The sequence below is a fragment of the Syzygium oleosum genome, unplaced genomic scaffold (genome assembly GCF_021117445.2).
Source record: "Syzygium oleosum isolate NSW1041296 unplaced genomic scaffold, Sole_v2.1 Sole_v2.34, whole genome shotgun sequence".
Classification (NCBI taxonomy): Eukaryota; Viridiplantae; Streptophyta; class Magnoliopsida; order Myrtales; family Myrtaceae; genus Syzygium; species Syzygium oleosum.
Window position 1 is genome coordinate 1,633,657 of NW_026607518.1, and position 72,089 is coordinate 1,705,745.

General features: G+C 41.6%; 1 protein-coding gene across 1 annotated transcript; it reads left to right on the forward strand.

The window, feature by feature from the left end:
* Positions 1–37,619: 37,619 nt before the first annotated feature.
* On the forward strand, positions 37,620–57,411 carry LOC115693745 (uncharacterized). Its single transcript, XM_056305080.1, has 8 exons — positions 37,620–40,523; positions 45,677–45,944; positions 46,050–46,114; positions 50,598–50,698; positions 51,227–51,608; positions 51,716–52,435; positions 54,622–55,107; positions 56,581–57,411. The coding sequence occupies exons 1-8, from the start codon at positions 37,620–37,622 to the stop codon at positions 57,409–57,411; spliced, it is 5,757 nt and encodes a 1,918-aa protein (XP_056161055.1).
* The last annotated feature ends 14,678 nt before the right edge of the window (positions 57,412–72,089 follow it).

Here is a 72,089-nt window from a genome sequence, read left to right on the forward strand (position 1 = left end):
TCGATTAGAGAACGGGTGTCTCGGTGGGCTATCTTGACATCCAGGGAGTAGTCGTGCTTTGCTTTGCTGGGGGCGCGATGTTGGAATGAGTAGATCCCGATTACCATGTTCGTGCTTTACGAACTTTGGACGCAGGGTGCTCAACTCCCTAGGATCAGGGGACTCAATAGTATTGTCAGGTACGACTGCTTTGTCATTTGGGTCGGTGCTGAAGGGCTTCGTTTGAATCATCACCCTTGGCCCATGAGGAAAGGGACGGGTCATGGTGAGTTGTTTCAAGCAGTCCGACAGATGCGCAGTTTGCCTCGTGAGTTGTTGGAGGATGACAGAGGCCTGCTTCAGGTCCTTCTCGATATTAGCAAGGCAGTTCAGCACTTCACTCTGATTACTTGTTTTCTCTCGTGGCCAGGCGGGAACGGCCGGTGTTCGACGATCCATGATCACTTAGCTCGAGTATCAACTTCCTCGCGGTGGTGGCTCACAGCTAGGGGCATCTCGGCTTGGCGGCTAGCAGACGTATGAGGCTCCGAGAAACAAAGACACGGACGGCGTTTATGTAGAGAAGCCGCAGTCGCCGCGAGAACAGCAAGTGGTGGACGGAGCTGCGGTTTGTGCCGGGCGGTGAGCTCACGGTGGCGGAGGAGCAACAATGAAGGAACTCGGCGAGGTTGCCCTTGGCGAGGCTCGAGCGACGGATCGATAACTGTGGATGATCCGTAGTCACCTAATTTAAGAGAAATGAACCAAATAAGCACATGGTCAAGACAAGGTTGGTCCATGACACGCTTTCTAGTCTTTTTCATTCTTCGTTTATTCATAAAAATACTCGTATATGAACGAGACTTTATGGAAAAGTGCTCTAAGCAAAGAAATATAAATAACACTCTAGACACAACCTAGGAAATAGACGCATCGAAATCCCTAATCATAAAATTAGGAAAACCAAAAATTAAGACTCCCTAGAAACTATGAACTGAAAACAAACTCTCTGAAGTTTTTTTTTCGCCATTTTTGTTATAAAAACGATAACAACCTCTTGTGAAAATAATTACCTATGACACACCAAGGAAATAAATTCTCTAAAAAAAAGGCTTTCTTTCTTTCTTTCTTTTTTCTTCTCAAAGGACTCAATGATTATGGCTTTCAAATTAAAACCTACCTAGACCTGTCATGGACCACCCAAAAAAAATACGAGAAAATAAGTAAACTGCAAGATAAAGGTTCAGAAGACTTACCTCACCTGGTAGGACCATGGCAACCACATAGACATGCGCATGAAATGTGAGGTTCGATTTCTATCTAGACTCTGGCTTGCAAAATGGAGACGCGAGGATTACCGGGCTAAACCAGTCATGGTTGTGGTTAGGCCGGGGTTCCCCTTACTCCGGCTTAGTCAAGGAGCCGACCCGGGTTGCAAAGGGTGCAACCGTGGTGGGAACTCAATGACACCGTGAAAGAACTTTCGGGACCAAGGAGGGCGACCCGTATCACACGGGTGTGGTCGGGGTGTCCGCTGTCTCAATACCATCCTAAACCCGTGCCGCCTGTGTCCGGCACCGGTAGTGTGTGCGGTGTAGTGTAAATGCAAGGCATGCACAACATGTTATGTCATACAGCGCTTCGTGCATAAAATAAACCATACATCCAAACACCTCCCTGCAAAACAAGAGTTAACAATCACGCCTCCCCTTATACCTCTCATTCTGCAAAAACATTTAACACCTAAAATGTTAGGGACGTACCTGGGATCCTCGCTGCCAAACAAAAATATTTTTTGAAAAGAAAAACTGGCCTAAGTCCACTAAGAGTTTTAACTCAAGTCCCCAGCGGAGTCGGCAAGCTGTTGCGACCTAAAATTCCTCTCAGGCTAATGGATTGTTAAGACTAATCTTAACTCGGGCCCTCCCAAGCCCTACCAATTCGCAACTTAGAGTTTAAGTTTTTAACATGCAAAAGTTTTTATGCTTGGAGTCGCCACTAATCTATTTGTGGTAGGTCGATTAGAAACGTAAATAAAACATAGGGAGATATGTTTTATTCCTACGAACCAGAGATTCTAAGCCTGGGGACTTGATTACGCTAGATCTGGTCTAACGTCCTTTCGGTACCTTTTCTTTTCAAAAATGTTTTGGCAGGCAGTTTGGATCCATTTCAACTTAGTTACTAACATGTGAGGTGTTCATGCGAGTACGCAAACCACCAATTTAACACCCAGAAAGCATTAAATAAATTGCAAGTTTGGAAGAATTACTTACCTAGAAGCAACGTAAGCATCTGCATTGTTAGCTAGAAAATCACATTGACACCCTAATATGATTTCTAATTAACAAGCAATTCACTCAATTTCTTTTTTTTGGATTTTCACTTATTTAAATGAAAGCTAACCTATATGTAATGACGTGCAAAAATTAACATGCGATTAATGCAGCCTAACATGCAAACTATATGTCATACGACGACGTGACCTAATTCTAACGACAAGACGAATGATTATTTTTGGTATTTTCTCAATTTAAATTCGGAATAAAAAATGCCAATTATCTAAGCATGCAATTTTAGACTAAAGAAAGCAAATTAACCTATTCTAGAACACTCTTTTTGGTATTTTTTTTATCGAAATTCGAAATTAAAATCAACCCGAAATGAACTATCAAGGTTAGAATAATATCTAATTAAACTAGGAAACAAATTACCCTAATTCCTAATTTAAATTAGAAATTATCTTATCTTTCTAGCAAATCTTGGTTGTCCTATTCTATTCAAAAAAAATGTTATCTAGATATATTCTAAACATGCAACATTATCTTCAAAGAAATCAATTCAAATTGCATCTAATCTTTTTGGCTTTTCTTTTAAAGAAACAAAATCAAATAAGAGATAAACACCACCATCAAATCAATATCCACAATCCGCAAAATTTTTCTTATCAAATTTAAAAGAGGCAAAGAAATCAAACTAACGGTCATATCTATAGGGTTATAGATATCGACAGAAAGTTGATTGGTCAAATTCGGAAAGCAAATAAAATCTATTATTGTGTCCAAGTGATTATGGACAAGATAACGATTTTCCGTATCGCCGCGTATCGTACCTTAGTGATAAGGTCGAATAGTCGTCCAGATACGTTGCTAAATTAGGCAAAATTCCTAATTTTAAGTGTTTCAAATATTGCGGATATCCCAAATATTATCCTAAGATTTAGCAATCCACCAAATAATATCCACGAAATATTCAAACACCGAAAACTTAAGAAATGAAATATTTCAAAAAATATTCGGATAATGATCTTACCTAATTTGCGGATATTTTCCAAATTCGAACTTACGGATCGGGATTGCGGATTGCGATGAGCGGCGAAACGGTGGCCGATGGATCGACGATGGGCAGCGACTCCCCGCGGGACAGCAGCGGCTCCCCGCGGGACAGCAGCGGCGGTACTGAACGAGCTTGCATGGGTCGACAATAGCAGCGACGAGTGGTCTTCGGAAGTCACGGAACAGCAGCAGCTCACCACGGGAGGGCGACGAACGTCGGGGATGGTAGCAACTTCGGAGGATGTCGACGTTGTGGTAGGGCAGGCGTTGCACGAAACGCAACCAAAGGAACAGCCGGCGTCGGGGTTGGCCTCGTGCGAGCAAGGGTAGCGACCAGCAGCAGCGATGGTGTGAGTGCAGCGGCGACAACAGCAGCGGGATTCTCAAGCGCCGCGAAGGAAGCAGCAGCGGAACCTGGGGGCAGCAACTGTTGACCAAAATTCCACGAACATGGACTTGTGGAATTGCTAGACACCTGGACTCTTTCTTCAACTTCACGTGGGTTTGTCTATTCAATTACCAAACACGCTTGATTTGACCGTGTTTGGCGTTGATCTAGGCTCCTCCACTGTTGGTCTGGACAGCAGAGGGACGCAAGCGCCAGCAACAGCAGCTGGTGCAGTGGCAGTGGATCGTCGGCAGCAACGGGAGCAGGCTTCGACCAGCAGCAGCTCGGGTCACCTAGGGACGGCAGCGGGTAGCAAAGGTGACGCAGGGCAGAACAGCAGCCGAGCTCGGCGGGCGCTGGTCGGACTCGGTGGCGGAGGCAACGTAGAAGTGGCAACAGGGGTGTCGCAGACACGATGGAAGGGCGGCGTGGCGGTGGTTCCCACACATGCAACTGACTCTGTCTCTCTCTTTCTTTCACTCACGTGTTCTCTGAAATTTCTGAACTTGAAAATTATGAGCGCCCCCCCTAAAATCCTGACCTAATGATGTATATATAACACTAATCTAGGTCAATTAGATGGGCTCTCTAGTCCTAATGGGCTTAGGCTTGGGCTTAGATTTTAATTTAATTTAAATGGGCTGAATTAAGCTCAAATTAAAACAACCGAGCCCGTTTGACTTGTAATTCCCGGCCCTTGCATTCCAAGCGAGCCGAGTCCCGTTCGATGAAATTTTAAGCTCATTCGCCACTGCCAATCTGATGCAAAAAAATGCAATTAAATTAAATGGACCTAAACTATATGTTTATGCAATTTAAATATTTTTGTTTAGGGGTTAAAAATTTAATCCCTAATTTTCTATGCAAATTACACTAAATGATACGCCAAAATTTAGGTGTCAACATGTAGATTTGAAACCTTTCTCCACATAAATAATGCCTCCAAATTTTAAGGGCAAAGATGATGGCCGCAAGTTCCAAATCATGCGTCGGGTAGTTCATCTCGTGAGGTCTCAACTGTCGCGATGCGTATACAACAACTCTTCCATGTTGCATTAAAACACATCCTAATCCCTTCAGCGACGCACCACTGTAAATCTCGTATCCTCCAAGACCTGAGGGTATTATCAATACTGGTGCGGTAGTTAGCTTATGCTTAAGCTCTTGGAAACTTTTCTCGCACTTATCTGTCCATTCGAACTTTGTTTCCTTCTTTAGTAAGCGAGTCAAAGGAGTGGCTATCGCGGAGAACCTTTCCACGAATCTTCTATAATAGCCAGCTAGTCCTAGAAAACTCCGAACTTCTGTCACTGTCGTAGGTCTCGGCCAATTCATAACTGCCTCAATCTTAGTTGGATCTACTGAGATTCCATCCCCAGAGATCACATGTCCAAGAAATGCTACTCAATTCAGCCAGAACTCGCACTTACTAAACTTAGCATAGAGTGCGTGTTCTCTTAAGGTCCGTAGAACCATTCTTAAATGTTGCTCATGCTCCTCGGGACTTTTCGAGTATATCAATATGTCGTCAATAAACACTATAACGAATAAATCCAAGAATTCCTTGAATACCCGATTCATCAAATCCATAAAAGCAGCTGGGGCATTAGTCAATCCGAACGGCATAACCGTAAACTCGTAATGTCCATATCTTGTACGAAATGCCGTCTTCGGTATATCCTCCTTTTTAATCCTTAACTGATGGTAGCCCGTTCTTAAGTCTATCTTGGAAAATACCGAAGCCCCTTGCAGTTAATCAAACAAGTCATCTATTCTTGGTAATGGATACTTGTTCTTGATGGTCACTTGGTTTAACTGCCGATAGTCGATGCACAAACGCAACGAACCATCTTTCTTTCTGACGAACAACACTGGTGCTCCCTACGGTGATGCACTTGGACGAATGAATCCCTTGTCTAGCAGCTCTTGCATCTGAACTTTCAACTCCTTCAATTCTGATAAGGCCATTCTGTAGGGCGCTCTAGAGATTGGCTCCGTCCCGGGGGCCAACTCAATTACAAACTCCACTTCCCTTTCAGGTGGCAATCCCGGCAATTCCTTAGGAAAGACATCGGGAAAGTTACACACCTCGGCTATGTCCTCTAGCCTTGGCTCCTCAGCCAATGAGTCAAATACAGTCGCTAGGTAACCTTGGCATCCTTCATCCAACAGCTTAGTCACCTCAAGCGACGAAATCCAAGGAATCGAGGTTCCTCCTCGGTTTTCCACAAATTCATATCGAGGATGACCAACAGGATTAAATTGGATCACCCTCTACTACAGTCCATCACGGCCCTTTGTTTTACTAGCCAATCCATACCAATAATGACGTCAAAATCAAACATAGCCAACACCACCAAATCAATTAATTCCTCTCTACCACCAATGACTATCTTATAGTTCGAGCATCCTACTGAGATTAGCACTTTATCCTTTAGAGGAGTAGTAACATGTAACATTACTTCTAACGGTTTCGGTTCAATCCCAGTCAATCTAACAAATTGTTCTAACACAAATGAATGCGATGCTCCCGGATCAAACAAGGCATAAGCAGCATGATCACACAAAGAGACCGTACCTGTGACCACGCCAGGCGCATCCTCCACCTCTTTGCGAGCCATAGTATAGACTCTTCCTTGTGCTGGGGGTCGATTCTGATTATTCTGCGGAGCGGTTCCAGCCTGATTCCCCATCCGAGATTGTTGTGGTTGAAATGGCGACCTAACTTGTCGATTCGGGCAATCCTTCACTTGGTGACTATGCTGGCCACATCCAAAGCAAGTTCCATTCCTACCAGGGCAAGGGCCATTCCCATGCCTTCTTCCGCAAAATTGACACGGAGTTCCAAAATAGTAGGTCGGCTTTACGATATTTTTTTTAACAGGAGGGACAAACCGCTTATTCCCATTCATAGGTTTCTTTCCAAAGTTACGATTATCCCTAGCTGGTATAAACCGCGATCCAGATACGGCATTCCTCTCGATCATATCTCTCTCAATCATCTAAGCCCGCTCATAAAGCTCGTTGTAATCCCTAAGGTTCAAGGGTATCAGTCGGCTGCGAAGTTCCGGCTTTAAACCATCTCGAACCTTCTTGCCTTATCCAAAGGATTCTCGACCATCCTCGGTGCAAACTTCGATAACCTAGGAAATTCCGCCTCATACTGATCCACAGTCATCTGATTCTGGCGAAGCCATAAGAATTCTGCCATCTTCTGTTCTTGAGCACTCTCAGAAAAGTACTTCCCATTAAAGGCATCGACAAAGCCGATCCAGTTCGGCACAGTGCCCACTGGGAAAATTCTTTCTCGAGTGGCCTTTCACCAATTATTAGCATTATCTTGAAGTTGATACACAGCCAAAGTCACTTTTTCCTCCTCCGTGCACCCCAGAAGTGCAAAGGCCTTTTCCAATTCCTCAACCCAGCGAGTGGTAGCCTCGGGATCACCTTTCCCGTCGAACTTTGATGGCTTAAGTTTCAAGAACTGCTCCACCAACTTGTGCATTTGGCGATTCACATTTCCATTTCCATTTCCATTCCCCAGATTATTCTGAGCAGCGGCGGCAGCAGCCTCAGCAGCAGCAGCAGTTCGTTCTTGAGTCTGCAAGCCTATTAACTATCCAATCGCCTCTATTAACTACCCCGGGTGTTCATCCTCACAAAAATCACTCCAAACACCTAAGCCTGTTATAATTCCACCATGGAATTAAAGACTTAAATCAACTACTCGGCTTAAACAGTTCTAGGCAACGAACTACAGCAAGCAGTTGTAAGCAAGCAATCACCCCAAACAAGCATCATAAGTACACACTTAGCAAGGTTATAGATCTTACCTTGGAGCGCCTGTAACATTAGTAATAGCACTAAATCACTCAGCACTCATAAGTAGATAACAGTATGATGCAAATTCAAGCCTACCAATCACAAGCACATATTCTCAAAGCACGCCCAAAGCGTCACAAACTTGTGATCAAGGCAAGTCTCTCTAACTAGCTACCCCAAAGTCATCGCTCCTTATCACTCCAGGTTTCGACCAAACATGGATCGAGCTGATCTTGCTCTGATATCACTTAAATGGGGATGTCACGCCCCGTACCCTACGAACACGTAACATCCCGCTGCGGTCGTTAAGAATGCGACTCCCGAGATTCGTCGCCGACCTATAACCATCGAATAAGAGAATATACGCGGAAGCCAAACGAACGCTCCATTCAACAAACATTCAAACGGGATAACACAGAGAGAGAATTTAAACAAACCAACAAACCATTTTATAAACTTAACGTTACATACATCGATAACATATTCAAGCCTTCCTAAAGGCCACAAATCCAGACCACGCATACTCAAAAACGGATAGGGTGATCGATCTGCTCCACTACTCTAGTCAAAAGAGGAGCTCCAAAAAGATAGGGATCTCTAACCCTATCAAAAACCTCCACAACATCCTGGCGGTGCTCCTGGCGAAGCCGGGTCAAATGTCTCACTATAAGAGCCGGACAGCAAAAACTCCCATTCAGGTTCTGGCCACTCGACCCACGCCGGGGGCTCTGTAACCATCGATTCGGACTCCGGATTAACTACAGTTTCATCAGGGGGATCAATCTCCATAAGATCCCATAATCCTAAACCATCGTCATGGGGAACATCAAATCCCCAAAGAAGACCAAAAGTCTGAGCTCCGTCTCTCAGAAACCAAGTCATGTACTTGCGAGCTGTCAAGTACTGTTCACCATCATCGACCCAAACCGTGCTATCATATTTCTGATACTCTCTATCCTCACCTACTGGGTACTCAGTCACCCAATGCTCCATCTCTGTTGGTACCCCGAAACGTAGCGGAGGCTCAGTCATAATCAAGGTCGAGGGTATGAAAATGTTTAACAACGGGAAATGAGATAAAATCTCAATAAGTAAACTGTCTAAGCCTCGACTAGGGCAATACATACCTCCGGCACCCTAATCATGCCATTCTAACCAATAGCTTAAGTTCCTATCCAACGGACAATGGTACCACGTACTATGCAAAGTCTCGAATTGTATCACAACCATAGCATACTATCAATATGCATAACAGCAATAATAATAATCTAGACATAATCAATCATTCACACGAGTCTCGATTATAAGATGAAATCACTTCGGCCCGTCCCATACCGTGCCTCACGATTTTATCCCATAATCAAGCTCAAAGCATACCATATGCACATAACACTCGAAGTTGTCCAGATTATTAACGACCCACCATAGGTCACACCGAGCTCCCGCCGGTCTTCCGGCATAGCCAGGCATCACCCCACTACTTTGGGTGTGGCAACGTCCAGGATCGAACCCCCCTCGACAAGTCAGGTACCAGATGGCATTCCATTTAGGGGCATCAATCCGGCCTCCACCGCGATCGGCAATGTCTAGGATCAAACCCCCTCGACAAGTCGGGTACCAGACAGCATCCGAACTTCCGCCGGGCATCGTCTAGAACTCGTCTTAGATGAAACTCATCATGGCCACACACGTAAATAACCACGCATTGTCAATTTTAATCTTCCTTAATTAGCCAATGCAAGTGTTTATGACGTGCAATGTACTACGAATAAATATGCCATGAATCGCACTCGTTTTCGTATCAAATATTAATATATGATCACGATATGCCATGCCAAGCCAACAATAGCCATAATTAACCACACGATCTTCGTTCTAGGCCACGAAATCATCATTCAGACTACACGATCAAGCCATAGTCAACTAATCATCCATGATTAAATAAATTAACCATACGATCAAACCAATTAACCATGCGATCAGTATTAAACAACTAATCCACTACACGATCGTCATTAAACCTTTAATCGACACATAATCGACTAATTAGCCATGCGATTGCCAATCAAAGTCACCCGATCAATTTCAAATCTCTAATAAACCATATGATTAACTTTTATCACATCCTAATTTAATTCAAACCGTAGAATCAAAATTTGCACATAATCATGATAATTAAGCCCTAAAATTAACCTTAACCATTCTAGAACCAATGGGGACCATATGATCAATGTCCAAGTCATCCAATTCAGCCACTACCACATGATTATTGCAGCCACAAGACTAACCCACGAATTTAATTAAAACAACCACTAAACAACCATAATTAGCCAATTTAAGCAAAAAATAGCAACATTAAACATATGATCAAGCTCAAATCACATAATCTACCTATCTTAACATTCAAATCAGCCACATAATTATCAAATCCTGTGACATCCCGAATTTCGGCCCATTTTTGGGATTTATAAAACGCGTAATTTGTCAGTGTGCTTATAGTAAAATCTCGCCCGGGAACTGATCACTCCCGGTTATCATTTTAAATTAGAGATTTCGCTAGAATCGCACTCGATCAAATTTGGCCGTTATTTGGATCCCGAACTTGGCAGTCGATTTTCGGGAGTTTCGGGACAAAATAAATTGGACGGTGTCAATATTATGGTAGCCAATGTTGAGATTGTCAGGAATGATGGAAAAATGGGAGTTTTTGACCAGGTGCGACTTTGGACTAGTAGACCTCCCTCATTATGATTTGGTCTAATTAATTTGGCCTTTGTCCCTTTTTATGTGCGAGGCTTATTTTGGACCCGTAGACCACTCTCGGTTTTTAATTTGGGCCATCGGATTGCAAATAATATTTGAATGTTCAAATATTTTCTTTTATTTTCCCTCTCTCTCTCTCTTTCTCTCTCCTTCTCTCTCCTTTTTTTTCCTCTGACCGCGCACGTTCTTTCCCCCCTCCGGTCACGTTTCCCCTCTCTGCAGACGTCCCCTCAACACCCACCCCACCTACTCTCTCTCTCTCTTCTTTTCTTTTCTTTCTTTCTTTTTCCTTTCTTCCTCTCTGTTCTTCTTCTTCTTCCTCCTTCTTCGCCCGCGACCGGGTTCTCGCTCCGTTTTGCCGGTCGCCGTCCGTCCGCCGCCGGCCGCCCTCCGCCTCCGCCCGACGCTACTCCGCCGCCGCCGCGCCGCGTGCAAGCCCGACCACCGTCGCGTTGACCACCGCCCCGCCGCCCGACCGTTCCCTTTCTCTCCCTCACGCGCGCGTGACACAAGCCGTCGCCGCCGCCTCCACCTCGGCCTGGCGTGCCGCGCCGCCGCCGGCCAGCTCGACCGTGCGTCGCGCCGATCGTGGGCCGCCGTTCCCTCTCCTCAGCCCGGCTGCCTCTTCCACCCTGACGCCCATCACTCCCCCTCTCTTTCTCTTGTTTGGCCGTGGGGAGCACCTCACCGGAGGAGCCGCCGCCGCCGCCGCCGGAGCCGTCGCCGGGAACCACCATCCCACGCCTCACCAGCCTCACCAGTCCGTCCTCTCTCTCTCCCGACCGCCGCGACCAGCCACCCCTCCGCCTAGGCTCGCGCCGTTCGCCGGAACCGCCGCTGCCGTTACTGTTCCAGCGAGGCGTCGCCGCTGTCCAGCCGCCATTGCCGCGTGTTCGGCTTGGTTTGAAGCTTAGGACACCCGGTGAGTTTGACCCTAAACCCTAATTAGGATAATTTGCATTTCTAAATGGGTTTTAGGGGTTAATTAGGGTATTTTAGGGGTTAAATTGTGGAGGTTGTTAGAGGCTGATATGGTGGCTGATTTCGAGGCTTAGTGTGATGATTTAATTGAGATTTAGAGGCCCGTATTGTGCTGTGAGTCGGCTGGGCATAGGCGCCTTAATTTGGGCGAAAATGTGAATTTGGCGGGTGCAAATTGAGGACCGAGTGGAGGCCGCTAGGGGCTGATTTTTGTGGCCCGTTTGGTGACCGAGAATGATGATTTAATTGAGGTTTAGTGGACTATAGTGTGCTGTGATGTGGCGAGGCATAGGTGCCGTGATTTGGACGGAATTGTGGATTTAGCGGGTGAAATTGGGAGACCGAATGGTGGCTGTCTTGGTGGCTATTTTACGGGCTTAGTGCGACAATTTAGTTGAGATTTAGTGACCCGGGAGGTGCCGTGAGATGGCTGGACAGATTGGTTCGGAGCGGTCCAAGTTTGGAGTAAGTTCGGGCTTTAAATATGGATTTTAGTGCGTGCCTCACTTGGTCTTTGTGGTGGCTGATTAGAATGATGGTTTGGGGAGTTTAATGGGGCATTTTGAAGATATTTATTGGCCTAGACATTGCGGTATAGTGGCTGGCCACGACAGGATTTGATTTAGGCGAGGCGTGATCAATTTGAAGTTTAATTGTGCAATTACCGGGAATGATCGCATTGATCAATTGACTGGCTAAATGAGCCTTGTTGTGATTGATTTTAGGATGCCATGTTGCTTGTTTAGCGGGACTAAGAATGGAATAGCTTGGCGGGCCTCGAATGCGAGGGTTCTTGTTATCCCGGTTGTGTGGATTGTGCATGGATTGTGTGTCAAGTTGATGTCATGGCTGATTTGAATTGATTGTCTGATTGGGCATGTTGATTTATGAAATTGAATATGCGTGTTGCAAATGCGCATGATTGCATCGTGATTTGAGTAAGTGGTGCGGTGCAAGTGAATGCACATATGTGAACGTTATAGCCATGAGTTTGCATCACGAGCATTGGCACGGCATGTGCATTTACAAGTGTGCTCGAGTGACATGTGCATTGTGATCACCTAAAATGCCCTGATGCGTTTAACGCGGGGTTCAGATGAAAATTGGTGCTTGTGAATGTGTGATCATAATAAACCCTGATGCGTTTTACGCGGGGTAGTGAACCCGTCCTGAGGCGTTTAATGCGGGACGATGCCCGGATTGCCGGAAGACGGCCAACCTGATGCGTTTACGCGGGTTCGGTCCGTATATGGAGATCGGTGTTGCGCCTGATGCGTTTACGCGGGCTAGAGACACTGGGCCTGATGCGTTTACGCGGGCCAAGAAGTGTTGGATAGTGATAGACCTGATGCGTTTTACGCGGGTCGGACCTGATACGTTTAATGCGGGTCGGAGGAGAAATTGATAAATGGCAAATATGCTAGAGTGCAAGCGTGCGAAAATGCATTGATGAGGCGTGGGCACGTGTATGAGCACGAGCATAAGCATGACATGCGTTGTGACCAAATGATGTGTACATGTGCTGCGACTGGATCCTATGTTTTATGCTTGAATTGTAAGTGCCTAACCTGCAGGGCAAGGTGAGTGTTGGATTTGGGCCCGAGGGCCTAAGTCAATTATGATTTGCTTGAAGTGTTGATTTAGTACTCGTTAGGAGGTGCACTTTAGCCTAATTTAGGTTTAGGGAATTACTCGCTGAGATTTATTCTCACTGTTGTTGAAAACCAATTTTTCAGACCCCCGGCCCTGAGGATGGCAGGCGTATTGAAACGTTTTGGGAGAAGCCCCGGCTAGATATAGTGTTTGATCGCCGAGCCACGTACCCGCTTTTGATTTTTGAGTGTGGGCTGTATATGAATATTGTATATGTTTCCCAATGTCAAAGCAAGGGTATATTTATCCGTGCTGGTTGTTGTATGGCTATCCTTGGTCAGGTGTATTTTAATGTACGGGTGGTTTTAATTACTTCCGCATGTGCTTTAAATCTCTGTGTTGGGTGTTGGGTCGGCGACGCGTCCTGGGACGTCGCACACGAATCGACCTTTGCAAGGGATGTGGCGCGCCGAGGAGTGCGGGGCGTGACATCCCCGTTTGATTTGGTATCGAGCAAGGTCGCTCGATCCAATTAGGTCGAAGCCTGGGAGTGATAAGGAGCGGTGACCTTGGGTAGCCGATAAAGGTGACCTCGTGTGCTATGTGTACCTCCTGACTGCTTGTGTTTGATTGAGTGCTTGTTTTAGTTGACCGTAAAGTGCAGGTGCGGCAGGACCCGAGGTAAGTACGCGAATCTTCTTGGTTGAGATGTTGTGTTGTTTGTGTAAGACCGCATGCTGGTTGCTTGATTGCTGCTGTATATACCTGCCTAGGACCTTAGACCGGTTTAGCTCGGTTTAGGTCTCTAATTCCTGAATGGAATTATAGCAGGAAGGTGAGCGTGCGAGTTGGAAAGATGAGTAGCCAAGGAAGAGGCCGTGGTAGAGGCAGAGGCCGAGGTCGTGAGCAAGACCCTGTAGAACCGCAAGTAAGGGCTGCCGAGGATCCGAGGGTAGATGGAATTTTAAGAGCTCTCGAGGAAGCTGGAATTCTGGGAGGTAGACTAGCCCAAGAGAGAGATGCCACTATAGCTGCGGCCTTGTTGAGGCCGCCATAGCGGCTGCGCCAATGGGGCCAATGGGGCCAATGGGAATGATGGAAACGATGGTGATGATGGGAATCGGGGAATCGGGAGGATCCAATTCCAAAGACCAAGTGAATGTGGGCGGAGCCGATGTCCAAGTTAGTAGAGCAGTTCTCGAAATTAAAGCCGCCGAAGTTCAATGGGAAAGGTGACCCGAGGCCGCACCCGTTGGATTGAGGGGTTGGAGAAGGCTTTCAAAGTGCTAGGGTGTACCAAGGCCGAAAAGGTGACATTGGCGGTATATCAACTGCAGGACAACGCCGATGATTGGTGGAAGGCCACCAAAGGAAGGGTATTTCCCGAAGGGACCGCCCCGACTTGGACCGTATTTTCTGAGACTTTCCTGGGAAAATTCTTTTCTCGAGAGCGCCGGGAAAGGAAATTGGCAGAATTCATGAGGCTCCGCCGAGGGATTGATGACCGTAGATCGGCACGAGTGCGTAATTTGCGAGATCAGTCGAGGTTCGCGCCAAGGATGGTGGAACACCCTGAGGATAAGGCGCGAAGGTTTCGGGATGGGCTGAAAGCCGACATTCGTGGCCAGCTGATACCTGTGAATTTAAAGACTTATGAGGACTTATATGAGAGAGCTCAGGCTATTGAGCGAGAGCAAGTAGATAGAGCGGCCGCATCTGGATCGCGGTTCGCCCCGGCTAAGGACAACCACCGTTTTGAGAAGAAACCAATGGCGAGAAACAGGAGGTTCGTTCCACCGATCAGGAAGAACATTGGAAAGCCGAATCCCCAGCAGAACAGGTTTGGGGCTTGCTTCAAATGCGGGAGTATGAACCATCAAATCAGGAGTTGTCCCCAGCAGCGCCCCGCAGGACCCATGATGCAACATCAACCCCGAATTGGGAATCAGCCGGGAATCTACCGCCGGCTAATGTGAACAGCCGCCGGCACAAGGACGGGTGTACGCCATGGCGCGAAGAGAAGTTGAGAATGCGCCGGCGTGGTCATTGAGTACGATTTCTCTTTGCGGTCATGTCACGTATGCATTATTTGATCCGGAGCATCGCATTCGTTTATATCCGCTCGGTTTGTTGAGTTATTTGGATTAAACCCCGTTTTGCTAGAAGTGCGGTTGTGTGTGACTACGCCGTTAATGGATAAGATATGCATATCGTTAGGATGTCCGGATTGTGAGATAGTGATTGGTGGCGTAGAAAGCAGGATAGACCTAGCGGTTTTGCCAATGTATGATTTTGATTTAATTGTGGGCATGGACCGGTTAGTTAGCTGAATGCCGTAATGGACTACGTAGTAAGGTGATTCGGTTTAGCCTACTGGACACCCTAGATTCGAGTTCGTAGGGAGTCGAGGAGGAACCTCGATCCCTTGGGTTTCTTCGGTTGAGGCAACTAAATTGTTGGATGAGGGCTGCCAAGGTTATTTAGCGAGCGTAGTTGATTCGACGGCAGGAGAAGTGCGGCTAGAGGATATAGCAGTGGTGTGCAACTTTCCCGATGTCTTTCCTCAGGAATTGCCGGGATTGCCACCAGAAAGAGAAGTGGAATTCGTTATCGAGTTGGCATCCGGGACTGAGCCAATCTCGAAGCCGCCGTATAGGATGTCGTTGTCGGAATTGAAAGAACTTAAGGTTCAGATGCAAGAATTGCTAGACAAAGGCTTTATCCGACCAAGTGCGTCTCCATGGGGAGCGCCAGTCCTATTCGTCAGGAAGAAGGATGGGTCGTTGAGGCTATGTATCGACTACCGTCAGCTGAATCAAGTGACGATTAAGAATAAGTATCCCCTCCCAAGGATAGACGACCTGTTCGACCAGTTGCAGGGAGCCTCGGTATTTTCTAAGATCGACCTAAGGACAGGGTATCATCAGTTAAGGATCCAAAAGGAGGATATCCCAAAGACGGCATTCAGGACGAGGTACGGACACTATGAATTCACGGTGATGCCGTTTGGACTGACGAATGCCCCTGCTGCATTCATGGACTTAATGAACCGGGTATTCAAAAAGTTCTTGGACCAGTTCGTCATTGTCTTCATCGATGATATTCTAGTGTATTCAAAGAGCTCCGAGGAACATGAGGTACATCTGGAAAGAGTTTTACGGACGCTAAGAGAGCACGCATTGTATGCTAAGTTTAGCAAGTGCGAATTTTGGCTGAATCGAGTTGCATTTCTTGGGCATATAATTTCCGGAGAAGGAATCTCCGTGGATCCGGCAAAGATTGAAGCAGTAATGGATTGGCCGAGACCGACGACAGTTACTGAGGTTCGGAGTTTCTTAGGACTGGCGGGATATTATCGGCGATTTGTGGAAGGATTCTCAGCGATAGCCACTCCGCTGACGAAGCTGCTTAAGAAGGAAACGAGGTTTGAATGGACGGAAAAGTGCGAAGAGAGTTTTCAGGAACTGAAGCAGAGATTGACGACGGCGCCAGTGTTGACGATTCCTTCAGGATCGGGCAGGTATGAGATCTATAGCGATGCTTCGCTCAAAGGATTGGGATGTGTGCTAATGCAAAATGGAAGGGTGGTTGCTTATGCATCGAGACAGTTAAGGCCTCATGAGATGAACTACCCGACCCACGACTTGGAACTGGCAGCAATTATTTTCGCACTCAAGATCTGGAGGCACTACTTATGTGGAGAAAGGTTTCAGATCTACACGGACCATCAGAGCCTCAAGTATTTGTTTTCGCAGAAAGAATTGAACATGAGACAGAGACGTTGGATGGAATTATTGAAGGACTATGACTCGTGACATATTGTATCATCCCGGAAGGCCAACCGGGTAGCGGATGCCTTGAGCAGAAATCGAGCATCGCGCATTTGCTGGTCAAAGAGTGGATTTTATTGGAAGGAGCGCGGGACTCGAATTTAAATTCGAGGTAGGACACCTCTCCAGTCTGATGGCGACGTTACGAATTGAACCAGAAGTGCAAGCCAAGATTAAGGCGTTGCAGTCTACGGACCCTGAGATTCAGAAGATCCTAGAGATGGATGGCACTAATAGGAAACCGGACTTCTAAGTGTCCGAGGACGGAATTCTTAAGTTTCGAGGACGGTTATGCGTGCCCGATGATTTGGGACTTAAGGAAGAGATTCTATCGGAAGCTCATAGGAGCAGTTATAGTATTCACCCGGGCAGCACAAAAATGTACCAGAATCTCCGACAACACTATTGGTGGAACGGAATGAAAGCGGATGTGGCCAGGCATGTGCCTAAGTGCTTGACGTGCCAACAAGTGAAGGCACAGCATTGTAAGCCTGGTGGGATGTTGCAGCCGTTGGAAATCCCAGAATGGAAATGGGAGCACATTACAATGGATTTTGTAACGGGAGCGCCAAGAAGCCGGAGGGGACACGACTCTATTTGGGTGATAAGTGGACGATTGACCAAGTCGGCGCATTTCCTAGCGGTGCGAAAAGACTTCGAGCTAGAAAGGTTGGCAGAATTATATGTGCGTCGGATAGTTCGCCTTCATGGAGTACCGGTATCAATCACATCGGACCGTGATCCCCGGTTTACTGCGAATTTTTGGAAAAGTCTGCAAGTGGCCATGGGGACTAAGTTGCAATTCAAGACGGCCTATCATCCTCGGACGGACGGCCGTCCCGAAAAGGACGATTCAGACATTGGAAGACATCTTTGCGAGCATGTGTTTTGGATTTTAAGGGCGGTTGGGAGGAAACAGCTGCATTTGGTCGATTCGCCTACAACAATAGCTACCAAACAGAGTATCGAATGGCACCATTCGAAGCACTATATGGCGGGGCTGCGGAACACCGTTGTGTTGGGATGAGGTAGGAGAAAGAAGTATAACGGGTCCAGAGTTGGTTCAGCAGTCAGTGGAAACAGTAAAGACTATCCGGGAAAGGTTGAGAACAGCTCAGAGCCGTCAGAAAAGTTACGCGGATCGAAGGCGTAGACCATTGGAGTTTCAAGTTGGCGACCATGTATTTCTTAAGGTCTCGCCGATGAGAGGACTATCTAGGTTTGGCAAGAAAGGGAAACTAAGTCCAAGGTATATAGGCCCGTTCGAGATTTTGGAAAGGATTGGGACGTTGGCCTATCGTCTCGCCTTGCCGCCGAATTTGTCGCAGGTTCATAACGTCTTCCACGTGTCGATGTTGAGGAAATACGAACCGGACCCGACCCACGTACTAAATCATGAGGTGGTAGATGTGGACGACAGGGTGTCGTACGTGGAAAAGCCAGTGCGAATCGAGGACAGAAAGGAGCAAGTTTTGAGAAACAAGATGATCTCGTTAGTCAAAGTTGTCTGGGAACATCACGGGACGGAAGGCGCCACATGGGAAAGCGAGGAAGTGATGCGACACCAATACCCCCATTTGTTCGAGTAGTCGGGTTTGGATTGTAAATTTCGAGGTAGAAATTTTTATAAGGGGGGAAGAGTTGTGACATCCCGAATTTCGGCCCATTTTTGGGATTTATAAAACGCGTAATTTGTCAGTGTGCTTATAGTAAAATCTCGCCCGGGAACTGATCACTCCCGGTTATCATTTTAAATTAGAGATTTCGCTAGAATCGCACTCGATCAAATTTGGCCGTTATTTGGATCCCGAACTTGGCAGTCGATTTCCGGGAGTTTCGGGACAAAATAAATTGGACGGTGTCAATATTATGGTAGCCAACGTTGAGATTGTCAGGAATGATGGAAAAATGGGAGTTTTTGACCACGTGCGAATTTGGACTAGTAGACCTCCCTCGTTATGATTTGGTCTAATTAATTTGGCCTTTGTCCCTTTTTATGTGCGAGGCTTATTTTGGACCCGTAGACCACTCTCGGTTTTTAATTTGGCCCATCGGATTGCAAATAATATTTGAATGTTCAAATATTTTCTTTTATTTTCCCTCTCTCTCTCTCTTTCTCTCTCCTTCTCTCTCCTTTTTTTTCCTCCGACCGCGCACGTTCTTTCCCCCTCCGGTCACGTTTCCCTCTCTCGCGCACGTCCCTCAACACCCACCCCCACCTACTCTCTCTCTCTCTTCTTTTCTTTTCTTTCTTTCTTTTTCCTTTCTTCCTCTGTTCTTCTTCTTCTTCCTCCTTCTTCGCCCGCGACCGGTTCTCGCTCCGTTTTGCCCGGGCCGCCATCCGCCGCTTGCCGCCCTCCGCTCCGCCCAACGCTACTCCGCCGCCGCGCCGCCAAAGAAGCCCGACCACCGTCGCGTTGACCACCGCCGCCGCCCGACCGTTTCCTTTCTCTCCCTCACGCGCGCGTGACAGCAAGAAGCTGCCGCTTGCCCTCCGCCTCGGCTGGCGTGCCGCGCTTCGTCGCCAAACCAGCTCGACCTGCAAGTGGGCCACGCCGATCGTGGGCCGCCGTTCTCTCCTCTCGCTCCGGCAGCCTCTTCCACCTACGCCCATCACTCCCCCTCTCTTTCTCTTGTTTGGCCGTGGGGAGCACCTCACCGGAGGAGCGCCGCCGCCGCCGCCGCAGCCGTCGCCGGAACCACCATCCCACGCCTCACCTGCCCTCACCACCCGTCCTCTCTCTCTCCCGACCGCCGCGACCAGCCACCCTTCCGCCTAGGCTCAAGGCGCCGTTCGCCGGAACCGCCGCCGCCGCTTCTGTTCCAGCGAGGCGTCGCCGCTGTCCAGCCGCCATTGCCGCGTGTTCGGCTTGGTTTGAAGTTTAGGATACCCGGTGAGTTTGACCCTAAACCCTAATTAGGATAATTTGCATTTCTAAATGGGTTTTAGGGGTTAATTAGGGTATTTTAGGGGTTAAATTGTGGAGGTTGTTAGAGGCTGATATGGTGGCTGATTTCGAGGCTTAGTGTGATGATTTAATTGAGATTTAGAGGCCCGTATTGTGCTGTGAGTCGGCTGGGCATAGGCGCCTTAATTTGGGCGAAAATGTGAATTTGGCGGGTGCAAATTGAGGATCGAGTGGAGGCCGCTAGGGGCTGATTTTTGTGGCCCGTTTGGTGACCGAGAATGATGATTTAATTGAGGTTTAGTGGACTATAGTGTGCTGTGATGTGGCGAGGCATAGGTGCCGTGATTTGGACGGAATTGTGGATTTAGCGGGTGAAATTGGGAGACCGAATGGTGGCTGTCTTGGTGGCTATTTTACGGGCTTAGTGCGACAATTTAGTTGAGATTTAGTGACCCGCGAGGTGCCGTGAGATGGCTGGACAGATTGGTTCGGAGCAGTCCAAGTTTGGAGTAAGTTCGGGCTTTAAATATGGATTTTAGTGCGTGCCTCACTTGATCTTTGTGGTGGCTGATTAGAATGATGGTTTGGGGAGTTTAATGGGGCATTTTGAAGATATTTATTGGCCTAGACATTGCGGTATAGTGGCTGGCCACGACAGGATTTGATTTAGGCGAGGCGTGATCAATTTGAAGTTTAATTGTGCAATTACCGGGAATGATCGCATTGATCAATTGACTGGCTAAATGAGCCTTGTTGTGATTAATTTTAGGATGCCATGTTGCTTGTTTAGCGGGACTAAGAATGGAATAGCTTGGCGGGCCTCGAATGCGAGGGTTCTTGTTATCCCGGTTGTGTGGATTGTGCATGGATTGTGTGTCAAGTTGATGTCATGGCTGATTTGAATTGATTGTCTGATTGGGCATGTTGATTTATGAAATTGAATATGCGTGTTGCAAATGCGCATGATTGCATCGTGATTTGAGTAAGTGGTGCGGTGCAAGTGAATGCCCATATGTGAACGTTATAGCCATGAGTTTGCATCACGAGCATTGGCACGGCATGTGCATTTACAAGTGTGCTCGAGTGACATGTGCATTGTGATCACCTAAAATGCCCTGATGCGTTTAACGCGGGGTTCAGATGAAAATTGGTGCTTGTGAATGTGTGATCATAATAAACCCTGATGCGTTTTACGCGGGGTAGTGAACCCGTCCTGAGGCGTTTAACGCGGGACGATGCCCGGATTGCCGGAAGACGGCCAACCTGATGCGTTTACGCGGGTTCGGTCCGTATATGGAGATCGGTGTTGCGCCTGATGCGTTTACGCGGGCTAGAGACACTGGGCCTGATGCGTTTACGCGGGCCAGGAAGTGTTGGATAGTGATAGACCTGATGCGTTTTACGCGGGTCGGACCTGATGCGTTTAACGCGGGTCGGAGGAGAAATTGATAAATGGCAAATATGCTAGAGTGCAAGCGTGCGAAAATGCATTGATGAGGCGTGAGCACGCGTATGAGCACGAGCATAAGCATGACATGCGTTGTGACCAAATGATGTGTACATGTGCTGCGACTGGATCCTATGTTTTATGCTTGAATTGTAAGTGCCTAACCCGGGGCAAGGTGAGTGTTGGATTTGGGCCCGAGGGCCTAAGTCAATTATGATTTGCTTGGAGTGTTGATTTAGTACTCGTCAGGAGGTGCACTTTAGCCTAATTTAGGTTTAGGGAATTACTCGCTGAGATTTATTCTCACTGTTGTTGAAAACCAATTTTTCAGACCCCCGGCCCTGAGGATGGCAGGCGTATTGAAACGTTTTGGGAGGAGCCCCGGCTAGATATAGTGTTTGATCGCCGAGCCACGTACCCGCTTTTGATTTTTGAGTGTGGGCTGTATATGAATATTGTATATGTTTCCCAATGTCAAAGCAAGGGTATATTTATCCGTGCTGGTTGTTGTATGGCTATCCTTGGTCAGGTGTATTTTAATGTACAGGTGGTTTTAATTACTTCCGCATGTGCTTTAAATCTCTGTGTTGGGTGTTGGGTCGGCGACGCGTCCTGGGACGTCGCACACGAATCGACCTTTGCGAGGGATGTGGCGCGCCGAGGAGTGCGGGGCGTGACAAATCCAGCCACCAACAATTCCTCAATTCAGCTTATACCATAACCCCTAAATTAACCCCTAAAATAACCCCTAAATTACCCAAACAACCCCTAAACACTCTCCATTGGTAACCTACTAACCTAATCAACGTTTAAGGAGTTACTTACACTAATATAAGCTAAGAATCAAGCCAAACCCAGCAGCACCAGTCTCGGCCAAGCCAAGAGCTACGGCGAACGGCGGCGGCCCAAATGGCGATCTGGCGAACGGCGGCTGCTCCGGGTGTGAACGGCGGCTTGAGGGCGGCTCTCGGTGGTCCACGGTGGTCCAAGGTGGTCCAAGGTGGTGGTGTGAGGGGCTGATAGGTGGTGGACGATGGTGGTGGGTGTCTTGGCCAAGGGAGAGGAAGAGAGAGAGAGAGCAAGGGAAAAGTGAGGAGAGAGAGAGTGTGAGCTGAACATATCTCTTCAAAATGGAGGGCTAGGATGAATCCTTGATGCCCAAGTATTGATCTAAGGGCTGGAAATTCATCTTGACAAAAGGTTTCTAGAAGGGCATTTTTGTAATTAACCAAAAAGGGCAAGGGCAAAGTTGTCCATGAGGATTTTCGGCCACTAGGGTAAAAATACCAACAAGTCGTTCCACTCAACAAATAAACTCTAGAACACACAGGGGTAAAATTGTCTTTTCCAATTTCCAAGCCAAATTTCCCTTTTTTGCGAATTTCTGAACAAACCGATAATAAAGCGAGCTTAACGCGGCGTCGTCCAATATAATCATTTTGATATCCTTGAAAGTTCGATACCCAAGGTCGGATTTCAATTCGTGGCCAAAATCGATCACACGCGATTTTCGTGTATCTCAAACTAACGAGCGGCTTTTAGGGTTTACACGTGTCGACACGTGGTTGATTTGATATCAATCCACGTTTTAGTTTACTCAAGCCATGGTGACTTCGGTTGTCATGTAATTATGAGGGTCAATCACTAGTTCCGAACGACACGATCGTTAGAAATTGATTTTGGAACGTTTGGAATGCATACAATGATTAAACGGGATCACCCGTAAGTCGATTGTATAACATTGTTAAATTGTTCCATAATCATTCTTGGATCGGCCTATAATGGCCCAAAATATCCCCTCGTCAATCCTTATGGTCGAAGTATCGATCCAGGTTCGAGTTCTTGGGTCGTGCTTACCGAAATCCTAACTAGCCATTCCCTAACGATTAGTATTCTCAAGAATGGCCAATTCCGAGTGAGATATAACAGAAAGTGCATTGATGATAATATCATTTCATAAATCCCGAAAGTGGGTCGAAATTCAAAATGTCACAATAAATCTCTCAAGCAAGAGCTATTTGAGTGTCCCAAGCACTCTCTGACCGCGACAGATGGAACATTCCCAAGCATGAAAGATCGATAAGCGCAAAATCCTGAGGCCGATTTTGACGGAGGGTTAATAGTGATCTTTATGAAACAAAAAAACTAGAGTGAAATTAAAACTTGTCCTAAAGTTGAAATTTTTTTATGAGATAAAAAAAGTTTAGGGTAAAATTGGTACTAAACCTAAAGTTGAGGGTTTTTTATAAGACAAAAAAAAGTTTAGGGTAGAATTGGGACTGGACCTAAAATTAAGGGTTTTTTATGAGAGAAAAAAAAATTTATGGTAAAATTGGGACATGACCTGAAGTTTGAGGTTTTTTATGAGACAAAAGGTAGAAATGAGAAAAGTTAAAGTTTGAGATTTTTTTAGGTATTAGGCCCATTTAAAATTTCTTTCGGACCTTGAGATCTCAAAGATGAAAAATAATTAGAGGGTATTCCCTCCTTCTTCTGGGGAAGATAAAATTGCAAGAGGAATTAGGAGCACAAATAAAAAAAAAATACTAAGATTTGGATTTCATATTACCTTTTCTTTACACAACTCAAAGCACAAAAGAGAAACAAGAAAAAGTAAAGAGCTTTACGATTCATAGCTCTTTTAGTCTATTATTTCGTTTTCTCTGACATCTTTATTAAAGTTATTATTTCCAAAAAAGTAGCTATGCATTATTACCAGAATCCCATGATTGAACCATTCATGTAGTAATGGGATCCACATGTATTCTTTTGTCTGATAGAGCCCTGTAAGTGGAAAAAGGCTATGCACGTTCCTCATGCCTAGAAGATGCAATGATTTCAGTAGACATTAGATAATGGGGTGTCCCTACTTCCTCTCAACTCCACCTTTAATAAAGATGCTTTATAGAAACAACTAACAAGACGAAAGAGTTCGTACTAACCATAACGTTAAAAGGCTTCATTTTAAATTTCATTCAGACCTCGAGATCTCAAAGATGAAAAATAATTAGAGGGTATTCCCTCCTTCTTCTGGGGAAGATAAAAATGCAAGAGGAGTTAGGAGCGCAAATAAAAAAAAACACTAAGATTTGGATTTCATATTACCTTTTCTTTACGCAACTCAAAGCATAAAAGAGAAACAAGAAAAAGTTAAAGAGCTTTACCATTCAGAGCTCTTTTAGTCTATTCTTTCTTTTTCTCTTACATCTTTATTAAAGTTATTATTTCCAAGAAAGCAGCTATGCATTATTACCAGAATCCCATGGTTGAACCATTCGTGCAGTAATGTGGAAAAAAGCTATGCACGTTACTCATGCCCAGAAGATGCAATGATTTAAGATAATGGGGTGTCCCTACTCCCTCTCAACTCCACCTTTAATAAAGATGCTTTATAGAAATAGCCAAAAAGACGAAAGAGTTCGCACTGACCATGACGTCAAAAGGCTTCATTTTAAATGGCCTAATACCCAAAAAAAAACCTCAAACTTTAGCTTTTGTCCCATTTCTACCTTTTGTCTAATAAAAAACCTCAAACTTTAGGTCATGTCCCAATTCTACCCTAAACTTTTTTTTGTTCCATAAAAACTTTCAACTTTAGGTCTTGTCCTAATTTTACCCTAAGCTTTTTTTTGCCCCAAGAAAAACCTCAAACTTTTGGTCTTGTCCCAATTTTACCGTTCAATCTCAATTTTACTGTAAAATTTTTATAGTCTCATCAAAAATCACAAAATTTTTCTTGAGTCACAAATTTGACTCCATTAGCCCTCTGTCCAAAATTTCTCATTGACAATCAAGAGATATAAATCTCTCAAGCAAGAGCTATTTGAGTGTCCCAAGCACTCTCTGACCGTGAGAGATGGAACATTCCCAAGCATGAAAGATCGATAAGCGCAAAATCCTAAGGGTGATTTTGACGGAGGGTTAATAGTGATCTTTATGAAACAAAAAAACTAGAGTGAAATTAAAACTTGTCCTAAAGTTGGAATTTTTTTATGAGATAAAAAAAGTTTAGGGTAAAATTGGTACTAAACCTAAAGTTGAGGGTTTTTTATAAGACAAAAAAAAGTTTAGGATAGAATTGGGACTGGACCTAAAATTACAAGTTTGTTATGAGACAAAAAAAAGTTTATGGTAGAATTGGGACATGACCTGAAGTTTGAGTTTTTTTATGAGACAAAAGGTAGAAATGGGACAAAAGTTAAAGTTTGAGGTTTTTTTAGGTATTATGCCCATTTTAAATTTCATTTGGACCTCGAGATCTCAAAGATGAAAAATAATTAGAGGGTATTCCCTCCTTCTTCTGGGGAAGATAAAAATCCAAGAGGAATTAGGAGCGCAGATAAAACAAAAATACTAAGATTTGGATTTCATATTATCTTTTCTTTACGCAACTCAAAGCATAAAAAAGAAACAAGAAAAAGGTAAAGAGCTTTACCATTCATAGTCTATTCTTTCGTTTTCTCTGACATCTTTATTAAAGTTATTATTTCCAAAAAAACAGCTATGCATTATTACCAGAATCCCATGATTGAACCATTCATGCAGTAATGGGATCCACATGTATTCTTTTGTCTGATAGAGCCCTGTAAGTGGAAAAAAGCTATGCACGTTCCTAATGCCTAGAAGATGCAATGATTTTAGTAGACATTAGATAATGGGGTGTCCCTACTCCCTCTCAACTCCACCTTTAATAAAGATGCTTTATAGAAATAGCCAAAAAGACGAAAGACTTCGTACTAACCATGACGTTAAAAGGCTTCATTTTAAATTTTATTCGGACCTCGAGATCTCAAAGATGAAAAATAATTAGAGGGTATTCCCTCCATCTTCTAGGGAAGATAAAAATGCAAGAGGAATTAGGAGCGCAAGGCGTACAAACACTAGCACATTAAAATAAGGAAGCTTTATAGAAATGGCTAAAAAGACGAAAGAGTTGATTTCTCGTAAATGGCTTAGCATAAGGAGCATCACACACGAAAGGTTTTTGCTATACTATAGAAATAAACGGCAAAAGTACACTAGAAGTGTCATAATTTGTGTACGGCGATCACTTTGGTGCCATAACTTTTTTTTGGATCACTTTTTTTTGGTAAGTCTTTTTTTTTTTGGATCACTTTGGTGCCAACTTTTTTGAAAAAAACGATCATTTTTAGTGCCAATGCTGACACGGCTCGCCGGAAATCCGATGTGGCGCTGACACGGTTCGCCGGAGAAGTCCACGGCTCGCCGGAGAGGTACAGTTAGCATTAAAAATAAAAAACGACGCCGTTTAGCCCGCTGACGTGTACTTTTTAAAAAATAATAATAAGAAATTAATTAATTAAAAAAAAAATCCTGCAGCAGCGGTGAAGGCTGCTGCCAACCCACCACCGCCGGGAAGGGTCGACGATGGTGGGCGCAGTGGTCGGCGAGGGTCGCCGGCCCCTGGTCGGGGCCCAACGACCCTTACCGAGCCCAGCGAGGGCCGGATCCGGCGAGGCGAGACCTTGCCGTTGCGACCCCAGGTGACGGTGAGGTCTCGCCTCGCCCAGCGAAGGCGAGGCCAGACCTCACTGTCGCCTGGGTCACGATGGCGAGGTCGGCCTCGCCTTCGCTGGGCGAGGCGAGACCTCGCCGTCGCCTGGGTCGCGACGGTGAGGTCTCGCCTCGCCGGATCTGGCCCTCGCTGGGCTCGGCGAAGGTCACCGGGCCCCGGCGAAGGGCCGGCGACCCTCGCCAACCATTGCTCCCACCACCGCCGGCCCTTCCCGACGGTGGTGGGTTGGCGGCAGCGGTGGCGAGGGCTCCCTCGCCGCTGCTACAACCTCTTTTTTTTTTTCAATTATTTTAATTTTTATTATTTTTGTAAAAATTAAAAGATTTGAAAAAAAGCCACATAATTTTCACGTGTACAAGTCAGACCATTTTTTTTAATATAATGCCAGGTCAGCTTTTTGGCCGGAGTCACTAAAGTGATCTATTTTCCTCCAACTTGGCACCAAAGTGATCCGGAAAAAAATTATGGCACCAAAGTGATCGCCGTACACAAGTTGTGGCACTTCTGGTGTACTTTTTCCAGAAATAAACCAATAAATTAATGATAAACTAAGTTGCTTATTGTTGGGAAAAAATGGGGGTCCGCCAGCAATTTTCAATTTTTGCCGTTGAAATTGCTTATGTTTCGTCGTGTGCCTCTTTTGTGGTATGTTTGTTCAAGTGTGTGTTTATGTGGTTGTCTTGTTTCAGAAGAGTCGTGTCGCTTGTTGGTGGGGGTGTCGCGATTGTGCTTCTATTCGCTCCTATGTAGATTCAGTCATGGATTTCCAGTTTTTGACCTCGAGACTCTCCGTACCGTGTTTAAGTTGAAAGTTAGAGCTAAATATTTGTTGATTTGGGGCTTTAGCCGCTCGACCATGCAAGGACACGGTTTATCTACAAAAACATCGTGGTTTCATGTAATATCATTCTATGTCACACCATCGCTATTATGCGCTGGACAATCAACAATAATTGGACTATCACATTATATAGATTAGCCAAGACTTGGCTCAGAAGACTTTATTACACTTTTCTCAAAGGCTTAGGATGAAATTGGTTCTATTAGAAGGGTTAGGACTCGATTACATTTTGTACAATAGATTGAAGACTAATTGTGCCATCTTCCTAGCAATAGTGTAACACCAGCGCCCAAACTTTGATGAAAATCGAAGATTTTTGTGTATCTCCATATTGATTATGACATAATCTTAATCTCGTACATTTCATACTTCCTCGAATAATTTGATAATTTACTCTTTGTGACAAAATGAAATTTTCATACAATTTGAAACTCGAATGAAGAAATAATTGAGCCACAAATGATGTACCCTATTTTTTTTTTGTTACTATACAAAATAAAAACTCCTAGTACATAAGGTACAACCCTGCTTTTGCTGCACACTTTGTCCAATCTTTAAAGAGATCTTCGGAAGAGCAAATCTAACATTCCTGAACTTCAAACTCAACCAATTTGTAAAAAAAATTGGGTTAGCCTAAGCTCAATAATTGAAGGTTCCGGGTCTAAAGTAGGAGATTTACTCATCACTCGACCCAAGAGCACAATAGCATATTAACAATCAACAAGTAACATCACATATCCATGTCACAGTAATAATAATCGAGTAATATCAAATATCCATGTCACAAAACAATCAGCGAGTAATATCACATATCCATCTTAATATGGAAATCAATATATTATTTAAGTTCATCTAGAATAATCTAATCCTTGACTATAATCATATATGCAATGGATAAAATTATTGCCATGAGCTGACATTCAATTCAACACTACTCATATGAATGCACCAATCTCGTGATACGCAAGTACCACTTCTAACTCATCGATATACACAGGTGAGTATTTATTCCCTACTCATCACTGGCCGGGATGCATAACGATTAACAAGGAATCATCACTACTAATACAAGGGGAATGGAATCAAAACACCTCTTTGCCACACTTCTCAGCACATCCATCACGGGAGTCTTTTACATTAGCAAGAATAAATATATTACTGTACATCCACATGATGGTGGCTATTACATAATCTTACATTACAGACTACACAAGCCATATCATTTCATGTATAAATCATAGGACTACATGTCCTCTCAACCTTATAGAGACACGGCTAAAATGGTAGAATATCTATTTTTTCCTAGAGTCTCATACACATTAATACAAGGGCGTTCGCTCTCTAGTGAATAGGCCATGGTAAATTTCTTCATCACATGGCATCATTGATATGCAAATCATCATAACATCACAACTGCCATGTACAATTATATATTGACAATGCAAATATTATCACTCTAATCTCTTGGCATTTCCCATATTAACAATGGAAAATAAATATCCATTTATTATCATCGGCAAACCCACCAACTCTTGTTAATAAGACAGTCATCATTCCATCCAAGAGCCCACACCATTCTTTCGTCACAAGAGTTCATAATTATTCGTAATTTGCCAGTAAAAACTAAAATGTATGCCAAGCTATAAGATCCATGAAATACACTTCTACACTAGGTTGATTTTACACTTAAAATGTTTAGAATTTGATCAACAAGAATATATCGGGACTATATTCGCTCTTAACATCATATTTACTTCAATTTTATAAAATTCCAGCTTAACAGAATTTCAAGATTCCCTACACAATTTCTCATTTTGCAATTTTATTCTCCATCTCAAAATTTTCTCTTAATCTAGCTCTACTAATCAAATTAATTAACTAACGCCATTCATTTTGCTGTTTGATCCATATGAATATTTTATTGACATTATGTACATGTCTCAGATTTTGTAAAATTATCAAGACAACACACTTTTTAAGGTACATTTGCAATTAAGTCCAAATATTGACTAGTTATAAATTGTCTAGATTAGACAATTAATTGTTAACTAAGAACATATCATCATAAGCATCCTCAACATGTAAACAGCCCCCATAATTTTCAGTTTTAGAATATGGGATCTCTAACTTTTTGAAATTATCAAATAGCCCCCATTCTACATTACTTAGATATTTGACCCGATTTTATTTTCTTTAATTAATTCAACTTAATCGCCAATAGTCATTTTAATTAATAAATTTCACTGTTCTTGCCCTTGTACTACACAAAATTACTATTTTACCTATTTACATGCATAGTTTCATCTCTCCAATACTTTTGCTGATCAAAGTCATTCAAAATCTTCTTAAAATCACTCAATTATGCTTTTATTCATGGAATATATTCATGATCTATAGAATGACTCGTAGCATATTCTATTGATATCATGAACATAAGGGACCTTTCAGGTGATATCAGTAATAGTTTCCTTACAAAAGCATAAGTAGACCTCAACTAACATTATTATCATCTTAAATCAACAAGGCATCATCAATAATACAAAATTATCCAAAATCACTCATAGTAATTTATTCAAAAATGGGTTCCACGTGTATTATTTTGTTTAATAGAGCTCTGGCATTGAAAAAAAAGCTAGCCACGTTCCTGAGGCGCAGAAGATGCAATAATTTGAGTAGACATTAGACAATTGGGGTGTCCCCCCACCCTCTCCAATGTACCTTGACAGCCTCTCCAGTGTACCTTGCAATAATTTGAGTAGACATTAGATAATGGGGTGTCCCCACACCCTCTCCAGTGTACCTTTATTAAAGATGTTTTTATAAAAAAGCTAAAAAGATGAAAGTGTTGATTACTTGTTAGTGTCATAGCATAGGGAGCATCACACACGAAAGATTTTTGCTACAATGCGGAAATAAACCAATATATTAATGATAAACCAAGTTGGTTATTGTTGGGAAAAAATGGGAGTCCGTCGGCAATTTTCAATTTTTGCCGTTGAAATTGCTTCTGTTTTGTTTTGTGCCTCTTTTGTAGTGAGTTTGTTTTGGTGTGTTTGTGTGGCAGTCTTGTTTTAGACAGGTCGCGTCGCTTGCTGGTGGGGGTGTTGGGGCTTTGCTTCTATATTCGCTCCTGTGTAGATTTAGTCGTGGATTTCCGATTTTCGACCTTGAGAGTCTGCGTACCATCGACCCTTTGTTTAAGACAAAGGTTAGAGCTAATGATTTGGTGATTTGGGGCTTTAGCCCCTCGACCAAGCAACGACATTGTTTATGTCAGCAAAAACATCGCCGTTTCATGTAATACCGGTTTATGTCACGTCATCGCCATTACGCGCAGGATAATCAGCTATGATTGGACTACCATGTTAGATAAATCGAGCGAAATTTGGCCGAAAGAACTTGATTATACTTTTTCTCAAAGGGTTAGGACTAAATTGGTTCGATAAGATGGTTTTGGGCTTGATTATATTCTATACAATAGGTCGAAGACTGATTGTGCAGTTTTCCCAACAATAGTAAAACAGTAGCACCCAAACTTTTATGAAAATAAAAGATTCTTGTGTATGTCTCCATATTGATGACGACAGAATCTTAATCTCGTACGCTTTGTACTTTCTTGAGTAAATTGGTAATTTGGACTTGTGATGACCTGAAATTTCCATACAATTTGAAACTGGAATGAATAAATATTAAGCCTCAAATGTTGTACACTATTTTTTTTTCTTACTGTACATAATTAAAACGCCCAGCATAGAAGATACAACCCTACTTTTACAGCACACTCCTTCCGGTCTTTAAAGAGATCTTTGGAAGTGCTAATTTAGTATCCCTAGACTCCGAACTCAACCAATTTGTAAACTATTTTGGGTTAACTTAGGCTTAGTAAATGAAAACTCTACGTCTAAAGCAAGACATCTACTCACCACTCGACCCAAGAGCACAATAGCATGGTAACAATCAACGAGTCATATTAGATATCCGGGTCATAGTTACAATCAGCAAGTAATATCAGATATCCATGTCAATAGGAAATCAACATATTATTTTAGTTCATCCAGAATAATCTAATCCATGATTATAATATATGTGCAATGGATAAAATCGATGCCATGAGCTGACATTCAATTTAATACTCAAATTCACATAGATGAACGTACTAATCTCATGATGCGTAAGTACGACATATAGTAGCTCATCGATATACACTTGTGAATATTTGTTCCCTACTCATCACTAACCACTAACGCATGATGAGCGGAATCATAAATACCTCTTTGCCACACCTCTCAGCCCATCCATCACGGATGTCCTTTATATTAGAGAAGATAAATATACCACTGTATATCCATATGATGACTATTCTATAATATTACATCACAGGCTACACAAGTCTTATCATTTCATGTATGAGCTGTCTATCAGTCAAATTTGGTGTCATTTGGTGGTCATTTGATATTTTTCTTGAATTTTAAAAGAACCGGGTCGGAATAGGGTAAAATCGAGAGTAGTCGGGATTAGCTGAATTTTCTGTATCAATTGGGCTATGATTAGAAAAAGTGAACTGATGAAAGTTATATAGGACATCCTAGGCTTTAATTGAAAATTGGAATCACTCAAATCGGAATTCATTAAAGTCCTCAATTGAATTAAAACTTAGATGGTCAGAATCAGGGGAAAACAGAGATTGATTTTGTGATTTCTAATGTTAATTAGCCTCAATGCATGCCTGTTTGACGTGGTTTGTGATTGAATTGATATATGATTACTTTCAATTGTGATTAGCAATGCATGATCTTTCGATGGGCAGTTAGGAAAGGGTAATTAGATCTTAATTAGTGTTGAGTGACCTAGCCCACTGTTTGAGGATTTTCAAATAGGGGTTAGTAATCACTTGATATTAATTAATTAATGCCTAGTTGAGTACGTGGTGGATGGGTAATCGAATTGCATGTCGACATCCAAATCCCAAACCGAACCCGGTTTCTTTTCATGATTGTGCGATTGAATGAACTTTCTAATTGGTGAATTGAGTGAACGCATGTATGATATTGGAGTTTCGATGAAGACCGGCGATCACCATACGAGGAGGCGGTCCATTGAAGACAATTAAGTCTAGGTGATTAGTCTAGCTAAGATTTAATTAGAATAGTTTAGTTAATTGACATAGGAAACAACAAAAGATTTAGTTTGAAAAATATAATTGAAAAAAATACATAGATATAAAAATAGTAGTTTAGAAACATCAATTCAAAAAATAAAAAATCATACTAAATAGCTTAATTGAATTTCGGATTTACCTTTAATAATTGAATAGGTAACGTGGAAGTGTCGTAACCTAGGATAAACTTGAGGGGGGACTAAATGAGCACCTAATATTCTAAAGCCAAATTGGGACCCCGACTTAGAATGACAAAGTGGCAACGTGGGGCTTCTTGTCTCTCCAAAAGTGTTGATACCCACATTAGCCTTTTTAAGATAGGATACTCTCTAAATTCAAGCTCATGGGGAATCATGTCCCGGGACTCAAGAACAAAGTCATTTATATTCTTTGCGTGACTTGGTATCAGGTCAAGCTCATGGGGGTCATGGCTCAGGGCTTGACTAATCTCCTAGACTTAAATTCAAGCTCATGGGAAATCATGTCCATTGCATGAACATTTAGCAACTTGAACAACTTCTAGGACTCATAATTGGTAAACAAGACCGTTTGATCACTTACATGAATAACCAATCAAGTTAGAGGTATCAAAAGGGCACTGATAGGACCCATTAGTGTAATGAAGTCTCCGAACCTAGAATCTGGTTGCGTAGGAAGTGAGGTATCTTCTCGTGCCTCACTTGATTTCTAGCCAACCCAAATAGGTTAGTGGCGACTCTCAATTCACATAGAATCTTTCAGGATTAATTGGAACTTAAAATAAACCACAATGTCATGCGAGGTAAGGGTGTGGGAGCCCGCATCTAATGGAGAGTTATCAGCCCACCTTTTTGGGCATTACCTTTAAACCAGCCTCCCTGACCTTGTTTGGGTAGGGTTGCGACAATGACTTTTAGATTATGCACCCTATCATATAGTTAAGGCTACAGATTATTATTGGAGATGAAGAAGAAGAAATTACATATTGGGAGAAGAAAAATACGCAACACTGTTTGTTATAATCAGAAAATTAATAATTCCAAGAAAGCAATAACAAAAAAAATAATTGGAGGTGAGGTATGGCTATCCAAATCTCCTTAAGGCGATTAATTCCTGTCAACGGTGTTAAGTAGCTTCACAAACTATGCCTCTCAAGATACAACACCTTGAACCCATTCGAATTAGCACTATGCAAACAGGACTCTGTCAAACACTTATTGCAACCGACACACTTAGAGAAAATTGAAGAGAAGAGATGTAGGCATTTTCGATCATACTTGGAATGAAGAATATTAACTCTATTTGTAGAGTTTTAGAATTCATGTACATAAGCGATACATGAACTATGAATTAAATAGATACAAGAATCTAGGAGATTCATGAATTAAATAGATACACGAATCAAAGAGATACATGAATTGAAAAGATGTATTTCGTTTTGCTCACATTCGTTAAACCATTAACCCACCATAATTACAACAATTATAACTCTCGAAACTAGAAAATACTGCCAAGTGCCATGAATATACATCGTGTGTTCTCTCATTCTGTGTGCTTATATTATGGTTTTTTAGATTCATACATTGCTTGTTCAAACATGCACGCAGGCAGACAATTCTCTTTGGATTCTTCGAGGGATACATTGAGGGAATTAATCAAATTGGGACTCTTAGGCATTCAAACATATTGCACACTGCGAAGCTAAGAATCCATCATATCTTGTCAAAAAATGAGGACTAAATTACATTTACGTTGGTCTCTGCCATATCCGAACTACAATCACCGGAATTTGGTGGTGTCACTTGTGGCTTTATAAGTCATATTTTTGCTCACATCACGCTCTTTTAATTGATGTTTAGTTAAATCACATCTATTACAAATGGCAGGTACTTGAAATTATGAGTTTGTATTAATGATAAGCATTACATAGCGAATGATTTGATAATAACATTCAAAGCTCTTTGTATATACTTTCTTTTCCTATGACATCCTTGTTAAAGTTATTATTTTCAAGAAAGTAGCCATGGATTATTAACCCAATCCCATGATCGAACCGGGCATGCAAAAATGGAGTCCATATGTATTCCTTTGTCTCGTTGAGCTCTGTCATTGGAAAAAAGCTATGCACGTTGGGCCTGCCTGAGGTCATCCATTGTCAATCATAAGAGAGTGACCAGACCGGGCACGGAAGAAGCAATAATTTGACTAGACATCAGATAGTGGGGTGTCCCCTCCCGCTTTTGAGTCCACCTTTAATAAAGATGTTTTATAAAAAAGATAAAAACATGAAAGCCTTGATCGTTCATAAATGGCTTAGCATAAGGAGCATCAAATAGAGATTTTTTTATTCGCCATCCGACCGACTTAATTTTCGAGCTCATCAAAAGCTAGTGACCCGAACATTTCAAAACAAGATGTCCTTCCGAAAAAGTGTTGGCATTGTGGGTTTCTGTCAATCGAGCCAAAAAGACGATCGAGGTGAAAAGTCACGGTATCTCCCTTGAATAAACTCTAATCAAAGAGACTCTCAAAGACACTGAAAAGCTTACGACCAGATCAACGTGATAACATTATTTGATATGTAAATGTCACAATTTTTTCCGATTTAATTGAGATAGAATGACTATGGTTAAGAGTCATTACATCTAGTAATTCGGCCCACTAATTTGGGATAATAGGGTTTCGTTGGAAATCTCTTACAGTGCCTAACCAAATTGTGCCATTTGTTCGTAATTTTTATCAAGGTTGACATTTTCAATCAAAATTTGTTCAAATTTTGATAAATGATTATGTGTCTACAGTGATCACCTTGAATGTTCGTCCAGCCTTTGGTAGCCCATACCTGGGGTGACCTTAGATAGGAATATTAGACTTGAGGCCAGCTACTCCGCTGAACACACATGCGCGCGGAGAGAGAGAGAGCCCGGACTTGACCGTCAAAACCGAAATGGACCAAGGCTTCATGTGCATGGTAGGGCCTTATTAAAAGACCACATAATTCGTCCCGAGATGGCTTAAAATTCTGGCATAAAATTTTGAGTCAAGTGGCATATCGATCCGGTTCACAAAATTTCATGGTTTTATATAAAAAATGTCCCTAATTCTTAAATGTGGAAGAATAAAGTTAAAGAATGACAATACGAGACTATTCCATTTGGATTTGTTTGTTTAGTCGTAACATTTATTTTATTAGAAATCACTCATAACCTTTTCAAATGGTCATAATAATTATACAGATTTAGGAGTAATATGACATCTAATATAAAAATTATGGTTGGCCAAAAAATAAAACAACTTCAACTTTTCCTCATAAATTGAATTTTTTTTTTTTCACTCAAAGGGATGATTATGAGGGGCCTTTTGTCAACAAATGTGTAAAAATTTGAAAAATAGTACATGAAAACTCAAAACTTATTTTCAAATAATGGTCAACATAAATTAGATCCAAAGGTCCAGTTAGCCCATGTCTAATATGTCAATAAGTTGAATATTATCAAAAATTGCTATTCAATATATAATCAATAACACAACCATTTTAAGTTTTGAAAATATTTCAATCTATATACCATTTCGAAAATAAAACAATATATTTTCTGATCAATTAGCTTAATTATATGTGACTTGTATATTTCTAATATGATTTCATTGACCCATGCAAGGAGGTGGTTTAGGACTAGCAGCTAATCAATGTTTGTCTATTAGGGTTGCGTTTGGTTGTCTGGATTTCTAGCCATTATAGGATTGGATAAAATATTATATGAAATCCATGGATTTTGTTACAATGCACTAATGCACTAAATCGCAATATATGAGTAGAATAAGTTATAGTTTGAATCAACAATAGTTTTTTCATTAAGAAGATATTTCTTTAGTTTGTTCTACTTTTGTTTAGGTTTTGTTTTGTGTTTTCTTTAGTTTTTAATTTAGAATTTTATGTTGTTCTGAAATTTGAAGTCAATAAAGTTGTCTAATTTATGACATGAATGAAGTCTCAATATGGTTCCGACTAAAAAAAGTAGTCTTAATATGGTAAATACGAAAACCTACCGGTTAAGCAGTTAAATCAAAGGTAGGCGCCTGCCAAAAAGCACACAAGGGAGGCGTTCACTCGTTCTTTTAAGACCAATGAGACTCAAAGCAAAAAGGAGAAAAAGGAAAAGGAAAAGAGCCTTAACAAACAAAAAAAACACAATGGGATAATGACACAAACAGTCCCTGAACTTTGACCCAATATACAATTTGATCCCTGAATTTTTAATTTATTCAGTGTAGTCCTTGAACTTTAGGTTAATGTTCAATGTGGTCCCTGAACTTTTATTTTGTTCAATGTCATTCCTGAACTTTTGGTACATGTTCAATTTAGTGCATGAACTATATAAAAATGTTCAATGTAGTCCTTGAATTTGAATTAATGGAAAGGGCTGCATTGAACATTTTTATATAGTTCAGGGACTGAATTGAATAAGTACCAAAAGTTTAGGGATGACATTGAACAAATTAAAAGTTCAGGGATCACATTGCACATTTGGTTAAAGTTCATGGATTATATTGAATAAATTAAAAATTTAGAAATCAAATTATATATTTGGTCAAAGATCAGTGACTGTTTATGTTATTTTTCCAAACACAATCAACGATTTGGATTTGATAATACTCACTCCTTACGTAGGCAATGATTGGAGAGTTTCCATGTTACTTTCCTTTCTAGTTGCCATTGAATCATTGGATGGTAATACTAAATCTCAGCCGTTGATTATCAACTTTTCCAGCAAAAGGTAACCTTGTTTCTTTCCTCATTGGCTGCTCTTTACAACTCGCGCGCTCCATCCACAAGGAAAGTCTCTCGCTGGCCAAAAAGTCTTATTCCACTCTTCGACGCTCCCCTTCATCCTTTTTTGCGGTCACATCTCTGTCTTCTTCTCTTATCGTTCTTCTTCTGTTTCGCTCTTTCTTCTCCTCGGCACAACCCTTCTTCCCGTCCTCTTCTTGTTCGCTATCCGCTGCACCTTTCCATCTCTCTCTCTCTCTCTCTTTCTGTGTGACAAAAATCAAAGAAAAATGTCGATCAATTCTGCCGTTACTACTATATGGGATGTCTTGAAGTACGGAGTAGTTCCCATCAAGCGTCAATGCGGATACGTCGTGTCCTCCAAGAGCTATGCCAACGATCTGCAAGAGGAAGTCCAGAAGCTGGCGAACGAGGCTCAGAGGGTCCACATGCTTGCGGAAGTGACCAGAAACAATCCTGAGAATTTCTACAGTGACTTCACGGAGTGGCAGGCAAGTGCCGAGAAGGCCTTGAAGGAGGCACCAGACCTGTTGGGTGACTTCGAAAAGGCGAGCAAGAGTTGCTGCCACGGGATTCTTCCCGACCCCAAATGTCGCTATCAGTTCAGTAGGAAGGTCAAGGATAAGATTAAGGACATTCGGCAACTCGCTCAAAAAGGAAGTGAATTCAGGGAATTGAACGATATCTGCTTTCGCGATCCTGCCCTGGGGAGTGTCGCTACACCAACTCCGGCTGGCACAAAAAGCAAAGATGTCGTCGTGTCAACCACTGCGACGGCCTCCACTTCTTCTGCCTCGACGTCGATTAAGCTTAGGGACGATGACGTGTTCGAATCCAGAGCTTCGATCATAAGGGACATCATGGAAGCTCTTGCTGATTACAGCAATAGCGTGGTCGGGGTTCACGGGATGGGTGGGGTCGGCAAGTCCACCCTTTTGGAGGAAGTCAAAAGGAGAATAAGCGAAGAGAAGTTGTTCGATTGTGTCACTATGGTCGACGTGTCGGCAAATCCAGACATCAGGAGGATTCAAGGAGAGATTGCGGACGCGTTAGGCTGTAGTGACATAAAGAACGAAGAGTATCTCGACGTGCGAGCGAATCTTCTGCACCTTAGTTTGGAACATAACAAGCTGATGAAAAGGAAGGTGCTCATAATACTGGACAACCTGTGGGGGAGCCTCGACTTGAACTCAGTCGGCATTCCTTGCGGACTTGACAATAAAATCATAGGATGCAAGTTGTTATTGTCATCGAGAGATCAAGATGTTTTGCGAAGAGAAATGGGCTGCGACAGGGACTTTCTCCTTCCGGGGCTGCAGGGGGAAGAGGCAAGAAGATTGTTTGAGAGCAGAGCGGGAGACAAAGTTCATGATGACGATTTCAAACCCTTGGTAGATGAAGCACTCCACAAATGTGCAGGCTTGCCTTTCCTAATTTTGGCGATGGCGAAACTTTTTAAAGATACTAGTTTATATGAATGGCAGGATGCTTTGAAACAAATTGAGACGTCTACTAACGAAGGAATCGGAGAGGTGATAAATAAGATGTTGCAATGGAGTTATGATCATTTAAAAGGCGAAGAGGTGAAGTCATTGTTACGACTCTGTGTTGTTTGTGATGTCCCTGAGCCATCTCCTGAATACTTGGTGAGGTATGGCGTGGGTTTGGGGTTATTTAGAGAATGTAGTAGCATGGAAGAAGCTAGACATAGTTTGAGCTCACTGGTCAATACTCTTCAAGCATCCTCCTTTTTGTTAGACAATGGAGACACCGGTGGTATCAAGTTACATGACTTGGTTCGTGAGTTTGTTGCCTCGGTCACTTCAAGAGATGACCCTCTTATTGTGTTGAAAGATAAAGATCAGTCGGTAACAGAGTTGCCGAAGAACAAGCTCAAAAGTTGTACAGCGATATGCTTTCCCTATGTTGGCATGAAGGAGCTTCCCCAAGAATTTGATTGCCCCGAAATGCGGATCTTTTTGTTGTTCATGCACAATGAATCTGTTAATGTCTCAGATTCATTATTCAACTCTATGACGAAACTCATGGTTTTAGATCTTAGTGGGATACATCTCACTTGTTTGCCTTCATCATTTCAGTTCTTGAAGAACTTACAAACTCTCTGTCTTGATGATTGTTCTTTAGAGGATGTAGCCATTCTTAGTGAGCTAAAGGGGCTACAAATTCTCAGCTTTGCGAACTCCAAAATTCAACGATTGCCAAAAGAAATAGGGCAACTAGTAGAGCTGAGGTTGTTGGACTTGAACCATTGTTCACAACTTCAGGTAATTGAACCGGGTGTTCTTGGAAGATTGATCAAGTTAGAGGAGTTGTACATGGAGAGTAGCTTTGATCAATGGAATGCCGTGGAGCAAACTCCACCAATGAATGCCAGTCTTATTGAGTTGAAGAACATGAAGAATCTTTGCACTCTGCATGTATCCATTCCCAATCCAAGTGTGCTCCCAGAGGATCTAATCTTCAACAAAATAACCAAGTACAATATCCAAATAGGTCGTGTGGGGGGCTGGTTAATACGTGAAGGATCGAGCTGGTTAAGTCACAAAGGATTGAGGAGATTGGAACTCCAGTTGAATCCAACAAGCGATATTCTTCGTAAAGGATCCATGCAAACTACCTTAGACAAAACCGACGATCTACTTTTGGATAGGTTGAATGGAATTGAGCAAAGTATTTGCGACTTATACCCAAAAGGTTTTCCAAAATTAAAGCATCTTTATGTCTGGAATAGTCCCTCCATCCATTACATCCTCCGAAGGCCTTCCCTCACTGCTTTTAAGATGTTAGAGTCGTTACTTCTCAAGAATCTCCGCAACTTGGAGAAGATATGCCACAACCACATCTCCTCCAAGTCCTTTAGTACATTAAAAATAGTACGAGTCGAAAGTTGTGATAAGATGAAAGTTCTGTTTCCTCTTTCATTAGTGAAGGAACTTCCATTGCTAGAAGAGATCAAAGTTAACGCTTGCAACTTAATGCGGGAGATTGTAGAAGCTGATGATTGTGGCAAAGCCGAGTTTCGTAATTTGCATGTATTGGAATTGAGTGGCTTGTCAAATATCAAGAACTTCTTCACTGCCGGGACAGCTCCTTCAAGTAGTATATCAGACGACCAAGTTGGCACTCAAGTTGCATTCTTCAATGGGCAACAGGTACCTTTCTATCCAAAGAATATGGTATATATTAATCTTTCCCTTCTTTGCTAATTAGATGTAACATAGATTATAATGCTAATTCATCTTGTTATTTTCAGTTCCTTTATCTTCCTAATAACCTTTTCATTCATGACTTCTCTGTTATTAGACAAAGCAATCTTCCGCTTCTCTTCACGGTGTAGAAATCCAACTAATTATTTGAAATTCTTGTACATTTAGTTTGTAATAGGTTCTGAGTTATTTTCAACTTACATGCTGCAAGTATATCTATATTAATAGGTTTTCATGAAGCAGAATTGAAAGGGATTTTGGCATTAAAATAATTTCATAATCTTATGAAATGGATTCCACTGAATTTAGTTCTCCTACTATGCTATTATCTATAAATTATATTAATATACGTGACTTGGTAAAAACCAATACGAATAATGGGTAAGAGGACTAGGGGTTTTTTTTTTTTTGAAAAAAGCAACTATGCTAATCTAATTATGCACGTCTTGTGTGTATTGTGTGTTTAAATAAGCACTTACTCATTGCGTAGTTCCCATAATTAGGAGAGTAAACAATTTTGTGCATGTTCACGCACGCATGTACACGAAATTCTATATTTATGTATATATATTGTAAGCGCTTTTGGCATCACAATCATAAATTTGCAAATTATGTTTAAAATCTCGTGGTTGTAGGCAGTAGTTAGCGACTTTGAGGAAAAATTACACGAAATCCCCCGTGAAGTTTTAGAGCGGTCTATACATTTACTCCCAAAATTTCTACCTGCACATAGCCCGTTGCGCCGTCAACCCTTCGTCCATTTTTTCATTTGCGGGTGCCCAACATGTGATTTTTCAAGGGTAAAATAAGTGCAATTCTTTATTTTTATTCAAATTACTCTTTTGTCCCCAATGATTCTTCTCCATCATTGTGTTTTTTCCTCATTGTTTTGTACTTATTTTGGAAAATTTTAATTTATTTCAACGCATTCGGAGGCCAAAGGATGATTTGACTATAACAAATACAGAAAAATTACAAATTTACCATTAAAGAAATCACATGTAAAGCACATGCAAATGGTAAAATGCACTAAGGGTTGACATCTGCAATAAAATCAAAGTTGAAGAGACACTAAAGTTTAGGAGTAAAGGTGTACGCCCTCAAAGTCCGTATTGGGTTTTGTGTAATTTACCTTCAATTTTTATTTTTCTTCGTAAGTAAATGAATGTTATATTGATGTACATGAGCATCATTGAAGAATAAGGAAAAATACAAGAGTGTGGTAATTAAATAGTGAAATATCAAGAAAGAGATGAGGGACGAGCAATAAATAACAAGTGGCTTGTTGAGAGAGGAGTTCTAATATTGTCGAACAGGCAAAATGGCCAAAAGTAGCATTAAAAACTCTAAGATTACTCCATTGGCAGTACCATTGATTGTATGTATCGATGTAGTCAATATAAATGATAGATATACATATGTTTGGGGGGAAAATATCATAGGAGTCCTATTATTTTGGTCATGAGTGAATTAAGTCCTAAATATTTTATTTTAGTGAGTCCTCAATAACTGAAGTACATGCAAATCAAGTGCTAATGTTAACGTCGATGACAAATTTCATTGCCAAAAATCATACCATTCTATATTTATGAAATAAAGTATGATTCTGACCTAAATCAAGGAATAATGTACATAAGTTTGCTCCATAATTGAGTGCAAAGTTGATTATCATATTTTATTGAAAAAACTCACAAAATTTATGTTAAGCTGTGAAAAATCATTATCATTTTCCTGTTGTGCTTACCTAAAATTTGGGTAAATTTTGTTAATTGATCAAGCTTTTCGCTCATTTCTAGCAATTTCATGTGCTTTATTCCTTTAATATGGTCAAAATCATGCTTTTAATTTGATGAAAGATTAAAATGAAGCAACTTCCAAGCGAATGTTTGGAGCCCATACAAAAATCTCAACCCCAGTTTGAAGCATTATGCCAAGATGCAGACAAGGCTCGAGCGTATAGAATGGCAATCGAGATAGAGTAGACTGTAACATTCACAATATGAATAATAAATGATTTTGCATAATAAACCTTTATCACCTAGAAATCTAGCTTAAAATTTTTGACTATGAAGTTGGTAAATTTGATCGTCGCCACAACAATTAATGGCATTTATAGTAGATTAAACTAATAAACTTGTAAGTGGAAATGTATTTAATTGTTTAACTAGCTTTGGTGATAACATTTAATAGGAGATCTTTTTGGTTTAGTCTTTACACCAAGTATAAAGAGTCAGATGACAAATCATGCAAGTGAGAATTGAGGGGAGCAATTAAAGGTGAAAAGGCTTCGTCATTTGTTTTTATCAACCGTTGTAGACACATTTTATGATGCTATCTACACTTTTACGGGACAAGTTCCGTATCCAACCTCAGCCGTTGGATTTAAAGGGAAAAAGATCCACCTGTTAAATTGGTTATTGATAGTACTTGACTAACATTAGAGAGAAGTCAGTAAAGGATAAACAATTGTCCAACTGAGGAAAGTGTACGACCTTTTTGCACAAAAATTTTTTTTTTTGCTGCGAGCAGGGCTGTTCAGTTGACTGGACAAGATTGCCCGTTTATTATTATTATATTTTCACGAGACTCTAGATCTGCAAATATCTTTGGTATCATAACGAAATGTTTCTTTAACAATCATGAAATTAGGATAAGTTACATAAACTTACAGACTTTAAAGGAACATTGAGGTAATTTATTAAAGATGGGTAAAAAGACAATCAAGATAATCTCAAGTTATTTATTATTTCTCAAGGAAATTTGGAATCTTTGAGACTTTCAAACTTATGACATATTGCTTTTAAAGATAGGTTACAATTATTAATCCCATAGATCCTTCGAATTGTTGCGGTTAATTACTAAACGCAATAGCTATCCCTTATGAAAATTTGAGTTAACTTACATTGTTATTGGGTAGTCACTAAGTGATAGCATTCTCATGTTACTGCCTCTATAACTAAACCAAAGGATAGTACTAACTATATAGAGATGCAGTTGAGAATTGGACAGCTTTAGACAAATTATGATTAGGAGTGTACTTACGAATAATTGTAACTATAAGTTACGACCTATTGAGGAAAAATACAATAATTGTTAGGTACTTAGCAACACCATCGTGGAATTACGAAGCATGAAAGGTCGTTCTAGTATGGATCGTTAACAGCCTACTATGCATACATTGTCTACTACGCGCATGGATGGCTCACACGTGTCCTCTTGCTTTTATATTTTCTTGGGCCTACTCTCTCTCCCTCTCGCCAAAAGTTGCTCAAGCATCACAAGAGAGCCTGCATCCTCTCTCTCTCTTTCCCCCCCTCTCTCTCTCTTATCACTCGCTGAAGGGCTGAGAACCACATCTGCTTGCCCTTGCCATTGCCACGCTCATCCGCCACCACCATGACTGGACACCATTCACCTCCATCGACGTCGCCACCAACAACTCGTGGATTCAACCCTTGCGCTCGGTCATCTCCCATGCTTACCGGGCACAAATTCTATCTCCATCTGTTTCTCTTCGCCGCAACCAATGTCACTAGCTCGATCGCCGTAAACAAGCTCGGCGCTAGCACGAGCCATTGCCGTGTCTTCTTTAGGTTGATTCCTAAGAGAGAGAGAGAGAGGGAGTTTGGTAAAAAGAAAAAAAAAACAAAGAAAAAACGTGCGCCACGTGTTTGACTATTTATGCGAGTCACAGACAATAGATGTAAGGATCGTAACAGATGATCCATGCCTAAGGAAGTTTACATCAACGAGAAGGAGTACGTATATTATAATAAACTACCAATTACTAGCATACATAAGAAAATGTAACATCATTGGACGATTATTAATGACAACATCCTTGATATTATTGTGTCACTGGATAAAATACAGTATTTTTTCTGGGACATTATTGGATAAAAATATAACATGTCATGTATAAACTGATTGGGTCTGGGCAAGCGCAAGCGGGCTTAGGTGGGCGGGCCTATGCGTCAAGAGGAAGTTACTTGCATTAATTAAACTTTTATAATTGCAATTTTCCAATGTGAAGTAGTAAATTACTCTTTGAAATTGCTAAATTTCCTTAGGTAGATAATAAATTAAAAATACTTTCCGTAATTAAAATCTTATAGCATTGTAATTTACTTCTCATGATTGCCATCTTGACTTGTTGAGATAGTCAACCACGGATTGCAATGAGTAATTTCCTTTTGATAGTAAATTGCCTGTGTCTTCCGTAATCACGGTCATTCTACAACTTCTTAATTTCTTTCATGGTTGTAATCTCCACTAGTGAGATAGTAAATTACTTTCTAGCAATCATCCTATATAAAATCAGTAACGTATCTTCAAAGTGGTAACATAATCTAAGAGGGAGAAGTTTACTGAAGTAGTTTACATTATAGGAAGTAACTTACCTTGAAAGTACTTTTTGCTTCATGGGTCACTAATTTTTTCTATCATTAGTAAACTGAATAGGTGCTGCTTCAAGACCATAATTTCCCTTATTGTTAGTAAATTGCAAACAAAACTTGATCATAATAACATCCCTTGTTATATGTAAATAACAAGAAAAGTTCATTAGCAGTCTTTTGGGGTCGTAAAATACCTTTTTGGATTGAACATTAGCTTTCGCTCATCAAAGATTTTTGTAAATACAAAAATTATTTTAAAGGTCATAAATTACTTTGCTCGAAAATTTCCTTCAGCAACCATTTATAATAACTTGCTATAGCATAAATTTCCTGCTGTCCTTTGTAATTGTAAACGCTATTGTTGATGGGTCTGCTCATCAGGTTTCAATCCCATCTTTGGAGTCCTTGGCAATGATTGCACTTCCCAATCTAAAAGATATATGGAGCGATGAGTCTCCATTAGAGCTGAGCAATCTCCAATCTCTCAAGGTGGAGCGGTGCGAATCTCTCTCGAAGATTGTGAACTTTGGGTCGCTGGTAAAACTACCCAAATTACACACTTTAACTATAGAATCTTGTGTTTCGGTGGAAGAAATTTTTGACCTTTATGGACCAAGTGCCAGTGGAAATGTTGAGACTCTCTCTGAGCTAACTACCTTCTCTTTAGAGCGATTGCCGAGCTTGAGGTGCATATGGAACAAGAATCTTTGTGGAATAGTACAATTCCATAATTTAAAGCAATTAGAGGTGAAAGATTGTGACAACCTCCGATTTATGTTTTTCCCATCCATGGTTAAATCTCTCGCAAAACTGAGAGATCTAATTGTAGTGGGTTGTAAGAAGATGGAGACGATCATTGTGGAGGAAGAAGGGTTAGGAATGGAAACATCAGAAACTCTAGCATTCCCAATGTTAACCTATATTGAATTACAAAATTTGGAAAATTTGACGTGCTTCTCTCACGGAAAGTGTAAGATTCTTTTTTTTTTTTCATTATTGAAGATCTTGTATATAGATTCATCCCCACAATACCAAATGGTGACATTATTTTCGTCTAATGAAAAACCGATGATAGGTTTACAAGAAGCTTGGAGTCAAGACCATGTCCAATCACGCTCCACTGCCCTCTTCAATCGAGAGGTACATGATTAACGTTATGTCAAGATATTAGATATATTGGAGCAAAATACTTGGCATCATTGTTATGTGTGACAGTATTTTGGAAGTTTACATTCTGTGCATTTCAAGTGGCCACATGGCAGACTTCAAACAATTAGCAAGTTTGAACTCGCACCAATCCCTTGAAGGCAAGAGTTAGATCAATCACATCAAATTATTTAAAATTTATACAGAACATATAGGCATAAAAATAATTATTTTTCCCACCTAAGTAAATAATTAAAATTAAGAAATAAATAGTTATGCCGGAGACAAAGCATAGACAAAACGAAAAGTATTTAAATTACTTACAAAGCCTACTTTGGTTGAAATTGATCATATTCCACGTAATCCCTGCACCCTAAAATCTGGATAAGTCAAAGTAAAGTTATAATCCAAATTGTGATTTTGAATTGAAATGATGAATCTAAAGTAGAGTCACTACAGATGCAAAAGTTAGATACTAAATCTTCAATGAGGTCAATTGTTAACTCTCCAATTATTGGGTTAAAGTCGCTACAGGTAACTAAAATAGCAATGGATTTTGTAATCTGTCATTGAACTTTAATTTTAATCACCTAAGGTAATAGATTTTCACTTCTTTATAATTTATGCATTTTGCCAAAAATCCGAACTTTTCCGGCGAACTATCAATGTGGTGGACACATGGCCAATTTTTTGAACATGTCACTATTGCCACATCGTCATGAAATTAGCATTTCACTGGAAAATCTGTATAAATATACAAATACAGTGTAATCCTTATTAATGCCCTTAATGGGTGTCACTTAGACTTTTAATTTGAAGATGTCGATCATTCTCCTTGCAAAGGAAACTTTTCTTGTACTCTCCATTCATCTTGCTTCCAACGATAATTCCTCCCTCTCCTAGGTGCTGTCCTTTATTTTCTCAAAAAGAGGGAGATTAATATGATATGGGATACAATTTAACTAGTTATTTATATTAAAATACGTATTGTGATTTTACACAAAGGAAAAAATTCACGCCCTTGCGACGCATAAGAAAACTGCCAATTACTGAGTAATTAAAGAAAGAGGAATCACGTTATCGAAAAAAGAAAAAAGAAAAGAAAAGGAGGAATCATGCAAAGGAGTGTCTCACATTCTGCCAAGAGGGTAATCATCGGGTTTTATAATTGTATTAGAAATCACTATATTTTTGTTAATTATGCTATAGAACTTATGTATTAAGTTCGCGTTAATTCATGTCACTTTCGCATTTGTCGTATAGTTGTGTATACACGTGTTAATTCATGTCAACAATTGTTTACCCTTTTGCTTCTCATTTTTTCTAAAAACTTTAAAACCTCATGCGCATGCATTACTTTTGGGCACTTTGAAACTCGACTGATGAATGAATTTCGTGGTAAATTCAAATGGCACTACTTGAGTGCGGGAAAAAAAAACAAGCGACCCTCTTGTTGATATGACATAAATGGTTGTTACATCATAAGGTAGATTCACATATCTCCACTTTACTCTTTTAGAGTCAACATTATTGGAGTCATTTGGAAAAATCAAGATATCACTTAAAGCGAGCAAAAAAGAAATAATAAACATTGGATAGTTTTATCACAACATAGACCCTATTAGAAAGTACAAAATCAGAAAGTAAACATTTATATATAGCAAGTCCTAAACTAGATTATATATACATACATATACACACACACACTCACATTTAAGAATGAATGGGATGGGAATAGTAAAATGGTGATGACTTAGTCCATAATTTTTCATGTCTTTTTTTATGTTTTATTTAGGTGGAGAGTTGTTAAGTGCGTCTTTTTATTATTTTTATCTTTTTTTTTGTTTTTATGGTATTAGAGTTGGTAGGCAATCTTTTAGACTTTGTTTTCAAATATCCTTTCTAAATGTTTGAAAATAAAATCTTGCCATTGTTCTTTTTGTCAATTTCAAAACAAAAATTAAAAACCTGATTTCGCATTCGACCATTCAACAAAATATCTTCAAAGATAATATGTCCATGAATATTGTCGCATCCAAATTACAAAGAGTTGGAAGTGACAATTTGCTTTCACAAATAAACTTGAAAATACTGATTATTTTTTGGCCCTCTCAACTCTCTCGAGTCTTATGCATTAGTCTATTGAACATCTCTTATGGTACTTGCACAAAGCATGAACAGGTAATATACCTGCCAAACAGGATCTCTAGAAGCTATCCAATTTTCAGAAAAAATTTCAAATTGTCAGCAATTTCACATGTACGGCTTGGACATTGCAAGCATGTACAAGCGATTGAAAAATTGAGATGAAAGTGAGCAGTAAGGTTCAAGAAAAAGGAAACAAAGGCTGGAGATGAAGGGCCTTGTAGACGCTCAGTTGAATTTAAAAATTGATGCCTCCCATGGGGATTATGTTTCACCGAAATTAGGTATTGACCCAGACAGTGGAAAATCTTTCCCCAAGAAGTCCATCTTTGGTTTGTTTATGGTGATTGACAGGAATGCAATTGGCGTAACAAGGAATAAGGACAATGAATTTAAAGGTAAAAAGCTATAACTAACGAAATTGAAAAGACATTAAAATTCATAAATTGATAAGTATAAATCGAATGTTTTGTTTTTGACGATGATCATTACAATAACTACACGCTGCTTTATCCAATCCCTGATTATGACCGCCCATTAGCAGTTATTATGCTAAGTACAATTGTAACTACTCTTCCAAGATTCTAGGCCTCCTATCTGCATGTCAATTTTATCCATAAGTGGTTATAGCATTCAAAGCCACTATTATTTATCCATTGCTCAGTCCGTCTCTGATTGACCTCTTCACTCTGCTTCCTTTCTTCTTGTCTCTGTGTCCAACACTTAACCAAATTTAATAATAATAACGGCCATATATTGGTTGTCATTGAATTGATATATTCATTGACCACTCGCCATCATGCATCGACAACTGTATTTCATGGTCATCGATAATCATTATTTATAGTAATTGATAAGTTCTCTCATTGTCAATAGCTACGTTATGTAGCTGTTGATGACTATCACTTCTCTTGCTAATAGCCATATCGGTCTCAGCATCGAGCTCTGTATCCAACTAAATCAACTTCATGTCGATTATAAATAGTTGGTTACTTTTTTGGTGTAAAAAGATTAGTACGTTGACTTTCTTAGATATTTTCTATTACCTTTAATGAGATATTTAGAACTATCTTCAATGATTTGACTCGGGTATATGTTTGATCTATCGTGGGTATCTAACTATTGGATCCTCTAGCACCACTAAAAAGTTGATGAATCCTAAAAGAAAATTCAATCAATTAAGTATATTAGTTCTTTCAAGTGCGAGATTATGTAAGTAAAATTGTTGATTTGACCCAATTCCTTTTTTAATTACTTTCTTTTATCCTAAACTTTTCAATTGTTTTAGAGTAATATAATCCTGAATAAAAAATGAGTAATAGTAACTTTAACCGGAAGTAACCATGTCCTTGACATAATTTACGTATATTCCACGGATCTTATAAATTATAATTTGATTTATATTATAGTTTTACGTGTATCACACTGGTTCAATTCTAGTAAACTAGTAAAACTAGAAAGACCTAACGGGCTAACAAAGACAGTCTTGGGATTAACACATTAAATTTGGAGTTAAACTTGTCCAAAATGAGACATGAAACCCCTTTTAGCAAAATGAAAAAGGAAAAATGCTGACAAGCACAAATGAACCGGGATTGCTATATTGAAGTAGCATAGTTATCACAGAGAAACAACACAACCTACAGTAATTGATCGCAGCGTAGACTAATTTATGTCAAAATATAAAGCGGAAAAACTTGAAAAAGAATCGGAGATTTGAGGAATCTGCTTGAACCCGTGAATAAGACGACCGCGATCAAATAGATCGAGATTGTGGGGACCATGTGTTTCCTTGTATGTACGAATTTTTCTTTACCACAATTAAGTGTGATTTTATTATTTTATCGAAATGAACTAAAATGAAGAGAGGGAAATATTTGATTTAAATTTAGAACATGAGAGAGAATAATGTGATTATATGATTGTTGTATTAGCCTATCCAAATTACCATTTTGCCCATTGCAAAAAACTATATATGGTTAGTTTCGGTTAGATTATTATTTGAACTTTTTGGGCAAAAAATTTGGGGTTGAAAGTATCGTTGGTATTGCTTTGTTATATGAAAAGCCAAGTAATGCTCCACTTGCTAACCCATTTCAGACCTCAACATTTCTACTAAACACACGGAAAGACCAAAGAAGGATTCCTTATCTTTATTAGTTAGAGTTTTAGAAATTTTTTTGTTATTTATTCCTTTTTTATTTTACTTTTTTTTCCTCTTGTGCAACTTAATAATCCTCCTCTCCTCTTGGCACTCATCTATACTAACATCTTGAAAGTTCATGAAATCGTAATTTAGCTGACTCACCAATTCTGTGAGTGAATTCTACAGGTTGCCTTTCCTAGCTTGGAGACAGTAGAAATCAGGGGCATGGATAACATTGAGATGATATGGGACAATCAAGTTGCTCCGAATTCTTTCCACAATCTAAAATCACTTCATGTGTTTGTATGCAATAAGCTAGTGAACGTTGCTCCTTCTTGCATTCTAGGACGACTCTCTAGCCTGGAAAATTTGAAGGTAATGATTTGTCCTTCGCTTGAAGTTGTTTTCAAACTTCAGCCACTGAATCCTCTAGATGGACATACCGTTGCTCGTTCTCCATTAAAACAGCTAGAGTTATCTAATTTACCGGAGCTAAAGTGCGTATGGGATAAGGAACTCCATTGTCAAGTTAAATTCCAATGTCTATGTTCAGTCAGCGTCTCATTCTGTGAGAGCCTCACCTCTCTATTTCCGGCCTTAGTAGCCAAAGATCTAATCCAACTTGAGGAGTTGCATATTTACGCATGTGGCATTGCGGAACTCATCGAGAAGGAAGCACTAGAAGAGCTGAGCATCAATGTGGAAGCCATAGAAGGCCCAAGTCATGAGCAAAAAGTACTATTACCCTTTTCAAGATATTTTCCACATTTGAAGACAATATGTTTGTCAGGTTGTAATGGATTATCAAATATGTTCACACCGACAATAGCTGGAAATTTGGTGGAACTCACAAATTTGAGTATAAGTAATTGTCAAATGATGACAGAGGTCATTAGTGATGAGGGAGGTGAGGAGCGGCATACAGTGGCTTTCAAACAGTTGAAGTATATGCAACTCAGTCGGTTGACGGGGTTGAGAGGTTTCAGCTCAGGTGGATACACTTTGATGTTCCCTCTCTTGGAACATGTCATTGTGACTCAATGTCTCAACATGAAGTTCTTCTCTGAGGGACTAATAGAGGCACCAAAGCTGGGGAGTGTACAAGTACAATTGGAGAAACGGAATGGAACAGTAGAGTGCAAGAACGTTTGGAAGGAAAACCTCAACATCACCATCCAAAATATGTTTGAAGAAATGGTATGTATCATTTACCAAGTGTGTGCAATTGCATGGTTTTGATCACCAACAGAGTAATTGCATCTTGCTAACTAGAAGTTTATATTTAACGATGCATTTTCTCACAGGATACGGTTGCAGTAGTAGAGTTTATGCGACTGTCTAAGTTCCCTGAGCTAATTGAAAAATGGCACAGCGAACTTATTCCCATCAAGAAGTCATCTTGGAGATTGAAATCATTGGTGGTGGATAAATGTCCATCATTTATGAACGCAATTCCATTCAGATTGATGCCTGTTTTAGACAATATGAGAAGATTGCAAGTGTGCGATTGCGAGTCGCTAGAAGAAATATTCAATCTTGAAGGGTTGGAGGCTTTAAAAAGCACTCAGGTTTTGTTTTGGCTATGCGAGCTGGCCTTGGTCAATCTACCAAATTTGAATCGATTGTGGAATCAAGATCTTCAAGGAACGATGTGCTTTAGTTCTTTAACATATCTAACCCTGTATAATTGCAGTAACTTGAGACATGCTTTCGCTCCATCGATGGTTCGGTGTCTTGACTTTCTAAAGGAGATGGAAATAAAAGAGTGTGATAAGATGGAAGGAGTGATCGCGGAGGAAGAAGGGCAAGGAAGCGCAGTGGAGAAGATTAATTTCAGGTTTCTTCGTCAAGTGAAGCTGGAATGTTTGCCCAATTTGACTAGTTTTCTATCGGGGAAAAATCATACGCTGAAATGCCCCGTATTAGACGCGCTGAGCATTGCCCACTGCCCCAAGATGAGAAGTCTGACTTGGAAATCTTCGATGGAGATTGACCATGGCACCCCTTCCCTTTTCACGCCACAGGTCAGTCTTCTTTTTATTTTTCCACGTAGGAAATGCTTCTTCTTTTTTCTTATTCTGATGCTTCTATTTTTTCTTCCAATGCTTTTTTGCTTTTAAATATAACCTGCAAATGCACTTCCAAATATCTTTTTAAAGGCTATAAGAAATTGTAGAAAAGTGTCAACACCAACTTTTTGGCTAGGAACCACCGCCCTCAGCGGCTGCGCTGGCTTCGGGCTCCCCTCCCCCCACGAAGGGTAGGAGTTCGAATCCCAGTGCTGGCGTTAGGGATTCTTAAGCGTGACGTCGTGGTGGTGGGTCCTGCGCTAGCGTCACCCCGGGTTTTACCTCCTCGGCTGTCGGCCGTGCGGGGGGTTCCCGGGTTACCAAAAAAAAAAAAAAATTTTGGCTAGGAAATAAATCCATGGAAACAAATGTGAAGAAGGTGAACTAAAAACAAGTTGGATGCTCAGTTTCGTTTGTTTCGCAAAAAATGAATGATTAGAAAAATATTTTCTTAAAAATAATCGTTTTTATCTCTTACAAAAATAAATAAACGAAAAATATTTTCATCGTCCATGAAAATATTTAAACAAAAATTATTGTTGACAATGAAGACTTTTTCTATTGACTAATTATTTCAAGTGATACAAGCAATCATTTTTAGGAAAATATTTTTCAAATGATTCATTTTCCGTGAAACAAACAAACCCTTAAGTCGAAGAAAATTAATCCAAGGATTCTTATCTTATCTAATGTTGCATCATCTAAAAAGGGTAGACAATTGGAGAGGGGCTGGCCTTTTTTTAAAATTAGAGTGCAGTGCACTGAAGTAAAATGCGCGCATTTATTTGTGATTGGCAAACATGAAAGTTGAAGAATCCGATAAGTCATCGAGGCAACTTTCCAAAAATGAGAGAAGGCGTTTTCTTTATAATCAATGTACTACTGAATATAGATCCAAATAAAATACAATTTTAATATTTGATAATTATTTTCTTGATTTGACAGAATTTAGGAGAGGTTACCGTCGAAGTAATATAATAAAGAATAAACAGGTACATACCATCATCTAATTTTTTGAAGAATAAACATCAATTCTCAATTTTATTTTGAATTGATTTCAGTGAACACAAGCTAATGTGTTTTCCAAATTTTAATTTACATCACTTCTTAAAAAGGCAATTAACACATACCAACTAATCAAGCCATCTCCTCCCCCATTGGAGGAAATGCTTGTTTTTTTTCTTATTTTAATGTTTTCTACTATTTGTGAGTTTAACGTTTCATCATAACGAGTATCCACACATTTATTTATCTTTAATCATAAGGGTTATTACTAATTATATATTTACTTCTAAAGTCATTTATTTGTCATACATGAGCTTTCATGAAATAATAGATATCCCCCACATTATTAGAATATTTCAAAAAAGTCATTGTAATACTCACTTTCGAGTATTAATAGATTTAGGAAAGTATGAAAATAGTCATTCTGTTTTTTAGTGATGACAAGTCGTAATTGCGTTGATTTTATTGCAACCAAGTAAAAAATGTCAATACTCGCTTCTCAATGGACAAGTCGTAGAAGGTCATTAACACAGTTGATTTTCTCCAAGCAAACATAGTATGATCATTGGGATCATTTGACCGAGGCGAATATCTTAGTGGACCGTTTCATACTTGTATGACAAACTTGTCTTTTTCCATGGTCCATGGACTTAGGGAAGCAAGGAAATATGCATTTGGTAATTGAGGTTTTAGAATGTCGTAATTTCATTAATTCATGTAATGAAAATTCCATATGGGCTCTTAAACGAAAGATTCATGACAATTCATGTCATATGAATTTTAGGAAATTGCAAAAGTTTTAATTTGGTATTTGAGGTCATAATTATGTTTTTTGTGTCGTAACTCAATGAAAAATGTTCTATTATCTTTTTCTGCACGAGTATTAACAAGTGGTAAGGATCGTAAGGTAATTGATTTAGTCACAACGCGTTTCATGCTTGTTGCAATGCAATGTAACTGGCCTTAGTCATCAGTCAAGTGAAATGAAAGCATAAATCAGCCCCTCCATGTTTGTGTCACTAACAAGTTCTTGAATTCTCATGAATTGTGAGAGTTAGGGAAGTTTGGAAATTCCTTCTTTGAGGTCATAATTCAATGTAATCACATTTATTGTGTCATTTTCTTCAATATGGCAGGTACAGTTTCCTCAGCTTCGATCGATGATTCTCTCCCACATGGACAATTTAAGCAATATATGGACTAGTGGTCCTCGAGAAACTCTCACTTTTGAAACTTTAAGGGAACTGGAGATTCAGAATTGTAACAGCCTTGAAAATCTATTTCCGTATTGGGTGGCTACAAGAGTAGACCAACTTGAGAAACTTCGAATTCAATTTTGTGTGATCAAGGAAATAGTCGCGAGTGGAGATGACACTCCACACTCCACAACTGTTCAAGTTCTTTTTCCGAAATTGACCTCTCTAGTGTTACATGATATGCCACAACTCCAGAGCTTTTGCCCCAACTTGCCTGCTTTGAACTGGCCATTCTTAACGGAATTGCGAGTGACTCACTGTGACAAACTGAATATGTTGTCCTTTGCGACATTTGTAAACAAGTGGACTCAGAAAGATGATCAACAAGACCTTTTAGACCAGGAGGCACAGTCTTCATTTGAGAGGGTATGATTACAACTGCTTATCATTCGTTTCAACTTTGTTCTTTAATGCACTCACTAATCTCATATCCATTGCATAGCCATGTCATATTAGGACATTGTAGAAAACATGGTATCCCTTGCCTATAAGTTTGTCGACAACATATGACCATATAAGATATTCCTAATCTAATCTAATTGATAAAAATGTATTGTGGTTCTCCTTGAGATCAATGAGGACTTGACATGTGGTCCTCTCCATTGTGGACACATGTCTCACCACTGAATTTTTCTTCTCTATTATATTTTCTACAAACTCTAAAAGAATAAATTCAAACAATTCTCTTTTTTGAAAAAATAAGATTAGAACCTTATTGCGCTATATTCTACTTTTTTCTTTCATTCACCCCTTATATTTCATGTCTGCTGCATAGTCTTGTCACGTTATACTTCACCCCTTACCTATCAGTTTGAAGACAACATAATATATTTCTAATATCTTCAGCACACTTTTGAGTTGTGGACCTCTACATGTTTGAGTAACACCGAATGCATCCTGTCAAATAAAATTCTAATCTAAGAATTTTTTTTTGACAATATAAGAAATTTCTATTAAAAGATGAATTTAGTGAGTTGGTTGGTTCTTGAAGTTAGATTCACTCTACCAATCTAATCGGGGATAAGAGAGCGCAAGTGCCATAACTTTCGTATGGCGCTCACTTGAGTGTTATAACTTTTTTTTTTTTGCTCATTTAAGTGACACATCGGAGTAAAATTGATAATTTGAGTACCATTTCCGGCAAATCATCCTTCATGGTTCTTTTAATTAATTTTCCATCCGATTTTTAAATGTTTTTTATTATTTTTTTGAATTTTATTTATTTATTTTTTATTTTGATTTTTAGTTTTTGTTTTTCTTTTCCTTTTCTAATTTGCTTTTTTTTTTCAAGGTCGGCGAGGGTCATTGGTGACCCTCGCCGGCCTTGAAAAGAAAGTAATTCAAAAATTCAAAAAAATTCAAAAATATATTAAAAAATTATCCACGTCAGAGCTGGCGAAGTCATGTCGGACGACCGGCATCCACGTCGAATTTTCCGGCAAGGCAAATCGCCGATGGCGCTCAAGTGATCGATTTTTCGAATTTGTGACACTCAAGTGAGTGAAACAAAAGTTATGACCCTTAAGTGAGCACCATACGAAAGTTATGGCACTTGCGCTGTTTTTATCCCAATCTAACCTTATGAGCCTCTACTTAACAAATCCTCTTCAAGTTATCAATATGGATGGTTCTGGTGGAGTCTTCGATTATAGTTGTATTTTGTAATATGACTTCAAAAGCTTGAGACTTCTATGCAGAGTCTTGAGATTCAATGAACTTTTTAAGAAGATGCTCACCTTCCAATCGAATCACCTGAGTTAGGTTTATCTTTTACTACACCTGATTTGTTATTGAAGCTATGTTGAATTTGCTTCTCTTGTTGTGTTGTCAATTTGACAGGATTTTCCCAACTTAGAGAGACTTTTATTAATCGAAAAGGATATTCAGATGATACAGCATGGAAAATTTCCTGATGACATCTTTAGCAAGCTAAAAGCACTAATATTGGCATGCTTTCATGATGAAAATGCCGTCTTTCCTCCTAGATTCCTCTTAGAGAGATTTCAGAATCTACAAAGCCTTGAGGTCTTTTGTAGCTCATTTGAAGATATATTCCCAGATGAAGGGTTTGTTGATGAGGGAAAACATCCTATGCTTGAAAATTTAAGAGAACTTAAGTTAATTAAGCTACACAAGCTAAAGCATGTCTGGAGAGAAAACCATTTGGCATCAAAAATTCTTCAGAGTATCAAAACTTTTGAGGTTATGGATTGTCCCAGTTTGACAACATTATTTCCAGCCATGACATCCTTCCAGAAATTGACGAACTTAGTGGTGAAGAATTCCTCAGGATTGGTACATCTAGTAACATTTTCAGCTGTCACAAATTTAGTACATCTCATAAACATGACTATAATGGGATGTGAAAAAATGAAAGAAGTAGTGACAAACGATGGAAACGGAGCAGGAAAAGTGATTTCTCTTGGGAAGCTAAAAACATTGAGACTCCAATATCTGCCAAGCTTAGTATGTTTCTCCTCCATCACAAGTTGCATCTTCAGATTTCCATCCTTGGAGCTTGTTGTAGTGGAAGAGTGCCCGAAAATGAAGATCTTTTCTAAGGGTACGCTAAGCACACCAAAACTACATTGTACGAGACTATTCAAATACATCTGGGAAGTGTGCTTGGAGGGTGATCTCAATACAGCCATACAGAAATTATCCGCATAAACAAATACACACAAAGGTAGTAAGATCCAATCAATGTCATCCTCATCTATTTTTTTTTCCGCTTGCCTTTGCTTCTCAAATTGTCCGACACCTTAAGCGCCATAATTTCTAAATTGTTCATCTTTTTAACTTGTCTAGTCACTGATAAAAGGCAAGGGCAGGTGTTGCAAGTGGTACAGACATCTGGAAGTTACTGAGGCACAGTCAAAGGTTGGCATGGAGAAGATTTTTATTGAGGTAGTAATTCTATATCCAATTTCCCTCTTTCTCACTAATAACATCCCAGTCTTGCAAAGGAAGGGGGACCTGCCGATGAGAACTCAAGTGGTGAAGGAAGTTGTGTTTTTTATTAAGAAAGAAAAATGAAAACCAATTTCTTGCGTGGATGGTAAAATCGGGGGTAGATTTGTCTCTTCACCTGAAAAAGCTATGGATTAGTCATGTGGGCCGTGGAAATAGACACTCCCATAAATTTTTGCCATAATATGCCACTAATTGATTGTTTTTTTATATGGTAAAAAAGTGGTTCGTATTAGCCAATAAATTAATAAAATTAGGCAAGTGAATAAATTGACTTACAACGTGAAAACCAATTGCTAATTCTTTTTGTCAGAAAACCCATTGCTAATTGACTGACCATTAATATGCCAATTAAGCAAATCCTCTATCATATGACTATATATAAGAAATTGGTAAAAACATAATTTTCTTACAATTTGCCACCTCAGCATAATTGCCTAAATCAACACCATCATAATCTTTCATAACTTACCTAAGTATCTCCAATCCTTGCTTTTTCCTTCAACTTCTCTTCTCATCCAAACAAATGACAATTTTGATATATTCTTTCCTTTTCTTTTTTTTTGACAAAATTGCATAAAAAAAATCTTAAACGTTTTGCTTAATGTACAATCAAGTTCTAAATTTTGAAAAAGTGCAATTAAGTCATAAACGTTTTGAATCAGATGCAGTCAAGTCCTTCTCAATGATCACTCAACCAAATTTGCTAACATGGCATGTCGGAATCCAACATATTTTATAATAGGTATTGCTCTCTAGTGATCAATACACAAGTGGATTCGGATTAAAGTCTAGTAATCACTTAACTAAAGTAGTTAAGAAGGTTTTTAAAGCCAGCATTGACATTGAAGGAGGAAACAATGAACTGAATTGAACAAAATAATCAAGAACCTTACCTAAATATTAGCTGAAGAAAATTAAATTTAATCGCCGAAAAAATGCAGGACTCACGGCTAAGGAATTTCTAAAAGCTCAAGATCTTCAATTTGTAGTCTGTACCCAATGTTTAATACTTAGTCATAGGTACTAGTGAGACTCTCCAAGCAATAACAAAATTAAATGCCTAAATTAATCTGGACCCAACATAGAAGGTAAAAGATTGACTAGCTTAAATGTGATGGATAGAAGCAGTCGAGTTTGAGTGAATTATCTTTTCTTTCACCCCAATCCTCTTTAACGACTAGAGGCGGTGTTTGGCCTCACGACATAGTCTGCCCAGGTCCACCGAGCCAAAGGTGCAAATGAGTGGGCCAGTACAATCAAAATCTTGCACATCACTTTGGAATCAATTCTATCGATTTCAGTCTTAGTATATGTAACACTAGATACAAGTCTTAGCATCTCTAGCATTATTCTTGATACACTTTCGATCGACTGACAAATCTAACCTCTTTTCATGGGTTCGATTCCCTCTGTGTTCTTCTTAATGAGCTTCCTCCAGCATTCATTTATTTATTTTTTTTAACTTTTCTACATCATAATGATGAGCTAATCTAGTTTTAGACGCTCGTTAACATAATTAGAACTCAGCCTACTTCAGATTACGTCCAGAAATGAATGTCTTCTCCAATTAAATGCTTCATTTAATTAAGTTGGCCCATAAAAGGCCACAGAACAAGTTTGGAGTCAGACGTTACAACTAATTACACAACTTGTACTCAAGGGATGACTTCTCATTGCCGAAGAGAAGATGAACAGTGCGGGGGAAGTTTTGCACGGGAGACACCTCATTTCTTCAAGATCATACTCTCTCAGACACTCCAAACCGGAAGGCTTGTAAGCTTTTCTTATAAAAATTCTTTTTCGACGTACCAAGGCTTCGATGGCTAGAAGCTTACCACACACCAACACTAGCCTTTCCTTTTGAGTCAGTTCATATTCAAAAGCATTGCTTGTTTATATATCTATATTGACTTTATGTGTATAAAACTAGGGTATTCCAAAGAGTTTTGTGAGAAAGTCTGGCAAGAATTTTCCTGAAAAGGTGCGATTGAGGGTTCTAAATGGTGGAAATTGGAGAGTGGAATTGGAAAAATGGGATGGTATGGTTTGGTTATTAGAGGGATGGAAGCAATTTACGCAGCATTACTCTAATTGAAAGGGCCACATTTTTAGTCTTCAAATACTTAGGGGACTTGGATTTTAACGTACTCATATTTGACAAAAGCGCATCTGAGATATATTATCCGTTAATGGACCCCGACAGCGAGAAATTTGAAAATGTCCAATGTCCCGCCAAAAACGAGAGATGCTGGTGATCACCGTAATCTTTCAGTTGGACTTCAAAGTTCAGATGGTTTCTCGCCAAAGACAAAAGAGAAGGATGAATCGCATCTAAAACTAATCATCACAAGCCTTCCAAGGTGACGTAATCTGATTCCATTTGTAATGTCAATGATGCTACTATTTTCCATGCAATTGTACTCACATCAGGTTGTAAATCGAAAGGCTTCACAATGGATCAAGGAGCGAAGCTTCGGCCACAAGATTCGGAAGGTGTGTGAATCCTAGCCTATAAGTAATGCATACACTATATAGTTTTTTCTTATGCTTTCTTTCTGCCTGACTAATTCAGGTAGGATCGAAAAATCCAAATGCAAAGTGAGCCCCGCCATGTTGGCTTCTTGTAATTCTACTTCTAGAAGTTCGCGGGCAACTACCGCTCTCAAAGCAGCCAACAAGTACAAGCTGCAGAATCCTTCCTTCACAGTAGTTATCCGGTCAAGTCATCTATCAAAGTACAATGTGGTAAGAAAAGATCCTGAGATCATAGTTCTTATGTGCAAAATTTGAACAGGAATGAAATCTATTTCTTTCTTGAAAGGTACCATATATTCCTATTTGATTCGGGTTCAGCTAGAAGATTATGCACATGTTGTCTGGTTAACATTACTTGTGTCAGTCATCATACCTTTCGTGTTCTCACTCATGGATCATTTGTTGATCAAAAGTCAACTCTGCAGACTGTCCCCAAAGCCAGTTTTTAAAGGGACGCATGAATGGAAGCATGCAAACCGTGACTCTTAAATATTCGGATGGATCATGGCCAGTGAAGCTTCTGTGCTACCCACAACGTGGCTTGGGAAAGTTCTCTGCGGTTGGCCACATTTCAGAGAGGAACTTCTCTAAAGGAAGGAGATGCCGGTGTGTTCGAGCTTGTTAGAATTGATGACTTTGAACTCGAAGTCTCCATTTTCGGAAGGAATGTCAAGACTTAGACATAAACTTTGGTAAGCCTACAGAAAAATCTCTGCTTCACTATTTTTTGTTTAGAATCAAATCAAAGAAAGCAAGACTTTCTGCTGCAATTAACTGAACGATGATATATTTCCTGATGTTTTTTGTAGTGTAGTGAATATCACACAGGGAAATTGCCTCTTCCAAAATGCCGGGTACATGGATGCCTAATTTCCGACCTCATTGCATATTGCGTCTTTATTCGACAAAGTATAAATCGAACTCATGCCTAGCATGGGATCGATAAAATAAAAGGCCAAAAGCGATCCTTATCTATCGCCCATATGGAGAGTTGATCCGTAACAGAGGCTTCAGTATATTCCTTCAAGTAGTATCTGTCACCATTGAGATGATCACAGAAAAGGAAAGAAAGAATGTCCTGCACCAACTGTGTTCATGAAATATGCGGTGGTCTCTAGAGATCAAAACACATATATTCAAGGAAAGGTGAATAAAGGATAAATCTTGCCATACATCAATAGCTACCGTGACCATTCCGGAGCACGGTCCGGAGAGATGAGTTTACAGGTAATGCCAAAGGTGGACTAATGGTTTTCAATTAACGCGGCTTCTCTCAAACCCTTATCTTGTGTGACGTTTGATTTCCTTTTTAGTTTGATTAATCCTAGGAGAGTTTTTATGTGTTGAGTCGTCACCAGCCTATTTGGGTCAGCTAGAAATCAAGTGAGGACCAAGTGAAATATGAGAGAATACCTCACTTCCTATGTAACGAGTATAAGCACGGGGACTTGATTACATTCATTGTTCAATTAATGCCCTTTTCGATATCCTAACTTGATTGATGTGTTTTCTAAGTATCTACACGGTCTTTTCATTCAATTATAAATCCTGTAAGCTTTGACCGCTAAGTGACCGTGCCATGGTCTTTTGCGTCCATCATGAACCTATTGTGTAGCCTAACCATTTCACTAAACTAGGAAAAAGCATGATCAAGGAAATAAATGAATGAAAGCACACACATATCAAAGACGATAATAACTAGTAGTAAACAAGCTAGTAAGTAAAATCCAGAACGTAATTCGATACAATGTCAGACAAAGAATATTACATGGTCTTGTTTATAAGCTCCAAGACATGATCCCTCGTGAGCTTATATATTCTAATCCTAAATTCCAATTCTAATTCTAATTCTATTTCTAATCCTAAACTTAAAAGAGATCTTCGAGGTGAGTCCAAGCTTGAACTAAGCTAGTTACTACCAATTTTGGTCATTTCTTTTAGTTTCTTTAAATGTAATTTCTAAACTAAGTTATTAGACCTATGTCTAGGTGATCAACCTAAATCTAAGCCTAAGTTTATTACTAATCCTAAAGAATACTAAACTCTTGGCTTCATCCACTTCGCCTCCAAGGCTCGGTCTCCTTCAACATTTCACAGTATTCTTATATGCACCATCTTTAAGAAAACATTAGCATGCTCACATAATGGGAAACGTTCACGGAAGAAATTATTCAAGCCAAGGAATTCATACAATCAAAAGTCACATTTTGAGGGAAAAAGGTCATATTAATCGACGTTTCCCAAACCAATTTTATCTATGAATACTAAAGTGATTAGTATTTCTCGATTAGGTGTCCCTCACCCAACTACCGATCGGTACATACAATCACTAATGGTCACTCAACAACGAATCAAGTTCAGCACATCTCAAGCACATCAAGCAATGAAATTCAATCTCACTTAGTCAATACATAGGATTGACTTCTCACTTTAGACCCTAAATGATTTCCGATTTGAATGAATCTTAGGTGGATTGAAAGTTTATGAGGTCCTCTTTAAGTTTCCAGTTGACCATTTTTTTATAATTTTGCCCTTAAGAATTCTGAATTTACACATTTGCCCAAATAGTTCAAATTTTCTTCTGATTAGGCCCCAATTTTTGTAAATTTTGGTTAAAATATTATATTATTTCTAAATTCCGTGAACATTTCCAGTCTGATAGCTCATGATGTGTCACGCCCCGAACCCCAACGGGCTCGCGACACCCCTCGATGGTCAATCATTGAACATGACGTCCCAGGGCGCGTCGCCGACCCAAACGAAACACCCAACGATAAAGGCAAGCGGAAGCGAATTTAAAACAACCCAGACAATAAAATATGACAAGGGGATAGCACAAAACAATAATTCCAAATATACAACATCAAAAGGGAATAGTGGTGGGGTATCCTACTTCGCTATACAAAAGAGGGGCACACAAAATATGGGGTAACTTGACCCGTCCTCCATCCCCGAGATACCCTGGTGTTGTCTCCAATCAATCACGGTCGCAGATCTGAAAATGGTTATATAATAACCGTGAGAACGAGTCTCAATAAGCAACTCCCTATACCCCACATAGGCCAATGCGTACCCAGACAAGTCGTACATGCAATCTACCCGATTACATATATATAATTCACATAAATGGACTTACCTCGCCATCCAACCACGTGCCCACACTGCACATTAGTCAAATCATAATAATGCAATAATAGTCAATGAACACACCAAAATCATTCGAGCGCCATACACACGTACGTTCATCCAATTCAACCCAAACACATTTCACATGCGCATCCATCCAACTTTCACACGACCCGGGTCAACACCCCACAGGTCAGCCCTCCGATCAATCCGGGCTCTGTCCCGGGTCAACACCCCACGGGACCTTTCTTACTTTCACACGACCCGGGTCAACACCCCGCGGTCAGCCCCTCCGATCAATCCGGGCTCGTCCCGGTCAACACCCCACAGGACCTTTCTTACTTTCACACGACCCGGGTCAACACCCCACAGGTCAGCCCTCCGATCAATCCGGGCTCTGTCCCGGGTCAACACCCCACGGGACCTTTCTTACTTTCACACGACCCGGTCAACACCCCGGTGTCCGCCCTCCGATCAATCCGGGCTCGTCCCGGGTCAACACCCCACAGGACCTTTCAAAAACAAACTTTCACACGACCCGGGTCAACACCCCACAGGTCAGCCCTCCGATCAATCCGGGCTCTTCTCATGCACATGCACCATAATACAAAATTCACCATGCTCTTAGTCATATAAATCAATTTCAATCACCACCCTTTCACTAATGTCAATCTAGCACGCCACATCAGTCAACTCAATTCATGCTCCCCACATCGGTCCACTGACCCGACATTCATGTCGGCACATTCAATTAATCCAATTCACCCACAAGCGCCACGACAATTCAGTCAGGCATATTTATCTCAGTCAATCACTAAATTAGCCGCACAATTATCGCCACAATAATTCACCAATTAAGCACAATCAGTCTAATTAGCCCACGCCTAATTAAAGTCCTAAGCCGGTACTAAACACATCCTAAACAAGTCTAAAAATACCCAAAGTACTAGGTAGGGTTTAGGAAGTCACTTACTTGGTTTTGGCCCGGAGAAAATCGGCTCGGGCCTAAAATGGCCCGGGTGAACAGTGTCTCACTCGGCACGGGCAAGGGCGCGACGGGCGCGGGGCTCGGCCATGGCGCTCGGCCATGGGCACAGCCCTCGGCCACGGGCACAAGGCGCGGCACGGGCACGGGCACGGCAGCGGGCACGGGCACGGGCGCGGCAGCGGGCACGGGCACGGGCGCGGGCAACGGGCGCGGCAGCGGGCACGGGCACGGGCGCGGCAGCGGGCACGGGCACGGGCGCGGGCAACGGGCGCGGCAGCGGGCACGGGCACGGCGCGGCGGCGGGCACGGGCACGGGCGCGGGCGCGGGCGCGCGGCGGCGGGCACGGGCACGGGCGTGGGCAACGGGCGCGGGTGTGGGCATGCGGCTTGGGTCAAGGTCCGAGCTGGTCGGCCGGGGCTAGCTGGCTGGTCGGGCGGCGACCAGGCGACAGCGGTGACGCGGCGGCGACGGCCGAGCGTGGCGGCGGCGTGCGTGCGGCGGCGGCAGCGACGGCCGGCTTAGCTGCACGGCGGAGCGGCGGCGGCGAGCTGGCGACGCGGCGCGGCGACTCGCAGCAGCGGCGGTGGACGGCACGGAACGGACGAGCTCAGATCGGCGAGCTCCCAGGTGCGCGAACAAACGAGCGGCGAAGGCGACGGGCTGAACTCCGCGGCGGCGAGCTGGACGACAGAGCGGAGCAAGGCGGCCGGCTGGGCGGCCGACGGGCCGAGACAGCAAGGCGGTGGCGGCCGAGCTCACGCGTTCGGGAGGAGGAGAAGGCGAGGGTCGGGCGAGGCTACCGGACGACACGGCTGCGCGACGACGGCGCGGGGAGGACGGCGGCATCGGCGGCTGGTGGGGTGGCGTTGGACGGAGGCGGAACGGCAGTCGAACGGCGGTCGGCGAGCAGGGCACGGCGGAGCAGAACCAGACGCCCGCGAAGAACAACGAAGAAGAAGAAGAGAAGAAAGAAAAGAAAAGGAAAAAGGAGGAGAGAGAAAAGAGAGAAGGATGGGTCTGCATGGCTTAATGGGGAGGGGACGTGCACGCAAGGGGGGCAGACGCGGCGCAGAGGGGAGAGAGAGAGAGAGAGAGAGAGAGAGAGAGAGAGAGAGAGAGAGAGAGACGTGCGCGGGAGGGGACGTTGCACGGGGGTGGGTGGCGCGGCGCAGAGGGGGAAGGAGAGAGAAAGAAAAAGCTAATATTTATCCTCGAGCGCGAACCAACGGACACGGTTCAAACTAAATATTATTCTAACTGTCGCGATTTAAACCCGGAAAAAGATCTAACTGTCCCCGAAAAATCCCAAACAATAGTATAAGACAACGGGCCAAAATAAAATAACTCGAAACACACTACGAGGGAGGTCTACCAGTCCAAATTCGCACCCGGTCCAAAATTTCACTTTTCCACTATTCCTGGCAATCTCGAGGCTGGCCACAATAATATCGACACTATCCAATTAAATTCTTCCCGAAACTCCCGAAAATCGACTGCCAAGTTTGGGGTCTAAATAACGGCCAAATTCGATCAAGTGCGATTCTAGCGAAATCTCAAGATTTAAAAATAATAACCGGGAGTGATCAGTTCCCGGGCGAGATTTTTACTATAAGCGCACTGACGAAATACCCGTTTTATAAATCCCAAAAATGGGCCAAAATTCGGAATGTCACAACTCTTCCCCCCTTACAAAAATTTCGTCCTCGAAATTTACAATTCAACCCAACTATTCAAACAAATGAGGATACTGGTGTCGCATCAACTCTTCACTTTCCCACATCGCATCTTTGGTTCCATGGTGTTCCCAAATCACCCCTGATCTGTTTCAATTGACTGCTGAACCAACTTGGGACCCGTGATGCTCCTTTCACCCACTCATCCCAACAAACCGGTGTTCTGCAAACCCTGCCATACCATGCCCCTAACGGTGCCATTCTAAAACTCTGCTGATAGCTATTGTTATAGGCAAACTCCACCAAATGTAGCTGTTCCTCCCAACCACCCTTAAAATCCAACACACGTGCTCGCAGCATGTCTTCCAAGGTCTGAATCGTCCTTTCAGACTGGCCATCCGTCTGGAGATGATAGGCCGTGCTAAACTGTAACTTCGTTCCTAATGCCGCATGAAGACTTTTCCAAAAGGCGGCAGTAAATTTAGGATCCCGGTCTGAAGTGATTGTCACTGGCACTCCGTGCAGACGGACTATTTGTCGCATGTAAATCTCGGCATACTTTTCCAAGGCGAAGTCCTTTCGTACAGGTAGAAAATGCGCTGACTTTGTCAATCGGTCGACTACCACCCAAATCGAATCATGACCCCTTTGACTTCTCGGTAATCCCATTACAAAGTCCATCGTGATGTGTTCCCATTTCCACTCAGGAATTTCCAATGGCTGCAACATTCCACCCGGCTTACAATGTTGTGCCTTCACTTGCTGACATGTTAAACACTTGGCCACGTACTTGGCTACGTCCACTTTCATGCCGTTCAACCAATAATGCTGTCGCAAGTTCTGATACATTTTCGTACTACCCGGGTGAATACTGTAATTGCTACGGTGTGCTTCAGATAAAATCTCTTCCTTCAGTTCTGTATCATTGGGTACACATAACCGTCCACGGAACTTTAGAATTCCATCCTCGGATACCTGAAAATCCAATTTCCTTTTCGTGGCATCCATACTCAAAATCTTCTGAGTCTCCGGGTCCGTCGATTGTAAAGCCTTAATCTTAGTCTGTATTTCTGGTTCAATCCTCAGCGCTGCAAGTAGACTCGAGACATGACTCACTTCAAACTTGAATTCTGAATCCCGAACTCCCTCCAACAGAGTCCACTCCTTGACCATCATATGCGCGATGCTCGATTTCCGACTCAGTGCATCCGCTACCTTATTAGCTTTTCCAGGGTGATACATAATCTAGCAGTCGTAATCCTTAAGGAGTTCCATCCAACGGCGCTGTCTCATATTTAATTCCTTTTTGGGAGAACAAGTACCTTAAACTTTGATGGTCCGTATAAATCTGAAATTTCTCCCCACACAGGTAGTGTCTCCAAATCTTAAGAGCGAAAATAATCGCGGCCAATTCCAAGTCATGCGTCGGATAGTTCTGTTCGTGTGGCCTCAACTGTCGCGATGCGTATGCCACTACTTTCCCGTGTTGCATTAGCACGCATCCCAATCCTCTTAACGACGCGTCACTGTAAATCTCATATCCTCCTGGGCCTGACGGGATCGTTAACACTGGCGCGGTCGTCAATCTCTGTTTTAATTCTTGGAAGCTCCTTTCGCACTTATCCGTCCATTCAAACCTCATCTCCTTCTTTAGTAACCGCGTCAACGGCGTCGCTAATGCCGAAAACTTCTCCACGAAGCGTCTATAATAACCTGCTAGTCCGAGGAAGCTCCGAACCTCGGTTACTGTTGTCGGTCTCGGCCAATTCGTGACAGCTGCAATCTTTGTCGGGTCCACCGCAATTCCTTCTCCGGATATCACATGTCCTAAGAACGCCACTTGGTGAAGCCAAAATTCGCACTTGCTGAACTTAGCGTAGAGTGCGTGTTCCCTTAGGGTCCGTAGAACTCTTTTCCAAATGTAACTCATGCTCAGCGAGACTCTTCGAGTATACCCAGATATCATCTATAAACACAATTACCAATTGATCCAGAAATTCCTTGAACACCCGATTCATTAAATCCATAAAGGCAGTAGGGGCGTTAGTGAATCCAAACGGCATCACCGTACTCACAGTGCCCATTTCTCGTCCTGAATACCGTCTCTGGCACACCCTCTTCCTTAATTCTCAATTGGGGATAGCCGGTCCTCAAGTCGATCTTTGAAAATATCGACGCCTCCTGTAACTGATCAAATAGGTCATCTATCCTTGGCAACGGGTACTTATTCTTAATGGTCGCCTGATTCAGCTGTCTATAATCAATGCACAACCTCAACGACCCATCCTTCTTCCTCACGAATAATACTGGCGTTTCCCCATGGAGACGCATCCGGACGAATGAAACCTTTATCCAATAACTCTTGTATTTAAACCTTTAATTCCTTCAATTCTGACAGCGACATCTTATAAGGCGCTTTCGAGATCGGTTCCGTCTCTAGGGCTAACTCAATCACAACCCCACTTCTCTATCAGGGGGCAATCCCGGCAATTCCTAAGGAAAGACATCGGGAAATTGCACACCATGGCTATGTCCTATAGTCTTGGCTCCTTAACCAACGAGTTAATCATAATATAGTTATCTTTCTACGCCTCAATGACAAAACTCAATCCATCCAATTTCAATCTAACGGTCTCCCAAAAAACAATCGCTCCTGTTCTTTACAAAATCTGAAATTTCCAAGCGATAACTCATTCATCCAAATTTTTGTCGAAGGATATTATCAGTAATTCCAAAATACAAAAACTGATTGCGTCAATTTACCATGAGTAATTATACATCTTCCATGACCATTCGAATCTAAAATTTCCAAAAAGCACTTCTAATACACCCAATATCCTTACACATCGTACTTAAACCACTAAGGCAGGTCCTCCGCTTCCTTCCCAACCACAACTTACACTTTTCCTTACGCCCGTAGTCAATTCTAATTATTCGATGGAGCAGCTCCCGCTTGATGTCCTACTCGTGGTTGCCACGGTTGTATCGGCGGCCTAACCTGATTGATTGGCTGAACAGTTCCAAATTGATTTCCATTCCGGGGCGGCGGCGGCGGTAGTACAGGCGACCCAGCCTGTCTGTTATTGGGGCATCTCCTAAACTGATGGCCCATTCCGCCACATCTGAAACACGATCCGCCCCTGTTTGGACAAGGTCCATTCCCGTGTCTTCCTCCACATAGCCTACACGGGGCGTTCTGGTAACGGTTTGGCTTTCCGATATTCCTCCGAACGGGAGGGACAAAGCGACTATTTTCTGCCATGGGTCTTTTCCCAAATTGACGGTCGTCCCTAGCCAGGGCATATCGTGATCCAGAAGCGGCAGCCCGATCCGTTTGATCTCGCTCAATTGCCTGAGCCCTTTCATATATCTCATTGTAGCCCCTCAAGTTCAACGAAATCATCTGACTGCGAAGGTCCGGCTTCAGCCCATCCCGGAACCTCCTCGCTTTGTCCATCGGGTCCTCCACCATCCTTGGGGCAAATTTGGACAGTCTGGCGAACTCGGCCTCATACTGATCTACCGATCTCTGACCTTGGCGGAGCCCCATAAATTCTGCTAATTTCTGCTCTCGGGCACTTTCCGAGAAATACTTACCATTGAAGGTCTCGGTAAAAACAGTCCAATTCGGGGCAGCACCAGCGGGGAATACTTGACCTCTGGTGGCCCTCCACCAATCACTTGCATTATTCTGAAGCTGGTAGACTGCTAGCGTTACCTTCTCTTCCTCAGTACACCCCAGCACCTCAAAAGCTTTCTGTAGCTCTTCAACCCATCTTGGTGCAGCCTCGGGGTCGCCTCTCCCATCAAACTTTGGGGGTTTCAACCTCAGAAATTGTTCGACCAGTTTGGACATTGGCCTGATTGCATTTACTCGCACTGGATCAGGATTTCCACCAACCACATTATTCCCCTGACCTCCATTATTCCCAATAATCTCGCTGGCAGCTGCAGCGGCGACAGTAGCACTTCTTTCCCTCGTCTGTCTATTCGATAGTATTCCTGCTTCCTCGAGCGCCCTCCAGATTTCATCCACCCTAGGATCCTCCATAACTCCAGCTAACGGGGCTACGCGACCTCGACCTCGACCTCTACCTCGACCTCGACTGCTCATCTTACCGATTCTCACAAATGCTCACCTGCTAAATTCCATCCATGAATTAGAGACCTAGGTCAACTATACTAGTCTAAGCCCTAGGCAGTGAATCACAACAACAATTCACTTAGCAGGCAGCCAATCATCCATGACACCAAATCACAACCACAATTCACAAAGCAGGCAGCAAGTCACCAACATCATTCAATCACAACCAACAGGTTTCACGCACTTACCTCAAGTCCTGACGCACCTGCATTTCACATATCATTGCATATAATCGCTCAGCAATCATAATCACACGGTCTGGGGTACGCATGGCACACGAGTCTCCCTAACTGGCTACCCCAAAGTCATCGCTCCTTATCACTCCAGGCTTCGACCACTTGGATTGAGCTGACCTTGCTCTGATACCAAATCAATAGGGATGTCATGCCCCGAACCCCAACGGGCTCGCGACACCCCTCGATGGTCAATCATTGAACACCACGTCCCAGGGCGCGTCGCCGACCCAAACGAAACACCCAATGATAAAGGCAAGCGGAAGCGAATTTAAAACAACCCAGACAATAAAATATGACAAGGGGATAGCACAAAACAATAATTCCAAATATACAACATCAAAAGGGAATAGTGGTGGGGTATCCTACTTCGCTATACAAAAGAGGGGCACACAAAATATGGGGTAACTTGACCCGTCCTCCATCCCCGAGATACCCTGGTGTCGTCTCCAATCAATCACGATCGCAGATCTGAAAATGGTTATATAATAACCGTGAGAACGAGTCTCAATAAGCAACCCCCTATACCCCACATAGGCCAATGCGTACCCAGACAAGTCGTACATGCAATCTACCCGATTACATATATATAATTCACATAAATGGACTTACCTCGCCATCCAACCACATGCCCACACTGCACATTAGTCAAATCATAATAATGCAATAATAGTCAATGAACACACCAAAATCATTCGAGCGCCATACACACGTACGTTCATCCAATTCAACCCAAACACATTTCACATGCGCATCCATCCAACTTTCACACGACCCGGGTCAACACCCCACAGGTCAGCCCTCCGATCAATCCGGCTCTGTCCCGGGTCAACACCCCACAGGACCTTTCTTACTTTCACACGACCCGGGTCAACACCCCACAGGTCAGCCCTCCGATCAATCCGGGCTCTGTCCCGGGTCAACACCCCACAGGACCTTTCTTACTTTCACACGACCCGGGTCAACACCCCACAGGTCAGCCCTCCGATCAATCCGGGCTCTGTCCCGGGTCAACACCCCACGGGACCTTTCTTACTTTCACACGACCCGGTCAACACCCCACGAGTCGGCCCTCCGATCAATCCGGGCTCGTCCCGGTCAACACCCCACGGGACCTTTCAAAATAAACTTTCACACGACCCGGTCAACACCCCACAGTCGCCCTCCGATCAATCAGGCTCTTCTCATGCACATGCACCATAATACAAAATTCACCATGCTCTTAGTCATATAAATCAATTTCAATCACCACCCTTTCACTAATGTCAATCTAGCACGCCACATCGGGTCAACTCAATTCATGCTCCCCACGTCGGTCCACCGACCCGACATTCATGTCGGCACATTCAATTAATCCAATTCACCCACAAGCGCCACGACAATTCGATCGAGGCATATTTATCTCGATCAATCACTAAATTAGCCGCACAATTATCGCCACAATAATTCACCAATTAAGCACAATCGGTCTAATTAGCCTACGCCTAATTAAAGTCCTAAGTCGGTACTAAACACATCCTAAACAAGTCTAAAAATACCCAAAGTACTAGGTAGGGTTTAGGAAGTCACTTACTTGGTTTTGGCCGGAGAAAATCGGCTCGGGCCTAAATGGCCCGGGTGAACAAGTGTCTCACTCAAGCACGGGCAAGGGCGCGACGGGCGCGGGGCTCGCCAT

Bases quoted from the DNA above. Each gene is read 5' to 3' on its own strand.
- LOC115693745 (XM_056305080.1), top strand. From the start codon at position 37,620: ATGTCGATCAATTCTGCCGTTACTACTATATGGGATGTCTTGAAGTAC. The intron at 40,524-45,676 runs GTACCTTTCTAT...ATATGGAACAAG, and splicing joins CATTCTTCAATGGGCAACAG to AATCTTTGTGGAATAGTACA. The intron at 50,699-51,226 runs ATCACTTCATGT...ATCAAATATGTT, and splicing joins AATTCTTTCCACAATCTAAA to CACACCGACAATAGCTGGAA.